General features: G+C 36.6%; 1 long non-coding RNA gene and 1 other non-coding gene across 2 annotated transcripts; both read right to left on the bottom strand.

Annotated features, from left to right (window-relative positions):
* Positions 1-39,090: 39,090 nt before the first annotated feature.
* On the bottom strand, positions 39,091-51,413 carry LOC143649494 (uncharacterized). The gene is made up of 4 exons (XR_013159052.1): positions 51,282-51,413; positions 50,996-51,045; positions 40,231-40,307; positions 39,091-39,265 (listed from the first exon to the last, which is right to left on the bottom strand). It is a non-coding gene; the product is annotated as an uncharacterized LOC143649494 (long non-coding RNA).
* Positions 51,414-67,368: 15,955 nt separating this feature from the next.
* LOC143651045 (U6 spliceosomal RNA) lies at positions 67,369-67,475 on the bottom strand. The gene has a single exon (XR_013159792.1). It is a non-coding gene; the product is annotated as a U6 spliceosomal RNA (small nuclear RNA).
* Positions 67,476-72,089: the final 4,614 nt, after the last annotated feature.

The following is a 72,089-nucleotide window of genomic DNA, read 5'->3' as shown; positions in this document are numbered from 1 at the left end:
CATTTTTTCAATCTTAGAGAAGATTTCATCATAAGATTAGCCAGACTCATTGAATTCTGTGAAACTGAAATTTGAGTAACATATTTACTAATGTGTAATCTACATTATTCAAACAAAAATCCATATGTACAGACATCACAAATCCTTTCCAAATAAATGTTTGATAATTTAAAATAGAATATGGGATAATCAGTGAAGAATTAATAGTTTAATTGGAGTGGTGATGTGATAATTAGCATTTATCTCTGAAATTTAAAATATTGTGAAGTTTGAATTTGTACAATTTTAATATTGCAGAAGGGAAAGGCAATAAGAAGTTTAATTTTGACAAGCGATGTTATTAGTAGTCCTAATTCCTGTACAAATTGTGATTTTCTTTTCAAAATTTCTTACTATTTAGAATCAGGCATATTTGCTTTTACTTAATATCTTCATGATTATTATGCAGAATTTTTAAGAATTAAAATGGATGTAGTACTACAAATAAGATCATGGGGTCAGAGTCAGAATGCAGTGTTTTCCCTTATAAGTCCTGTCTTTGGTGACTAGATACAGTTTCATTGATACTCAGGATAATTTTTGGCAACCTCTAAAAAATCAAAAGAGATGATGATTCTTTGTGTTTATATTAATTGCTATAAGCATTGAGCGCTTACATTTCATCAGGCCTTCTGGTTTGCATATTCTGTCATTTATGTATTTTTTTTCCAGTAAATTCTCAAAATCAGCTTCCAAGTGGGCATTATTACTCAGATTTTGCAGATGAAGAGATGGCTATTTAGAGAGGTTAAATATCTTGTCTGATGTTATACAGCTGTTGGAGGCAGAGCTGGGAAGTGAACTTGGTCTGACTTGAGAGACAGGGAGTTAAAAAAACATCATGCCATATCTGCAAACTTATTCAAAATTTGGTAAGAAAGGTGGTGGCATGACACTTTTTTTTTTTAAAAGCAAAAAGTTTATTCTCCCACTGCTGAATCCCTGTGCCTACTCTTTTCACCTCCTTGACCTATGGAGTCATCTGTCCCATGGTCTCATCAGTTGACCTGGAGAATTTGCCATGTTTGACTTGCAAATTTGATATCTAAAATGCCTGGGTTTACAGCCATGCAAGAGTTCATCTAGAGTTATTTTAAAGGAGATCTTAAGGCTAGGGCACTGGTATTCATCAAGTCAAACTTAGTAGACAATGTTATTGTCAGGTCTGAGGTAGATTCTGGAAGCTGTCTATGTTAAAAAGTTCCTAAATCGTGAATGGCTGAGCTTCATCAGAAGTGACATAATGTTTGGGGCACTGAGCCTAGTTTCTATGTCATTCATGCCTTGGACACACTCTGTGTTCTATTTCCTGTCACAAAATTGAGAGGAAATAAAATCTCTTTCTCAGGAGTGGAGTTTTAAACTAAGTGTCTGAGGAATAATCCTGACATTTTTCCAATTGGAATGAAAACTGACTGAACTCCAAGGGAATCAGAAGCCAATTTGAGAAAGGAAGGTTAGAAGAGAGCAGCAGAGAAAGTCATGATTTCCGAGATGAAAAGGGTCAGGATAGGTAAACTTGGAGTATTTCTGTGCTCTGATGAAAACCAGCTGAATGTGTAAACTGGAATGGGGTTTATGACATGTACAATTTACATTAATATAATCAACTAATTCAGTGAAGAACGATAGGTACAATAATAACCACTGAGTGAGCAAATGGAAACAAAGAACATAATGTTTGAAAGGGAATTAAACAAAAATAAACAACTTCAAGAAAAGACTTGAGGACAGATTTTTCTAAATTATGGCAATGGGCAAAAGTGAGTCGAAGCTTCTAATGGTCTAGGATACAAAATATTGTAAGATTTGAGCATCATCAGAAATTGTATATTGATGACCTTCTACCACCAGGCAATCATTAGCCCAAGACATCAACTTCTTCTGGGACCCATTTTTCTTCATCAGCAAATTCCTTGCACTGAAACTCAGCAATGACAAGGTATGTTCTTTGGAGGACATTTTGGAAAATCATTCCAGATTTTTCCTTGCTTTAGACAGACACATATCTACTAGGTTCTTTGATTAGGTGGCAACTTAAGGTTAAGGACCACAGTTTATGCAAAGAGAAGACATGTGTGTTCTGGAGATCCAGCAGAATTATATATATTAGAGCTCCTTTAAACAGAAGCTGCCATTTCCTTTTACTGCCCAAGGAACTTGACCTGGAGAAACAGGGTTAATTTAACTGGAAGTTTTCTAGGGAAGAATCAAGGGTGATTTGTTTTTCTGGATTTATCTCAGTGTGATTTTTTGGGCCAATATTATCTTCACTTGAAAGTGAATTTGCAAAGTCATGCATGTAAAATTGGTTATGCATGGAGGGAAAAAAGTCTATTTTCTTTTTAAATATCTGTAGCTTGTACTATAAATAGTATTTGTACTTTCTAGAAAGCTTTGCTAAAGTGATAAAATGAAACCATCCTTTATTATTTGTTTTAATTCTGTATTGATACTAGGTTGAAAAGATAGTATTTGATGCTGGTGGAAAGAAATTATTATGCTAAGTTGGAGAATTTGCCATTTGAAATAGCCCAGGATAATATAAGTGCAACATATTTCACACAAAGATAATGTAAGTGTGCGTAAGGTCTCATGGATGATTAAACACACGTTTTTCTACATTCTCTCTCAAAATTCCAGCAAAATTAAAGGGATTTTTCAAATCCATAAGCATAGGAGTGAAAAGTAGAAGAAGAGGCAATAGTAGATAATGAATTTTGGGGATATGGAGAGAGGATTAAGGACTGAGTCTAATTCAGGCAAGGTGAGAAAGGTGCAAACTAAGCATCTGCAAAGAGGATCCTGAAGAAAGGGGATTAAATTCACTCTGTGGAACTCCAGAAAGATGACACCAATCATCCTGAGTGCTACGAAAGAGGACGGAAATGCACACAAAGGGTCTGTCTGTATGTTGAGCAGTTATCCATGGCTGGATATTCAATTTCTCTAGAAATCAAACTAGAAGTCTCTGATTTCAGGAACTGCAGACCTAGATGAGGGTTAGGTCAGTTTCAGTGCTGGAAACAGGATGATGGGTTGACATCTGCATATTAAAAGGTGAGGTTGTCATCTCTCTATCTTCTCTTCTAGAATCCCCAGGTTGAGGAGGATACCCCTGATACCTTCCATCCCCAGGTGGGAGGCTGCAGAGCATTTCTCTGAAAAACAAGTATGGCCCTAAAGGCAAAAACTAATCTCTAAATCCAGAGCTTGGTGGGACCTCCAAAAAAATAGATCAATGATTTATCACTCAAGTATGCTATAATAAATTTCAAAAGTTAACAAGCCCACCCTCATGTACAGAACATCCAACGAGTGTTTGAAGTACCTTCCTATTGAAAGTGTAGAAATGTACACCAAGGTCAACAGATAATGGAGAAGAACTTCTGACATGAAAGAGAAAAGACCAAGACAATCTATAAAATGGAACTCATGGGAAATAAAAACAATGAAAAAAGTAGAACACTTCGAAAAACCTGTTCCAGTTTTATTTCAGAGAAATAACCAAAGTTATATCAAAAAAGAAAAAAACAGGATGCTAAAAATAAACAATAAAAGAAAAGGAAAGAGATTTTAGCTATGTAACAACATAAACTATCAATAGGTTGCTTAAGATAAGGTTGAGGACATACCTCAGGAACTGGAATAAAGAGATGGAGATGGACAAGAGAAGAGAGGGAGGAGAAAAAAACAACTCTAAGGTTTATGAAGATCAATTATGGAGCTGAGAGAGAGAAAGAGAGAGAGAGAGAGAGAGAGAGAGAGAGAGAGAGAGAGAGAGAGAGAGAGAGAGAATGAGAATAGAAGGAAGGAAATTATAAAAGAAATAATACAAAGACAGCTTTCACTATATATTTTTTTTTACAACAAAGCAGTTTATTTGTGATCAGTGTTTGAGACTCTATACATCCTTCACAAATTTAACTTTACATAATCTGATACTTCTCTTAAAACTTAAACTTTGAACTTCTAGACTTTTATTTCCTTAGAACAGAAGGGCTGGTATAAGTAATTTTCCAGAAATGAGGTACCGTTTCACATAACTGGTTTCTTTTTGTTTTGTTTTGTTTTCAAGTTTTAGAGAACTAAATTTGCATTTGTTAAAATGAAAAAGTAGGAAAGATGTTCTTTACAAATAATTTTGATCAAGTATGTGTTCAAAGTAAGCAGGATAAAAAGGCTTTTTTTCTAACATTCTGTATTATACTGTATAGTTGTTCAATTCACTATTTTTAAAGACATAGTTTCTATGTTAAAATAGACTGCGATGTGCCCAAAACAATGACCAGAAATAAATCTATGAGGATGAGTGTATTAGTTAGGGTTCTCTAGAGAAACAGAACCAACAGGGAACACTTGCAAATATAAAATTTATGAAAGTGTCTCACGTGACCGTAGGAACGCAGAGTCCAAAATCCACAGGGCAGGCTGCGAAGCCGATGACTCCAATGGATGGCCTGGACGAACTCCACAGGAGAGGCTCACCAGCCAAAGCAGGAATGCAACCTGTCTCCTCTGAGTCCTCCTTAAAAGGCTTCCCATGATTGGATTTAGCATCATTAATTGCAGAAGACACTCCCCTTTGGCTGATTACAAATGGAATCAGCTGTGGATGTAGCTGACGTGATCATGACCTAATCCTATGAAATGTCCTCATTGCAACAGACAGGCCAGCGCTTGCCCAATCAGATGAACAGGTACCATAACTTGGCCAAGTTGACACCTGTCCCTAACCATGACAATGAGTATATTATTTAGGGTACCATTTTGCCTGTTATTGCAGAGATCAAAGTAGTAATGACTAAAACAAGTGAAAGTGTATTTCTCTCTCATACAGCAATTCAAATACAAGTATGCATGATTGCTTCATGGTAATAAGCACCCAAGTTCCTTCTATCTTGTTGCCCTGTCATCCTTAAAATGTGGCTTTCTCTATTGATTTAAGATGGCTGCTGTAGCTGCCACCATCTTGTCCATGCTATAGTCACCAACTAGGGGAGAAAGGGGAAGTGAGGCCATTTCTCTTTCTTCTCAGGGCCCACTCTGGATGCTACACTTCAGTGTTGCTCGCACCCTGCTGGCCTGAGGTTGGTCTCCTGGTAATCCCAGCTATGTGACAAGCTGGGGATTGCAGCCTTTACTTTGAACTATCATGTTCATAGTTAATTCTTAGCACTTCTACTACTAAAGGAGGAAGGAAGGACTGGAGGTTGGAGATGGAGGAACAGACAATCAGCAACTTCTGCCACACCCAGAGATAAAGAACCTAGACATTTACACAGGGAAACAAACCAAAACACAAGTAGTTACACTTAAAGAAAATGGAAAACAGTAGCATTTGATTCCTCAATAACAACACTTAATGTTAGAAAACATTAAGAGAAATCCATTTAATACAAGGAAGGAAACAAATTTTTACTCTATGTAAAGGAACATAAAAAAATAATAAAGTATGTGTTGAAATAAGAGACATTTTCAAATCTGCGAATTCTCAAAAACAAATTGTCTTTTCATATATTTTTTCTTGTGAATGTAAGTAAAGACTAAAGGCTGTGCTTCTCCATAGTAATGGTCTATATAACAAGTGATGAAGTCACAGGATTTAGAAAATAGGAAATCCAACACAGGAGAATTACAAAGTGAAATATTATCTGAACAGCAAGCCTATGGAATATTGAGCCCAGATTGAAGCAGGTCTGAGCATAGGATTTAAAAAAAAATTTTTTTTTGAGAAATCTTCACACACATACAGTCCATACATGGTGTACAATCAGTGGCTCACATTTTCATCGCATAATTGTGTATTAAACACCATGACTATTTTTAGAACATTTGCATCACTGCAGAAAAAGAAATTAAAAAAAGGAAAAAAAAACTCATACATTCTATACCCCTTATCCCTCCCTCTTATTGACCACAATTATTTCAATCTACCTGATTTTTGACCCTTTACCCCCCCCTATTATTTGTAATTTTTTTAATCTGTATTTTCTTGCTCATCTTTCTATACCCTGGATAAAAGTAGCATCAGACCCAAGGTTTTCATAATCATACAGTCACATTGTTAAAGCCATATCATTATACAATCATCATCAGACATCAAGGTTACTGGAACGTAACGCAACAGTTTCAGGTACTTCCCTCCAGCTACTCCAATACACAATAAACTGAAAAGGGATATCTATATAATGCATAAGAATAACCTCTAGGATAACTTCTCAACTCTGTTTGAAATCTGTCAGCCACTAAGACTTTATTTTGTCTCATTTTACTCTCCCCACTTTTGGTCAAGAAGGCTTTCTCAATCCCATGATGCCAGGTCCTGGCTCATCCTGGGAGTTTTGTCCATGTTGCCAGGGAGATTTATTCCCTACCTGGGAATCATGTTCCAGGCCGGGGGGAGGGCAGTGAGTTCACCTGCTGAGTCGGCTTAGCCAGAGAGGCCACATCTGAGCAACAAAAGAGGTTCTCTGGGGGTGACCATTAGGCCCCACTTATAATTATAAGTGGGTTTAGCTTCTCCTTTGCAAGAATAAATTGCATAGGGGCAAAACCCAAGTCAAGGGCTCAGAGTATTGATTTGGTTGTCCTCACTGCTGGTGAGAATATCAGGAATTCTTCAAATGAGGAAGTTGAATATTTCCTCCTTTCTCCCCAGTTTCCCAGGGGGGCTTTGCAAATACTTCTTTATTCACTGCTCAGATTACTCTGGGATATATTGGGGCATCACACTAAACTGAACAAACCAAAAAGATCTCATTACCTATTTAAGATTCTATGTACTTATGGTGTTCAACTAAACTGACCATATTAGTTAAATTAGGTAATGTGCCACCCAAAATATAAATTTTGCACTAAATATACACCTCTCCCTTTGGTCTCACACAGAAGTTGAAGTTAGAAAATATGGTCCTATCATCCTTTACCCAGAATTCTGATTTATCTTAGTCCTATCCAAATAGGCTTCATTCGTATCTCTAATCAAAGTCTGATCACATTTGTAACTCTTTTAACATTTGCTGTATGGGCTAACGCTGACTTTCATAGCTTCAGAGCTCTAACTCTGAGTCTCAGGTGTCATAAAAATGCCTGAAGTTTCTGGGAGAGACCAGTTTATAAACAAACAACTCAGTATCTCAGAATTTAGAAATAACAGCTACAACTACTGAATATACGTGACTGCTGTAAGAGTTTATAATCTAGGATCCTTTATGATACACCCCAACCTAATACCCCATGCTCTTGACTTCAATTCACTGTTTGTACATTATAGTTAGTCCATGTGAGTGAGACATGACAATATTTGTCTTTTTGTTTCTACCATTTCATTCAACATATAATCCTTAAATTTCATTCACCTAATTGTATGCTTTACTTTATTCATTCTTTGCAGCCCTCAGTAGTCCATTGTATGTATACACTACAGTTCCCCCTTCCTTCCCTATTCTTCCTTTCCTCATAAAGGGAGATACCCTTCTGCCACCTCAATTATTGGGAATCCAGAACACTACTGCCATAAACACCACTATGCAAATGTCCATTCATGTCCCCACTCTCAGTTCCTCCAGGTATGCAGGTAGAAAAGGGGTCTCAAGATCACAGGGCAACTCCACCCGTAGCCTTCTGTGGAATCACCATGCTGCCCTCTGGAGGAGCTGCACCTCTCAGCTTCCCTACCAATAGGAATAGGTACACCTCTTTTCCCTTATTTTCCCTAGTGCTTGTTTCTCTCTGTCCATTTTTAAACATTTTTATTTGCACATTGTACAATCCAACGTAAGTAAATAAACATGCCTTCGCCACCATAATCTATATGAACACAAGATTTATTTTATCCCTAGGTGTCTAGAACTCAAGCTATGATGTAAAGGAGTTTCCACCATTTAGGGAAATGGAGAGCACTTAAGACTAGACTTAGAGCCTTAAGCAAGAGGAAGGTTTGGAGAGAATGAAACTAGAGTCAGAACATGCTAATGTCATTCACTTCAGGGATCCAGTACTTTATAGGAGGTGGCCAGGTGGTGTAGATAGCAAGAAGATAGAAACCTCAATAAGGTTAGGTAAAAAATCTGAAGCAGAAAGAATTTGTTTAGGACTCTGGAAAGAGACACAGAGCTCATGTAAAGCTGTGGAAGAGTCAGAATTTTGTTTGTTTGGGTATGTATGCTAGACTTGAACAACCCCAATTTATCCTTAACTGGAAGATAGTTCAGAACAATCCATAATTTTCCATGCAATCCCTTTAGGGGCTGCAGATGATAGCTAGGAATACTTGATGGTGGATTTATCCAGGTGGCTTGGCAAAGCAAGAATTGAAATGAATTTTGGCTATGTGAATCTGGGAGACTTTTCAGGTAATTCTCAAACAGGAATTGCAGCCAGTCCTCAAAAGATCTTAAAAGTCAGTAGGAGACTGTGCTGAGTTCCCAGAGTCCATGGTTGAATACCCTAGGAGCATTCACAGCACTTACCTTCACAGAGAAAACAGGCCCCAATTTGGGTCTGAAACAATTGTTTGTGGGGGAACATGTGTATGTGAGTATCTGCATGCATATGAAAGGGAGGGAAAGGGAGAAAGAGAGAGAGCTGCTTTGGGGATACACCCCCCAGATGCCATCTTGGGAAGGAAAATAAACTACCCTGTTGAGAAATAGCCCTGATAAGGAATTAGAGCTTTGAATTGATCAGGAAATGAGACCAACTGAAATTGAGAGAGATTGCTTAGATTCAGAAGGGTATGAATTACTTTTGACTAATAGTTTTAAGTAAATTGTTCCTCACCTCTCCACTATCTTTTAGAAGTGGCAACTACAAAACAAGCTGCAATGCATTATAAAAATATTTACAAAGCAACATTTTTGTCTCTGTAAAAATATAAGACTAAATTTTAGAGCCCACCCTTATTTATTCCTTTATTATTATTAATTTAGCATATTTCTCTAGTGCGTTCATTAGCCTATTTCAAGAATTATAAGGCGCATGTTTGTTCTCATTTTAACATCTCTAGACACAGGATGCATTTTATTAAAGATAAGCTCTTTACAGTTGTGATTGGCCATGCTTTTTCTTCCCTGGTAATATATAAAATGATGGTATACAATGAGGGCTTCTTAAATTAAAAAAAAAAATACACCATGCACTGTTGGAATTAATTCAGTGATGAATATCCTTATTGAATAAACACAAAGTCTGAATTCCTAGAAGTGGAATTGTGAGTCAAAGGTTTTTAATAAATGCTGTCAGGTGACTCTCAACAAAGGTTGTCTTGGGCTGCATCCCTTCAACCAAAATTTGTAGGTGCCTAATTCTTTGAACTCTGACCAATCTAGTGTTTACTTCTTTGTAACTGGCATTTTATTTTTGGCTAATATGACTTTAAAGAGGTTTTTTTTTAGGGGGGTGGAGGGGTTGGGGGGAATTGCATGGTCCAGGAATTAAACCTGGGTCTCCCACATGGCAGGCAAAAATTCTATGACTGAACTACCTTTGCACTACCGATTTTTAGCTAATATGACTTTATTATACTTTTTAACCATCAGTTCATTTGATTCCTATCAATGTTAAAAAGCTTTTGATATGTGTTTCTTCTTATTGCAATTGTCTATTCATATAATGTCATCAATTTTGTAGAATGGTATTGGATTGCTATAAGGATATATACCAATTCTTTGTTATTAATACCAATAATTAATGTTTTCATATGTGTGCTGTGATTTAGTTCAGATTTATAATGTGTTTTTACATGTAGAAATTCACATTTTTATGTAGTCAAATCTACAATCTTCTCATTTGTGGATTTTGTCTTTCAGTATTTTTCATCTAAATTCACTTCCAAAATTAAAGAAAATTGGGCATAAATTTATTTTTAAATAAAATGAATACTATGAAATGCAGTAGCATTATTAATGAAGGTAAGCATGACAAAGAATGAGGAGAAATAGAGGCCAAAAATATATTTAGAAGGAGACATAGGTAAAAACATAAAAAAAAGAAACAGACATAAAAAAAGGCAGAGAATGGCCTTAACTTATTTACTTTAGTGTTTCCAATACTTACCATACTGTTTGAACCCTAAATATTTGCTCATGAAGGAGAAAAAACACAGAAGAGATGTTAACAAGATGTATTTAGAAAGATATACTAAGGAGAGTAAATGGGCGTTGATGAGGCAACATGTCAAGTTGGTGATATTTCATGGTTTTACTATTAATGACCTATACTGTTGCATTCTCACAGCATTAGGCATAAACAACAATATTACTGCTTGGTATTAGACCCAGGCACTGGATTAAATTAAATTCAGGCTTGCCTGGATTCAACTTTTCAGATTGATAATTTCCCATTCTTGATGAATGTATACTAATTAGTTAAGAAAATGGATTAGTGGTTTCTGAAAAATGACATAGACGTATCCTTTGTAGGATTTAAGGGAGACAATATTAAAAGATGGAAGGAAAATTTTTGTTCCAGTTATGAAACATAGGCTATAAAAAGCTGGGATATAAGCCAGAAAAATATTGGTCTGAGTGATGAGAAAGTAGGATTCTTTTGAAAGATTAAAATCATGAGGCAGAGTTAGGATGTTGATTGAAGCACAAATTTTAACAATGAGGGTTTGGAGGCAAGAGAATTTCAGCTAATACTCATAGCCTGGGCACGGAGTCTAATCAGATATGCTAGACATAGAAAGAAAAAAATATTACTATAGAGCTTTTCTCTCAGTGAATAGTTAGGAAATCAAAGGATGATATGAGAAGTCTACTATAATAATGTAAATAAATACAAGTTTTGGGGGTTGAGGAGCTTCCAACTCAAACCCTGTTGAGATTTGCTCATCAGTAATTGTTAAGCCTTCAATATATTTTGACATTAGAATGTAATAGTAATTATTGTATTTATGTTCTTATAGAATCCTCAACTATGATATACAGAAAATGGAGAAGAGGAAAAATCATTTTGTGTATTTTATTAACTCATTCATTATATGAAGCGACATGTTATATCAAAATTGCATAATAGCCTGTTCTAAAATATGGATTTTCTTCATAAAACAGCATGAGTGTATCATGCCAAAGTAATATGAATGTGAAAGACTATCCATCATAGAATAATAAAGGGAGGATAAAATCATTCTACAAAACGAGACACAGAATTTATTTGTACAAGTAGCTCTAATAAAAGAGCTAATATGTAAGTGTCAGGTTATAGACGTTTGTATTAATGGTAAAGATGGCATTTCAGCCACATTGGGCCATATGCCATAAGCACACACAATATGTGTGGATGGGTTCATTTTGAATATAGTAACTCTGCCTCTGGTATTGTATTCTGATTCTAGCTTTGACTGTGATGAGTCATGCCTATCACTTTACCTGTCTGGACCCATAATGAGCCATAATTTCTTCATTAGTAAAATGAGGAGATTGGACAAGATTCTCTTCCAGTTTCAAGATATCATTACATGATGATTTGAACTGAAAGAGAGGCACAATTAATAAATTGCAGCTCTGAAAATTGACTGCTTCTGCTGATCAATTTCAAGAGGTCAATCTCTACCCAACAGGAAGAACTATGGAAAATGCTTACTAGCAATTGTATAACGGGTGTTTGAGAAAGAAAAAGGGCCTCAGTATCTGACTGCTGGCTATGTAGAGATAATGGGGAGTGTTTGAATCAATCAACTAACCTTGTCAGTATGCTATTGTGAAGAGGTCATTTAGAAGCTCTTACTAGATTAAAGGAGCAGGAAAGAGAGGTCTTGTGGTAAAGAAAGCTGATTGCAGGAAAGAGAAGCAGAGGGCAAAGTGCGTGTGTAAGTGTGTGCATGTGTTTGTGAATGTGTTTGTGCATTTATGTGCACAGATTGGCAGCCATATTCCTGTACACACAGGTTACTGTACACTTGTGCATTCCCATGTTCCTGCTGAAAACTAAAGATTGAACTCATTCAATGTTCTTTTGCTTTCCTTGTGTCACTTGGAAGAAATTTCATTTGAATATTCACAATTGAAAAAGGTTCAGAATTTTCTCTGGTGAAATATAGGTAAAGATAAGTTCCCTGTTCATTTAAGACTACTGTTACAATTGCAGGACTGTAAAATGCTGGCTTTTAAAAATAAAGTTTGAAATCTTTCAATATTGTAAAAAAAATATTCCTCTATGTCCTTTCTACTACAGATAAAACATTGTTTTCAATTCCTAGGCCACTCAAGCAAACAGCATGCAATGATTCAGCTTAAAACGGGAATTTATTTGCCTACTGTTTTGAGGCTAAAAGAATGTCCAAATTAAATCATCATCAAGAATGATTTCTCCCCAAAAGACTTTTCTCCCCAAAGACTATGGTGCTCTGGGTAGGGCTGGCTGCTGGCAATCCTTGTCCTTAGTTCATCACATGGCAAGGCACATGGTAGCTTTCTCCTTGTCTCTTCCTTGTCTTCCAGGTTCCATTGATGTTCAGCCAGCTCTGGTCTGCTCACTCTGGCTTTCTCTTTCTCTATCTGAATTTTACTTCATTTATAAAGGTCTCCAATAATAGGATTGAGACCCATCCCAAATGAGGTGGGCCACACCTTAACTGAAATAACCTCTTTAAAAGCTCCTACTTACAATTGGTTCACATCCACAGGAATGGATGAAATTTAAGAACATGTTTTTCTGGGGCACATACAACTTCAGACCAGCACACTGCAACTCTGGACCTCAGAAAGTCATGTTATTTCTATATGCAAAATACGTTCATTCCATCAAAACATCCCAAAAGCCTTAAGTCATTTCAGGAACAATACTTAGTACAAAGTCTCACCAAATTGGTTATGTGTATGGTCTGTCCTGGGGCACAATTCCTCTGTGTCTGTGCCTGTGAAAAAACAAGTTATCTGCTAACAACATATAATGGAGGAACAGGCATAGAATAGATATTCTCATATCAATAGGAGAAAATTGGAAGGAAAAAGGAGTCACAGGTTCCAAACAGTTCTGAAACTCAGCAGGGCATACTCCATTAGATTTCAAGGTCTAAGAGTCATCTACAGAAAGATGATTTGTCTGCCAGTCTGGATGCAGTGGCAGCCTCATTCCCCCCAAGTGCTTGTTCAGTGCTTGTGCTCTCCTCAAACACGAGGATGAAGGCTCCACCCTCCCCAAGCTTCAGGATGGCAGCCAGCTCTCCTCAATCCCTAGAGTACAGGTCCTGCCCCTTCTGAGCACTGGAGTATCTAGTCAGAAGCCCTTTGAATGTGAGAGGTTGGGCTCTGCCAACTCTAAGGATTAGGATGGCAGCACTTTTCCTGAAAAAACAGAGCAGAAGGCCCACATTCTCCACATACTGAATAGACTCACCCTTTTCACACACATAGGTGGGCCCACTCTCTTGGTGTAAGAAGATATCCTTAGTTTAGACCTCAACTTCCATGGTTCTGCCCTTGAAGTCATTCTTCCTCCAATTTGTCCTTTTCTGTCTGTTTTAGTCCAGGTTAGAAGCAGTTCCATTCATACCAATTCTGTAAAACCCTTGTAGGCCTTGCATGTAGTTCACAGAGGTCTGAACCATCAGACAATAGAATCTTTCATACATTTATCCTGCATAACTGCATTTCTAACCCCAACTTCCCCTGAAATGACTGACTGGTAACATGCTCAGTTAAACCCTCCTATAAAATGCTATTCTCTGGGAATTCACTTTTTGGAGGCTCAGAATTTTCCAAACCATCAATTTCTGGTTTCTTCATGCCCAGGAGTTCAGTTCTCAGCTTATTCCATTTCTATCACAAGGATAAGCTGCAAGGAGAAATCAGGCTGCACTTTCCACGCTTACCTTGTAAATCTCCTCACTTAAATAACCAAGTTCATCGCTTTCAAGTTCTTCTTTCCATCTCACATCAGAACTCAATCTTGTCAAGTTCTCTGCCACTTTAAAACAAGGATTGCCTTTCCTCCAATTTCCAATAACACACTCATCATTCTCTTCTAAGGCCTCATCAGAAGTACCTTTATCACCCATATTCTCCCAAAAGTATCCTCAAAGCAATCTAGGCATTTTCTATCAAGTGCCTTACTGTTCTTTGAGCCTTTACCCATTACTCAATTCCAAAGCCATTTTTACATTTTTAGTATCAGTACCCCTCCCTCCTGATACAAAATCTGTTTTATCTTCTTAGGCTGCTCAAGTAAATACCATGCAATGGTTCAGCTTAAAGAATGGTAATTTATTTGCTTAGAGCTCCGTAGCTAAAAGAACATCCAAATCAAGGTATCATCAAGATGATGCTTTCTCTCCAAACACCATGGCATCCTGGGGCTGGCTGCTTCTAATCTTTGGTTCTTAGTTTGTCACACGGCAAGATACATAGTGGCATCTCCTTGTCTCTCCTTTGTCTTTTGGGTTCCTTGATATTCCTTCTGGCTGTTCCCTCTGGCTTTCTCTCTTTCTCTTTGAATTTCATTCTGCTTCTAAAGGACCCTAGTAATAAGATTAGGATCCATCCTGATTGAGGTGGGCCATACCTCAACTGAAATAACCTCCTCAAAAAGTTTCTATAGGGACAAGGTTTTACATTTAATTCAATTAAAAAAAATATGCTTCATCTATTTTAAAAGCTTTAAGCAAAAAAAAAAAAAAAAAAAATTTAAAAACCTGACAGCAAGAGCAAACTTATGGAACTGTGATATTCGACAGTTTTTAGCGCTTTACAGACTTTCAAGCATGCCATGTGCGCTGGATTTAGCTTGTTTTCATGCAGGATTTAGACTGGTGCTTCTTTTGTCTATTTATGCATATATTTGACCTTTCTACAAATGTGTAATTGATTAGGAAGGAAGAGCATTTGCTCTGGTCTTTCTTTGAATTCGAGCCTGCATATGTCTGCTCATGTAAAATTATACAAGTGAGTTCACTAGTTCAACACATGTGTACTGTGCTCAATTAAATCCTAGGCAAACTTCAGGAGCATCTGTTCAGCTCATGCTCTTATCATGGCTTATTAGACAATTGTGCAATAACAAGTGAATGCTATACACTGTATCATGTCCATATTGTATTGAGGATAGTATCAAATGTTACTTGCCTGAATTAAATATACACATAAATGTAATTGCTAAAATTGAAGTAAAATAATAGCTGTTTAAACTAGAAATCACTCACTAATTAAAAACAGGACATTTCAAAGGAAAATAAAATTTCATTGTAATTCTGATGGAAATTATCAGGATCAGATGAAACAAGTCAAGCTATAGTGGCACTCTCTATACAAGTCCATATTGTGTTTGTAAAATTAAAATTTCCCAAGTTTTGTTCTCTGTGTTCTGACAAGTTCTGGTATTTTAAATAAAAGATTGGCCATAAAAATAGGTATCACAGAATTTTTTAGCGTAATTTGAACTCCTTAATGTTCTTGAAAAAATACACTTTAAAATGCCAATCTGTCAATAAAAATATATAGCACCTTTAAATTTATCCCACTGTACATGAAGGAGAAGTATATGATATGAGGGAAACACTCATTCAATCCTATGTTATTGATTTTTCAATGGTCATGGTAGATGAGTAAGCAATGAACACACACTCATTATTTTTGCTTTAAAATACTGCACAAAAAGAACAGCAAGAAATTGTTTATGATGAATTGTTCATTTTAAAATGAGAAATTAAGTGAAACCACTTCAATTCAACTGTTTAAAGTTGTGATTATGGTGATTTATACCATTTTCTTTGTTTTTATAAAATCTGACCATACAACTAAATATAAAGAACATATGTTATTCCTCCCAGTACTTAGCTTTTAGGTGGAAAACTAAAATTGCATGCTATGGCCAATAGTTAACAGGAAAAACAGTACCACAGCAATACTAGAAGTAAGTAATGGGATGGGGGGATGGACAAGAGATTAGGGAAAGTTTTGATTTGATATTGGCTGAAGTTGCATTTATAGATTCTTTGTCTCTTAGAACCAATGAAAATTATCTAAAATTGAGAGTGCTGCTGATTATACAACCAAGTGAGGACACTGTAAGACATCATTTATTCTGGGCATTATCCATGATGCCGAATGGATGGAGGGGGGCAAAGGATACAATAACTGAAAAGCCAAAAGGTGAACTGTGATATATATATATATATGTCATGTATATATTATTGTATATATATATATATGTATATATATATGATGCAGCCGCAGAAAGGAAGGATGTCATGAGACACACAAGGAACTGAATGAACCTCAGGGGCAATGTGTTGTGCAAAATATGCCAGAAACAAAAGACCAAAAATGCTATAGTGTCTTTCAGAAAGCACTTGTAAGAAAATTAGAGCCTAGATTGTAAGCTCATAACAGCCACAGTTAGTCAGAAATTGTTAAGTGCATTTCTATATTCTTAGACACTGAGAAAATATCAGCTGGTATTTCCCTGAAACTTTGAGAACCTCTGTGACACTTAAGACTCAGAAATGGAGTTCTGTAGGCCTAAAAGTTAGCATTGCTAGATACAGTAATAGTTAAAGTAATTGAAAAAGAGATCGGGTTTCAATTAGAGATAAAAATGAACCTGATCTGTTTGGGACTAAGGTAATTCAGAATACAGGATAAAAGATGATAGTTTATGTAGTCAATAGCTTTACCTACTGTATGAGACCAAAAGCAGAGAGATTTTGGTGTCTAGAACCTAAATTTTCTGTAACACACAACCTAAATTAACCTGTCTGGATAACACATTTAAACAACCCAAACTCATGCAGTCAGAATGGGAACGAGGCCTTGTAATTCTGTATAACTTAATAAAATACCCAGAGACATCTCAGACTATGGTGGACTGATAATTAAAAAGTATTGGTAGGCAAATAGAATTGAGAGGCTATTCTGGAGGCTACTCTTCTGCTAGCATCAGCTAGATATTGCTAATTACCAGTGTTTGCCAAACCCCAACCAGAACCATTCCTGTCAACCTTATAGAGCACCTAGGGCTTTATCTGATATTTTACAAAAGTTTCGTGCACTAAGAACACTTTCCAGAAACCTATAACCCCCAGGTGGTTTCCTACATCAGATAAATCCTGAAATCCACATGGGCTGGCCTTTGCAAGAATATCAAGTAGCTCCATCCCCCTACCCTACTCCATATTATCGACAACCCTTTCCAACAAGAAAAAGTTAGACTGGTCATAACCCAAATACCCCTAAAATTGGGAGAATGATCAAAAGAGAAGGTAGAGTCATGACAAAGAAGATAGAATTTAATCAATGAGTATGACTGCTGAATCATTATATTGATATTTCTTTCCGTCTGCAGTGTCTTGGAGCAGCTAGAAGGAAAAAACCTAAAATTCTAAAACAGTAACCCATAGCAAACTCTGAAATCTATTCTGTAACTACTTGTTACAAAATACTTTGAAATATATTGCTTTTTTGTATATGTTATATCTCACAATAAAAAATTAAAAAAAAAAGTATTAATTTTCACTCGAGGAACTGAAGAACACAAATATTGAACTATTAAACTTCCCCAGTGTGGGAAACCCCTGCTACCCCCTCAAACACTGGGACCTCCCAAGAAAATAGGCCAAGCCCTTGATTTTAAGGCTTGCTCTTATGAAATTTGATTCTGTAGTGGAGAAACCAAGACGACCTATAAGAGTTGCTTCCAGGAAACCTCTTTTTTGCTCAGATGTGGTGTCTCTCTCTCTCTCTCTAAGTCTCACTATGCAAGGAAAATCATTACCCTCCCCCCTACGTGGAACATGACATTCAGGGGTGGAAGTCTCCCTAGCAATGTGGGATATGACCCCAGGGATGAGTCTCATCCTGACACTGTGGGATCCACAATGCCTTCCTGACCAAAAGGGGAAGTGTAGCAAATAAGGCATCAGTGGCTAAGAGAGTTCAAATAGAGTTGAGAGGCTATTCTGGAGGCTACTCTCATGCAAATTTAAGCTAGATATTGCTAATTTCTATGGTTTGCCTAATTCCAGCCACATCATTACTGTTAATTCTTAAGAATACCTAGGGCTTTAACTGAGATTCTATAAAGGTTTAATGCACTAAGTTTATTTTCCTGATAACTGTAACCTCCAGAGGGTTCCTAGGCCAGATAAATCCTGAAATCCAGAGGGACCAGCCACTCCAAGATTATCAACTGATTACATCTCCCCTGTCCTTACTTCTGACACCCCTTATCAACATGAAAAGGCTAGAAGGGGCATTGCTAAAAGATCACTATAGATCTGGAGAAGGATCAAAGGAGAAAGAGGTGTTATAAAAGAAAATAAGATTTAGCAAATGAGTAGGACTGTTGAATTACTCTATTGATACTCTTTTAGCCCTCAGTGTTTTGGAGCAGCTAGCAGGATAAAACTGAAATAGTGAAACGGTAACCCATGACAAACTCTGAAACCTGCTCTGTAACTACTTGCTAAAATGTACTTTGAAAATTTTTGCTTTTTCCTTCTTTTCTTTGTATATATTTTACAGTAAAAATGTTTTAAAATGTATTGGTACTGAAATTAGCATTTGGAAAGTAATGGATGAAAAACCATATGAACTGTGGAACATATAAGAGCATTGTCAAAATGAGTTCAGATAATTGTGGTAGATTGTGTAGACAACTACTGGCTATTAAGCAGATTAATGAGCTTCTTTCGAAGTACTGGTTTTGTGATGGAAATTCCTAGTTTTTAAGGTGTATGCTTTTTAGTGTATAATCTTCTGTATTATTTATGGTTATAGACAATAATTCACAAAATTCACCTTTTCATTGAGGTTAATTGGTTTTGTCAAGGCCAAATCCTGATACAAACCTTTCAAATGAAACAAGAAGTCTTTCGTTTTTTCTTCCTGGTATTAGCACCATTAACAAACACTTTCTGTAAACATGGCTGTGCTTGCTTTTACATCTTGCTGACATTTTTAATAACCTAAAGAACTCAATATAACTAAGCTATTCTGCCATGTTAAACTCATTTATAATTGCATATAAAGCATTAGCAATAAAATCGAAACAAAGTTTGGATTAAATATGCAAAATAAAATAAATTTGATTCCTATCCAACTCTAAGAGAATAAGTGATAGAGAAGAGCATTGACATATATGAGTTTCTTTTGAACTACTTTTGATTTTTGAAATACTTTCAAACTTACAGATCAGTTACAAAAACAATAAAAACCTCTACAGAGAACTTGAACGTACTCTTACCCGGTCTCCTCCAGATACACAGATTTACCACTTTCAACATTTTGCTACATTTAACATATCATTTTTTCATACTATCATCCATCCATCTATCTATCCATCTATCTATCTATCTATCTATCTATCTATCTATCTATCTATCTATCTATCTATCTATCTATCTATCTATCTTTCTATCTATCTATCTATCTATCTATCCATCCATCCACTTATCCATCTATTCATTTATCAATCCATTTTCTAAACATTTGAATACAGTTTGTATACATCATGCTGCTTAAACATCTATACTGCCCTGCACATTTTTTATGAACAGAAATATTCACTTCTGTTATATAAAGCTTCATTCCATATTCCAATTCTTTTTTTTAAATGCCCCAGTAATGTCCCTTTGAGATTTTTTTCTTCCCTTGCTAGATCCCATCCAGGATTATATACTGTATTTAATTGTCTTTGTCACTTCAGTTGCTCTTTCTTTTTTTTAATTGTGGACACATATATACAACATAAACTTTCCTATCTCAACCCCTCCCAAGCATAATATTCAATTAGATTAATCATATTCACAATACAGGGGCAACCTCACCAACTTCCATTACTAAAATTTTCCATCTCTCCAAACAGAAACCCTACCTTTTTATGCATTAAGTTCTCATTCCTTCTGCATTGTGCCCCTGGCAATCCATAATCTAATTTCTGTCTTTATGAGCTTGCAAACTCTGATATTTGTTTTGTAGTTGTCATGAGGCTTAAATCTGTAACAATTCATTTTCTTTCATATGAACTTTACTTCAATAGTATACACAAAGTGTGTTCCTAAACCCCTCTGTTCCCCACTTTTATATAGTTCTTGTCACAAGTTATTTGTTTATACATTATTAGTCAAAAATCACTGATTTATCTCTCCATTTTATGCATTTGTCTTATAGATCCCATAGTAAGTAAAAAGTGGAGTTAAAAACAAAAAATTCAATAGTACTAGTGTTTGTATTTGCCCATGCCATTGCTCTTAATAGAAATCTCATTTTTGAAAGACAGCTTTGGCAGATAAATTGGGCAGCATTTTTTTTTTTTTTTTTTTTTGCTGTGAGCACTTCAGATATGTTGTTTCACTTCTTCCTTTGATTTCCAATAAGAAATTGGAACTTAATCTTACTGACTTTCTTTTACACATGTCACCTTGCTTCTCTCTTGTCATTTTCAGAATTCTACTTTGGTATTCAACAGTTTTATTATAATGGTGTTGAGCCATTTGTATTTATCCTGTATTGAGTTTGCTGAGCATCTTAAATGCGTATATTCTTGTCTTTCATTAAATTTTGGAAGTTTTTGTCCATTATTTCTTGAATATTCCCTCTGCTCCTTTCTCTCTTTCTTTTCCTTCTAGGACCTCCACAAAACACATATTGGTGTGCTTGAAGATATCTTCCATAGTTTCCTCAGTCTCTGTTCTCTTTTTTGTCATTGTTTTTGCTTTCTGTTACTCAGGCTGAATGATTTCAATTTTCATGTCTTCAACTTCACTGATTCTTTCTTCTGCCAGCTCCAATCTGCTGTTGAACCTCTCTAGGGAATTTTTTATTTCTGTTACTATGATCTTCATCTCTTTTTGTTTCTTTTTCATAATTTCCATCTCTCTATTTGTATTCATCCATTACTTTCATGATTTCCTTTACTTCTTTGTCCGTGTTTTCCTTTGACTATTTAGGATCCTTCTTAAAAAGTCTTTTATGGTATGTCCCAGATCTGGTTCTCATCATTGATGGTTTTTAATGCTTCTTTTCTCCTTTGCCTGAACTATTCCTTCCTGTTTCTTTGTTCTGTTTGTAATTTTTTTTTGTTGAAACCTGGATATTTTGACATTTGAATTTGCTATTACTGGAATTTAGACTCTGAACTAACTGTTCCAGCTATTGTTATGACTGAGTTTTCTTAAAAGAAAAAGGAGAAGGAACAAAAGAAAATACCTTTTACAGATTAGTCTGTGTGAGTGTTCTCCTTCAGGACTAGTCTATACAATGAGTTTAGGTAATAGTTCCAGGCCTAAGGGTAGGGATCTCCTTGTTCCTTTCTATACATGTCTCTTTTCTTGGACATGCGTAGGTGGCCCTAGGAATTCCCCCATTTAAACATTTGGGAATGTCTCTTCTTAGGAAGCAGTTTCTTCACAGTCCCAGATGTTGTATGACCTATAGTCAGAAGTTTTTGTCCCAGGCAACATGTTTTGACTACTCTCTCATAGAATTTTCTACACACAGGGTGAATTCTGGGATTTTGAGTCCCCAGGCCATGACCAGATAGATTGGGCCAGGCATACATGCTCCTAGTATGAACATGGAATTTATTGCGCTCCCTACAGAGCTGGAATCTGAGATTCAAACTGAAGCATGAGCCAGTTTCGTGCTCAGCTGGTGAGGGGGAGGGTTGGGCTAGCCAGGGCTCTATGAAATCCTTCCATTTTTAGTAGTTTTTTTCTTGATTTGGCACTTTCCTTGTTGCTATAGTCCTTTAATTGTGTCCTGGAGATTTGAGGAAGATATTTCTGCCAGTCCTTAAAGGTCATTCAAAGCTTCTGTTGGGGGATGGAGCTCTGACTCATTTCACTCCACCACCTTGATTTGGGCAGGGCCCCATATATGAGAATTTTAAGTAACATCATAGAATATCTCAAAAAAATTCAAAATATGTATATCTTACATGTATATGTATGTCTACTTATATATACAATAAATATTTAAATTTATTGGGAAAACTACTCATCATATGCAATTCTGAGATATTGCTAGTTACTCAAATTGCAAGGAAAAAAATTGCTATGCCTCTTTGAAGTTTTTTAATGTGTTTAGATGGAGACATGTCTGAGAATGCAAAATAGATGGTAAAAAATCCATTAGTCATCTATGTAAGTCAGGATTTTCTCTATCCTGTGCAATCAAAATAAATACTGAAATAAATTGAATATTCATGTTGAAACAAGATTACAACCATCAGTGATAGCACCTGGTTTCAAAGTTTCATATACAGGGCTATTTTTGTCCCTCAGAATGTTACAAATGTTGCTACCAAACTGATTTGTGTCTATGAAGAAAAGTGAAAACAAAACAAAACAAAACAAAACAAAAATGTTCCTAAGGTGTCAGAATTCCTGGCAAGGACAAAGAAATCAAATAAAATTCCGCTAGTTAATTCTAGATTGCTGTTCATCAGAACCAAAACAGACATCAGTTAAACTAGCCAACTAAAATACCAGCTTGTGTACACTTTTTCTTATTTTCTTCATCAAAATATCCTTTGCACTTTTCTAAATATCAGAATTCTCATTAAATTAAGTTATTGAGAATTAAGGTCAGTAATCTTGTAAATGGGATTCTGAATTTATTTCTTATTTAATAATAGTAATTAATAAAATGCATTTTGTGGCCGTTTAAACCAATATTTAACCCTCTCACTGTTTGTCACTGTTTTCAGAGATTGATCAAGAGAAAAGCAGTGAAGAATGGAAGGAAAGAAAAAACAAAGACTTAGTGTAAATAGATTGGGGCTTGAATGGAGCTAACCATACTATTTCACAAGAGTGAGACATAAATGAGATAATATATGTATGTAGGGAATCTAACAATATACTTGGCACCCAACAGATGGAAGTTATTATTAGTTTGTCTAGTATTATATATAAATGCGCACACACACACACGTAAACATAGATTTCAAACTATTCTGGTTCCCTTAGTTTTAGGGACGTGTTTATGCTCTTTCATCAGCTAGCCTAAAGTGTCCTCTATGTTATAAATGAGTCAGCACTTTATCTATCTTCATAGAGGTTTAGAGGAAGCACAACTATCCCCATTTGTGTTAAGAAATATGTAGAGGGGAAGATCATTCCATTTGCTTGATAAAAAATGTAAAGTGATCTATAGGGAAATTATAGAAATGGTTTATTTTGAAGTTTGGGTTTGGTATTAGGACAAACTGAGATGGCACCCAGATTGAAAGCTGTCCTGAGATAGGAGGGTACTACAATTCTGTTTTCCTTATATACATCAGAATTATGTACATGCTTATATTTCTATGCCAGAATTTAAGAATGGGATGTACACTACAATTTGGGCTCGCTCATAAAGGGGCAATTGAGTGGTAAAGCATTATCATGTACAGTATAATAGGAATATCACTTTTTAAATTCTAAACCAATGTATCATTCAGTGTTAAATCATATTTCCTCTTAGTATTTCATATCTAAGGCTGACCTGTACTGTGAGGCTTATTGTGCTGGAAATAGGGAGAGAGTAGTTCCTTCCTGGAACCCAGAGATCATCAAGGCATTTGTCTTGCATACAAGGCAATCATAGTGAAATTCAGGTAATATCAAAAGAGAAAAGGATTTTCTAGATTCCTTTAGTCCTTATTTACAAGTACCAGACCTGGATTACTAGACTATAGCTTTGTTTTTTTTTTTTTTTAATTAAATGAGACTTGGATAGAGAGAAGGATGACTTAAAGGAAGTAGAACATCTATTCTGTCCTGTATTGGTGAATTATGGGAAAAGTGAGACTGAAGTCAAGCAAAGAATTGGGCTTTTTAGTGTTCTTTCTTTTTCTCCTTTTGGGGTGGAAATTCAAGGAGGGAGTGCCAAGGAAATATCCACATATTATGAAGGAGTTCAGGAACATGGCTGTGAGTGGAGGCTTGTATGTGTGGGCCTATATATGCATAAGTATGTGCGTGCTTGCTAGCATAACTTCCCAGGGTGTACAACTAAATGTCACAAACCTCAGGGATTGGCAAACATCTTTTTGGAGTTATATTGTAAATATTTTAGACTTTGTTGGCCACATGGTCTCTGTCACATTTTATCATGAAAGCAGGTATAGACAAGATACTAATGAATGGATGTTGCTGTGTTTTAATAAAAACCTTATTTATTAAATTGAGTGGCTGATCAGATTTGGTGCACAGGCCATAGATTATTACCAACAACACTCTAAGAAACATTGCAGATGTGGCTATTTCCAGCATGATGCAGGGCTTCTGTGAAGGTGTGCTAGGGTGCTGCGAGAATTGGTAGATCACTAGAGGACAGGATCCAGACAGAGAGATCACTGTTTGGGGGAAATGGTGACTGATCAGTTATGACTGGGACTAGCATAAAGTCATCCAAAATGGCAGATGGGTTTTGGTGCATCTCTGTCATCAGTTGCCTAAATATCAGAGCAGATGGATAGTCATAGCAAAAGAGCCCAGAGGAGACCATGGCACCTGATGCTTCCTTCCCTGTAGGTCTTACTGTTATAAACCCTATCACCTCCTTGGCCATGTATCCATTCACCATCCTGGTAAGAAGCAGGGTAAGAGGGAATACAAAAAAAGAAACTGAGCATTGATGAACAGATGGAGTTACACAAATGGTGTCAGCCTGAGTTCATTGTATTCTATTTCGCTTCCTACCCCTTGATACCCAGCAAGGAGAGAGTGATGGTCAGCATTTAGTGGCTTACGGGAAAGTTGATATAAATAATAGAGAAATAAAGAATCTATTCTCTTTGCCTGTCTGAGTTCAGTATTAGAATGTTTGTCTTGCGAATAGTGTTTTATTAACCCTGGAAAAGCCTTGCCCCCTTTGATGGCTGTGGCCATGTTAGTTCTCACCTTTTCCCACTCCAATCCATATTTTGATACTGCTGGGGGAAGGAGCGGAAATATCTTTTACTCATTCCCATGGTCCAACAATGCATCAATGAGTGTTTGCTTTCTATCTTTAGTATTAGATAGTTTTTTAAAAATACTGTAAACATAAAATTCTAAATTTATTGTAATTTTTAAAAACCACAAATGCCTCCTTTGATTCTAATTCTGATACTTGCAGGAAGCATTTGGTCTCTCACTGCCACCCCCAACTCTTCCCTGGCCTGCTTAGCCTCTCCACCCAAGCCTCAGCTGGTTGAGAATCGCTGATCTGTCTCTACACCACTCGATGATGATGTTGCAAGATAATTTTCAAGGGAACATATTTCTATTTGAATTGTTCGTTAATGTTTTCAGAAATTGTTTAATCCCTTTCAATATTTTTCATATAAGAATATTCAAAATTCAGAATTTGAATCATTAAGGGCCACATGAGAGGTATGATCAAGTTTCACACTAATTCACCTCTGTAAGTCCTAACTAGCCCTCATCAGACATCTTACTGAATATATTGAGCCAATTGTATGGATTTCTACCCACTTCTGGGTAAAAAAATGATTTCTAATGGTACTCTTATGCAAGTGTATATTTTACAAATGAAAAGAATCATCAAATGCCTGCTGCTTTTCAAATGCAGAGTTTTTGGTCCTGGATTTGACCTTGAGTTACTGGGACCCAGAATTTGAGAACTATGCCTCAAGTTAATGCAGGCAGCTATCAACCCTTAACCCCCCTTTTTTAAAACCTCTACTAAATTTTTAGCATTTCTTCCCTGGAGCCTTAAGACAAAGGTTATCTCTTCTGAGTAAAAGAGAAATGCAGAGTGGGTAATTATCCTGTTAACTTTAAGGGTATAATTTTAGGCCTTAGGGTGAATTCATTTTATTGGTATTACCTACACTGGTTGGGTAGAGAAAGCCAGACTTTAGTTTGGTTCCAAAGTTGTGGCTTCTGCACTCTCAGAGAGTAATGTATGCTTTGAGGACGAATTCTGTGTGTTGCCATTTGTGTACAGGATATTTTTGTACTGTTCTTTAGCATTCATGCAATGGTGTTGTGTAAGGTGTGCCATGGGGAGAAGGCGTGATTGAAAATGTTTGTGGTTCATCATTAAATATGGAAATCATTATAATTGGATTAATTTAGGAAATACACAGCGAAGCTTGAGTTTCCCCTTGAGAGCCAAGTGTACATTAAGAGTTCAAAAAGTACCGACTTCTCTTCCTCTCATTAAAAAAATATGAATTCAAAAGTCAAACTCCTTTAATAATCCTAGGCCATGCGGAAAAAAAAAAGTACAGCATCTACAAACCTTGTTCGGTGAAATTTTGGTTGAGTCAGATCTATCTTCTCTTGAATCTCTGAATATGGATTTCTGCAGGAAAACCTAGCTCTGCACCATGAAAACTTGGTCCTAGAGGTACAAGTGACTCTTTGAAAATGCCACTGGAAGCAGTTACATTAATCCTAGTAGAAGAAAGGAAAGTGGCTGATGCAGGAAATCTAAGTGATGGAACAGTCATATAACAAAATACTTTCAACATATCTTTTGTTAAGCGGTGCTACCCATGACATGCCTATCAGTAATATTGTCAGAGTCTATAATTGAAGAGATATATTAATTATTATCAGTCATCTCCAGCACTCTTACGGCTGGTGGAATGATGCCTTTATAAATTGATGACATTGATGTTGCCTGGTGCTCAGAGGCTGCAGAGATGAGATTTTTTTTTTGCAGTAGATTAAAATGATCTGGACTGAATTTCCTTTTAGCATTCCTAAATTCCTTGACAGAAAAACCACTTTCATCTTGCGTTCCTTCTCCCTCCTTTCAGCTCTGTTTTGGGAAAAGCAAAAATAAGAACATACCTTGGTTAACAAGCCTAGCGGCATGGGTTAGGAGGACAGACATGGGTGTTAAACATCTGGATTCCTCTCCAGCTCATCTGAGGGGCTGTGATATTCAGCTGCCTAGTTCTCAGCCTCCTGCCCACCCTCCATTCTGCATGTCAGCACATAACAATTTGAGATAAATTCAGGCAGTTCAGAGCCTGTCCCTTGTTTTCACCATCTCCTCACTTACAAGCTGCAATTTTGTGGAGACAGGTCGTGGGTTGTTACAACAGAGTAATAGATTCCCCACACATTGGAACAACCTGTTTTATATATTCTCCTGTTTTTTTTTTCCTTTTTAATTGAAATTGGGAAAAATATGTTCGGAAGAAAACCTGGTTATTTCAACTTCATACTTCTACCCAATAATTTGAGACAGTGTCTAGAAAAATAACAAACTCTCTCATATCCCATGTCTTAGGTGTATTTGGCATACACGGGAGTCAAAATAATTATTTTCAATCAGCAGCAACAGTTTGACATCAGGCTGCTATAAACATCTTCCCAAATTATGTCAAGTGATCCCAGCTGGATGGGATGGAAAATAGAGACGGGCTGCTGGGGGGATTGAATCCTTGGAAATTCCTGGAACAAGGATGGAGGGCAAAAATGATGGGAAAGTGTAACTTTCCTTTAGCAGGTTCTTTCTATTTACGTGTCCATTGCTTTTCCTGGAACCACTCCTATGTCATTATTTTCTGGTTGCAACTGAGACTTTTCGGTTCCTGAAAACTCAAATAGATTTGGAGGAAAAAAATTGCTTTTATTGTATGAAACCAGGCTGAAGGGGGTGGGGGAGGGGAAGCAACTGATAGTTGACTAGCTTTTGATGAGGACTGCATCTTGGACAGGTATCTGATTGCTCACTAATGGCAATTTTTTTGGTTGTCAAAATTACTAACTTATGTTGTCTATCTAATTATAAGGTTATATCATCAAAACTCGATCTCCAATATTCCAGGCTATCAAAACTATACTTAAAAAATTGCAGATTCATTGATTTTGAAGGTGTTCTTTTTATATTGATGTCTATGAGCAAATGTTGGAGATCCACAGATTATTTTAGCAATCATCTGTATGTCCCCAAGTGATCTTTGGACAGAGTTATCATTGTTCTTACTGGATTTACTCCTTCCTTCTCCCTTTCATTTCTCCCACACCCGTTTGCAACTATATATTGCATACAAGTGATGTAAAGTTCTGCTAATTTTAGCTAATGTTTCCCGGCTTGCCCACCTGGTTGCAAAATGTTTTGTTGCTAAAATTCATCAGTCACTTCAAAGAAAGAAGAGGTTATTTTCCCAAGTATTTGGTAGTGTGAAATTTCCTCTGCTGAGCCTTTAAAGTTCTCCATGTGGTCTGTTTAGTATCATTAAAAATATTAATCCACCGCAATCTTTCATGTCTTCCAATGGAATTTAAAAAGTGATTCTGTTCTTCAAAACCTCAGAACACTGAATGTTATAACTCTTTTTAAAAATCTTCCTTGCAAAAATTCAAGGAACTCAAGTCAAGTTGCCTAAGTTATTTTTTTTTAACTTATTTCCCCACAGGAGCATTTCTTGTTTTCCACATTAATCTTGCCTTTTATGGGCTTATTTCTGCCAATACACGTTTCGCCTTTAGTATATGAAGCATGCCATCTGAAGAATTTGGAATAGGTGTTCACGGGAATTCATAATTCTTCAACCTCAACTCATGGTTTCACAGTGCCACTTCCTTTCTATCCTCAGATTGCATTATGGCAATAAATACAGGCGGGCCAAGAGACAATACAATGCAATGGTTAACAAAATGGATTTTTTAACAGTCTTTTTTTTTTTTTTTTACATGGGCAGGCACCGGGAATTGAACCCAGGTCTTCTGGCATGGCAGGCGAGCATTCTTGCCTGCTGAGCCACCGTGGCTTGCCCAACAAAATGCATTTTTGAGATTTGAAGACTAATGTAGAAATCCTGGTCAGCTTGTTCTGCACAAATTATTTAATGTCTCTCTTCTTCCATTTTCTCCTTCATAATGAAGATAATGACAGTGTTGATATCTTTGTCATGACTATTAACATAGATAATAGAAATAAAATGCATCACACATAATAAGCACTCACTAAATGTAAGATATGAACAAGATGGTTTTTCACTAAAAAGATGCTAGAGATTCTGTCCCAAGATAGAAATTTTTTTGTTGGGCATGTTATTTTACTTCCTAATAGAATCTATTGTTTGGGAACTACCACTCTAAATTATTCCACATTTAGTCCTCACCTCTGATATTGGTGTTTTTCAACTGTAAAGTGGAAACCACAATTTATCACTGCAGGTATGCAAAGGTAATTGCATTAAAAGGGACTAGGGAGACCTCTGAGGTAATATATGTGGGCATGCGATATATGCGTGCATATTTACAAATTCTAAATTCAATTTCCACAATTAGCTTTGCATGCCCTGAACTGGGTGAGCAGGAACTTCTGAAACTTTCTTGGCTCAAGACTCCATAAGAAGGCATCCTGTAGGAAATGAGAGTTCTGGAGTGATGGAAGGAGTACTGGGTTTAGTACTAACTAGTCACTTATTTTATTTTTGGACAAGTTATTTAACTTTTTGGAGATTTGGTTTCTACATCTATAGAATAAGGTGACAATACTTCATGGTAGTAGTTTTAGAGTTAATTAGGAATAAATATATAAATTTTGTTAGAGCCATATTTGACATAAATAAAAACTTATATTAGTTAAATATTAAAAAAATCAAAAATTCCACTGGGTCTATTGGTGAATTGTCTTTTCTAAGATTTTACCTGTGATAAGTGAACAAGATGGTGCTTAGCTGTGTGCAAATACTTTTTTGCACCATTTTTTTTTCTTAAGGCTTAGACTTGAATTGCATCATTCCTTCGGACATGTCTTTTGGACATGGACCTACTTTGCAACTAGGGGATTCATATTTGGGGAAGCTATTTGTGATGGGATTCCTTACCACTTGGTCTGTAGTTGGCAGAGTGTGTGAATCTGTCTGGAAGCTATGGAGAAAGGAGAATTTTGCCCAGTATGAATTGGTCTGCCATGCTGGATAGATTAAAATATACTTAATGTAATTTAACAAATTTAATCAAATCCATAATGCCTTTGATTTTAAAAAGCAGCCAGATTTCAGCACATATGCATCACAGAATCCATGAAATATGGCAAATATAAATCTTCAAGTGTTCATTCTCTTTGGGTACTGAATGTGCTTTGTGATTCAAGTTCCCTCTTCCTTCCTTATCACCAGCCTAATGGGCTGATTGGCACTTACAAGAATGAGCAGATTTAACAAACAAGCTTTGACAAATATTTTTGGATCCTTTTCTTAACAGAGTAAAAAAAGTCACCTTATTTACAAGGGAATTATTTTAAGGCTACTTTAAGATAATTTCAGTTTTTAACAGAGGACAGTGTAATAATCCTTTCTATGACATATAATTGAATGTAGTCATTCTATTGTGTTGGAAGATAGGACATGGCTTATAATAATTAAGTTATATATATGATTAAAATAGGAACACTGTTTATATTTCCTTAATTTCTTGGAGATTTTTGCTCCTGGCTTATTTCTCCTCAATCCAATACTGTCATAATTGTTGGTGATTTTCATATCCTCATAGATGATCCTTCCAATATGGCAACCTCTCATATTGGAGGCAACCTTCCTTGATCTCTTCTCCTCCAAGGACATTATTCCCCACTTGATTGCAACCACTCATTCACTTTTAGGGTCACATTCAAAACCTTCTCATTACCCCCTATTAAAGACTTTCAATAATCCTAATTACATGTATTCTGTTCATTAGCCATCACTTCTTATTTTTATTTTTTGGCTCAATCCATCTAGTATCTTGTCTCCGACAATCCTTCAATAAGAGGACCTACATCCATTGAGTTTCTTCTTTTCATTGTCCTTTACCCATTTCATGTTTTCACTTACTTTCTAGCCAGCTTAAATTTTATTTCGGTCATTCATCCTCAAGTTTTTCACTTAGTTATAAAAGGATTAGTTTGGAAGACATAGGAAGATTAGTTTGGAAGGATCAGAAGGATTGCTACTCTGATCCTCCTTCGAGAAAGAACCCGTTGCCCAGTTGAGAGGAGAATGATTAGCTGGTAGCCAACAGCTTTTTAGCACCTTTACATCTGCTGTTTACAACTAAGAATGGCCCTAGCTAATGACTGTCCAAGGCACCAGTAGTATATAAAGTTCTAGCCATTTTTGCCCTATTGCAGGACCTCTCTTTTAGGGGTGGGTGGGTGGTGTGCATGGTCTGGGAATCAATGCAGGGAAGGAAAGCATTCTACCACTGAACCACTTGTGCACCCCAATGCAGGATTTCTTTAATGACCAAGTCTTTATTCCAAAGCTTCCTGTTCCATTTGTCAATTTGCCTCATGGTCTGCCAGCTCCCACTTCTCAACTTTGCTTCTTCCTTTTTTCCTTTTAGAGGCATCAATCTCCAATATGTTTTTCACATTCCCAATTCCACCTCAACATCTGCTTTCCAGAAGACCCAGCTGGTTCAGCTGGCAAGAGTAATCCTGCTTAAATATCTCTCTGCTGATTCTGTACTTACACCTGGGCATTGCTATCTGAACTCATCTTAAATTTATGACCAAGTAGATCAAATGGGTTCTTTGTGCTGCCAGACAATCATACTAAATATTCTTTGTCTATTTACTACCCCACTTTCCTAGAACATTATTTCATGTCTTCTAGTTTTCCTCTCTATCTATACACTGATAAACTTTCAAATTTGTATCTCTAGCCCAGACTACTCTTAAACAGACTCATTTATCTAAACATCCATGTACCATCTTTATTTTGAGTGCTTCAAAGGCTCCTTGAATAGGTCCAAAATAGAATTCCTGATTTCTCTACTATCCTTCCAAAACTTGCTCATCAGGTAATTCTCCCCAATTCAGTTAATGATGGTATCACTATTTCAACAGATTATGCCAAGAACATCATAATTGTCATCCTTGGTGCTTCACTTTTTCATATAATTCATATCTAATGTACTAGCAATTGCAAATATGGAGCGTGCTTTATATTTTACTTACATATTTATATTTATTTACTATAAGCTCATTGAGGAAGGGATTTTTGCCTATTTTATTGCTGTTCTTTTTTCAGTACACAGAGTACCTTCATATAGTAGGTACTCAAAAACATCTGCTGAATCTTAAATTTATTAAATGTCTGATATACGTTCCCAGAATCCTGTTTGGAATTGTTGGGAGTAGAAATGAAATGCATATCTAGTTTATTCCCTTTATCTTTTTATTACCCAGCTAGACAGTTTTATATTCCCTTGTATACACAAGGGAATTTGTATTTTATTATAGCCCCTACTCACATGGGTTTGGAAGTTGTTAGTATGTTAGAATTACAGACATATTGTCCACCCTATATACCACAATGCAACAGTTAATCTTTGATATCAGACCTTTCAACACTTGGTAACATTTAAGTCGACTTTTATTTTAGTTTTGGCATGTTTAGTAGCTTCACATGGGTAATTCTCATTTTCAAAGCAATAACGTAATTGTCTAGTTGAAATCAAGACTGTGTTACTTAATCTTGACCAAGGGATGTTGCGGGCATCCAGAATCTTGAATAGTTGAGTTAATTAAAATGATTTTGCATAGTAGCAACTCTGATTAATGCAGAAGGTCTAAATAATTAGCTTTCAGATGGCGGTTTAAATAGGAATACAATTCATGAATTTCCTTATTGCCCTATTGCCATTTTTTATAATTATGACTTCCAAACCTTTGTCTCCAGCCCAGATCACACCTGAGTGCCTGACTCAGACTCATATACTCCTCTACTTACTGGATATTTCCACCCGTTGTCCCATTGGCAGCCCAGACACATGGTCTAGCTCCACAACTCTGGAGCTTTCTTTCTTTCTTGTTTCGGTGAATGACACCACTATATAGCCAGTTGCCCAAAACAGAAATTTGGGCATCTCTATGTGTATGGCACTATGTTACATGCTGAGGATACAAAGTTGGTTAAGACATTAATCCTGTCATATATGTTATAACCCACATATAATAGGAGAAATCAATACAAAATTGTAATTTCACTTATTATAGGAAGTGGTAAAAATGCTAAGAAAAGAGGCCTTTTAGATTAAATTGAAAGTTTCCTAAAATATTTCCTGTAATGAGTATTGAAGGACAGATTTTAAAATTGTAGAAAAATAGAAAGAATATATCAAACAAAAGAACAACCAAAGCAAGGGAATAGACACATTACGGTGCTTAAAGGTTGAAGTGCAGTGTGGGTCATTTGTATAACATGAAGTAAATATTATGGACCAGGCAGTAAGGATGGGATATGACATTGGATGGGTAGATATGGACAAGGACTCAGTGGGCCTTGTATACCATACTAAGAGGTAATAGGCAATGGGGATCTGTGATGTTAAGTTCACATGCCAAACTGGGTAGGTTGTTTGGGCAAGCAAGTAATGGCCTGATTGTCACCGTGAGTGTATTTCATGAGGTTGAGTCTTTACTCGGTTGATTGCATTTAGGGCTATTTACATCTATAATCAACAAAGGAGATTGTTTCAGCAATAAGAGAACTCACTTCATCTAATCAACTGAAGGCCTTAAATGGAGAACTGATGATTTCAACAGTCAGAAAGAAGCATTTTTGTCTCTGCTTCAGTCAGCCAGTTTTTTCCTGGGGAGTTCATGGTGCTCCTGAACTTGTGGCTTGCCCTACTGAATTCAGATTTGCCAATCCGCACATTCAGGTGAGCCAATTCCTATAATAAATCTCATATTTATCTATGTGCATATCTATCTATCTATTTATCAATCTAATCTAATCTATCTATCTATCTTATCTATCTAATCTTCTGTCAGTTCTGTTTCTCTGAAGAATCTTGACTAATACAGGAAACAATGTAAGATTTCAAGCAGAGGAATGCATGGTAAGACTTGATACGACTTTATTTTAGATCCACCAGTTAAGTCGCTTTTGGAAGAAGTGGCAGGAAGAAGACTGGAAAGAAACAAATTCAAAGGTTGTTGTTTCAGTCTAGAAAAACAGAAAGGACTGGTCTAGAGAAGTGAAAGTAAGAATGGAAAGTAGGTAACAGATATAAGAAATGTTCAAGAGATAAAATTCTAAGTATCAGGTGATTAATCAGACAGTGAGTGATAGAGAGGAAAAAGAAATTCCAAGTTTTCTGTTTTGCTATCAAGGAGATTTTGCACTAAAATCTAAGAGGAGGGTAAGCACTTTTTAGACATAATACTTTAAAATGCTGATATATGCTGATTTAAAAATGACCACGGGACATCTAATTTCATATATATAACAAGCAGGTGAATATGCAAATCTGGTACTTAAAGTTAAGGATATAGCAATGGAAGTCATCAGCATATGGGCAGATTTAAAATCACTTGAGCGAACTGCCCAAAAAGAAAATGTAAAGAAAGAAATAATTTTCAAGAGTAGAAACCGGGAAAAATCTGGATTTGGACAGAATAAAAGCCCATGAAGGATATAAAGAAGGAATCATCAAGTAGATATGGGAAACCGAGAGAGGAAATAGAACATTTGATTATTCAGTGAGAGGTCAGCAGAGCTAAATACCATAAATAGGTTCAATAAGATGTGGGCTGAAATTGAATCTGGCTGTGACTTAGGCTAGAGTAGTTTTCGCTCTGGAAGGAGAAATGGAAGCTAGATTATCATGGATTGATGATATGAATCAGTGTAGAAAAATGAATGCAGACTACCCACTCAAGAAGCTTGTGTAAGAAGCAAAGAAATGAAGCTGAGGTGTACTAAGGGGAATTCTACTTTATGAGCATTCTGTAGATGAGGAAACCAATACCTAGAATGTAATTTGTCCAAGGGCATCTCAATATAAGTACTGCACTCAAAGTTATTACTTTTGACTCTAAAACTATTCTTGTTTTAAGGCAAAAATAGACAATGTAACGTTTACAATGTAAGTCACAATGTGATCAATAACATCATCACTCTAATGTCCTGCTTTTCCTTCAATACCACATTTCCCTGCAGCTGTAGTTGAACCTTGTTTCAGAATGATAATGTGGGCAATAAAGGAGAGGATGTATTGAACAAGAGAGATACTGCCTGCGGCAAAGGGGAAGTGAGGGAGAAAGTTGTCAGAGATGACTTCAGGGTTGTGGCTTGGTTGACCGAATTAATGGTGATATTGTTAAAAGGGAAAGGTGGCAGAGAAATGGGGCAATGTATGGGGAAAAAAGGGAGCAATGGGGTGGATGGAGAAGACTGTGGTAATAAATCCTTACAGTTACTTGACATCTGACAATCTTGATATTCTTAACATACAGCAGGGCATTTGAGAATTCTGTAACGCTTGATCCACTTTTCATTAGCAACATGAATTTCTATATTGCTGCTGCACCAACCAAAATTTGAACAAGAAACTAAATTTTACCAACAATGTGCTAATGTGGGGCCAACATAGTTATCAGCATAACTTATTAGCTAAGGTTTAAGTGGTGGATGGTCCTAAAGAAAAGAAATTGTGAATGAAATGTTTTTCAGAAACATTTATTGGAATAGAAATTTGAGCAGAGTAATGAAAGGTTTGATTGAAACCATTGGGAAAACTTGAGTGTTGCCTAGTTTCTCAGGTTAAAAACTTGTCTTTCCTCTAGATAGAGAACCTTGATGTCTCAATCTTCATGTTTGCTAGAGCCTAAACAATATGATACGAAACTCTTTACCTGGAATTAGTGTAGATGGTAATGGGAAATTTTCAGAAAATAAAGATGAACAAATAACTGAAACATATCCACTATTACACCAATACCACTGGAAGTTAACTTTATAGTTGATATTCATTTATTTTGAATGCTAAAGCTTGAAAAATAGTTATCCATTCAAACCTCAGATCGAAAAGACTGAATAGGAGACAAAAGAATGTACATTGCAATTCAAATTTTAAAATTAACTGGAAAATACATATCTCTGACTTCATGTCGACCACTCCATTGATAGGTGCTTCAGAAATTCCAAAGCAACTAACAAAAACACAGCACTAAAATTAGGAATATTTAATAAAGAACTCTCTGTTTTCATTTACCTTTCATCGGGGAAATGGTTTTTATGTATATAGCAGACACTTTAGGAATGAGTTTTAATAAGGCTTAATGCCTTCCTTAGGTTTGTAAAGTGTGTATATACCAGATGGCAGCATCTGTATTGATACCTTTCTTCCTACTAACTTGATGGATTAAGAGCAGAACAGTGGCAGAAATCATTTGAAGGCAAAAGCCCAGTTCTTAAAATTTTTGCTATGCATTTGTTCTCTTGATAGTCTTCCCTAAAATTGCCATGAGAGCTACCAGTAAAGAAAGGGTCAGTATTAATTACAGCAGGTTTAGCTTTCCTGCATATTGCATGAGACGTGAGGATAATAATAGTCTCCTACCTGCCTACTTTTGCATTATGTTAATGAGCATCCGAAAGGCAGTGTGCCAGGAAGACTACACAGCCCTCTATTTCTGCCCAAGGTATCTGCGTTTTAATCCAAAATATCTATGTTTAAATTTTGAATCCCAGAAGAGACCCCAATGAGTCTATTTCATTTTATGAAACACTTCATTGCGCCAGCAAGTGGATTTTCATGCTGTGGAACAGTCAGGTGCATTCCAGTTCTGCAGCAAGTGTTCCTTAAAGAGATGCTTCTGTACTTTGCTTCTTCACTGTATATAGCTTTGGCAATGGTCCAGTGAGACTGAGAAAATAGTCTCAAATTAGGCACAGACTGGTGATAATTGCTTACTATTGAATGTCAATGGGTGAGAAAAGAAATATCTATGGAATGGCAAATAGATGGCATGTAAAAGTGCCAATCCCACTGTCACAGTATTCGGTCCATCAGTCTTTATAAATAAAGGGCAAATTCAATTAGGCTAAGTAGATGGTTATTTAACAATAGTCAATAAAATATTGCTTTACTGTATAATAAATAAGTCTATATTTAACCACAGATTATTATAGTACAATTTTAATACCAAAGCAGTTTGTTTTCATAGCTTGATCTAAACAGCACTTTATGTTGACACTTCTATTGTGCATTTAATGAACTCATATCAAATATGCATGGCAAATAAATACTTTGTTCCTGGTAAACCTTTATTCTTCCCCATTTTCTTGATCTTTTTAATAAAGTAACATGCTTTTCACAATATATTTCTTCTCTAATAAAAATGCATAGCACTACATTGTAACTAAGTCTTATTTCAATTTTTTTGCAAGTCAGGCAAGAGAAATCAAGATCATTCTAAGTATAGACTTGCTGTTGTTCGAAAATGCTGCTCTGAGCTCAAGTTCAGTTGACCTGTGGGCAGCCAGTCCACTGAAGGCTATCTTTTCTCACAGAAAAAATTACACCGTCCTGAAAGTCCCTAATCTTCTGCCCATATGTGAAAGTACTGTGGCAATGCATGTGAAGCTGCCAATTAGAATCAGGTCTGGTAGTGATGTCTGCTTTTAGTTTCATATATATAAAGGTATCTAGAAAGCAGAGCTGCAATGGGATTGCTTATGGGGGTGGGAGCAAGGTATTATTATCTTCTCCCCAGAATAAAATAAGGAATATCAGAGTCCCAAAATTAGGCTGGGTGTACCTTCAATGTCCATGATGTTGATACAAAATAATATTGCCAGTGGCTGGATTTCAGAGACTTGAACGGGTCAAATACTTGGCAGGTCCCTAAATCTGCTATTTATTTCATTACTTAAAACACAAGTAAAAGCTCAACAGTAGAATGAAACAAATACATACATGCATAGTCAATGCACTGCCTCCTGATTTCTCACAAAGTAGTGCTTAGGTTGTGAGTATTGCAATGAATGAATATCACTTTCACGTAGGGACAGAGGATGGCAATTCTCTCCCTGGGTTTTTGTAACTGTCATGTGGTTCAGCTTTGTGGAGAGCAGCATGGTGATTTCTTCCTTTTTTCTGCAGACAAGTATGAAGATAGAAACAGCTATGCAGTGTGTTTGTCTTGCCCAGAGACAGTGTGTGATCTGTAAGGGTTTTCCTGGTAATTAAATTTTGTAAAAGATATGAAACCTTCTATTTATATTTGGTAACTTTGCAACCAGAAATAACAAATGTTTGATTCTTTAGCTCAATGGACTTTGAAATAAATGCTTATTTTTGTTCATCTCCAGCCTTGGGTATTTTTTGAAATGTAGCTTTAAGTCTAGCCTTCCTTGTAATTCACTATGGGATGTCTTTATACACCGCTGACAGTAATACAACTCATTTTGGGTGATTAACTTAACCCCCAGTATTGCAAGTGTCGTGCTGCATTAGCATATCTTTCAAGGAATGGTTGCAGTGTGAGAAAATTGCCTGTAGGATTATTTGCAACTAGGAACCTGTGAAATGTAAAATAAAATTGAAGACTATAAAGTAAAACATCAAAGCTACCTAAAATATTAATAGCCAGCACTCTAAAAAGTAATTTAGAAGATTGCATGCAGTAGTGAAAATTACTAATTTAAAAACAGAGTTAAAAAAAAAGGAGTTTAGCACAAACAACGGACAATAGAAGTTCATTTTGTTCATACTGTGAAAGAAGTTCAAGAGATACTGAAACCTTATCAGTGGAGAGGTTTCAAAGGTCAATATTTGACCATACTGAATTGAAAAAAATATGAAAGCAAAGCTAATGTTTACCCCCACTTCAAAATTGAAGGGAAAATAGAAGGTAGCCTTAGTAAAAATAATGTGGCTGATCCAAAGAAGCATTTTCAATTCCCCCCTGGATATTCTGAAGCATTTATTTCTGCCTGTGGTTCAGAGGTCATTTGATTGGCTATTTCTTAGACAGTTTCCAGGTTCACAGCCAATCCTTGAGCCTACTGTCATTCTCCCTAGGATTTTGTTTTGAAACTCTAAATGGCAAATGACATGGTGGATCTCCTTCCTTTCCCTAGAGAGCAGAATTGGTTTTACAGGAAGAATGTATGAATTTTGGAGTCATACACCTAAGGGTTCCAGTCTCGCCCCTGCCACTTAACAGCTGTATGATCTTGAATAAATTGCTTAACATCTTTAAGTCTCAGTTTCTTAATGTATAAATAGAAGGTCATAACATCTATATCACAGAGTTGTCTAAGCTTCCATGAGATGATACTCTTAAAACATTCAGCATACCATTTGGTAAATATCAAACACTCAACAAGTTGTAGCTACTTTGATGATTTATCACTTAAGATGGCCGTTTCAATGGTAGCAGACAAAGCCGTAACCAAGATAGCGTGGAGTACTGTATGCGGTTTGTGATGCGGCAGACATAAAGGCCTTTCATGGTACATTGCCATACTGGACAGAATGTTCTTTTCTTCGATCTGTGATTGATCAAAAAGGAGAAGTGGGACTGTGGAAGAGAAGAGTTGGCTGTTGAGAGAAAGGAGGAGGATTATATTTCTTGGGTCTGAAGAGTGGTGACTCAGTGTTTAAGCTGTATGCCTAAATTTGTTGGACTTTGGCACTTACCTAATATAGAAAGCAGTAAGTTAAAAGTAGGCATTTAAAAAGAACACAGTACATTTCCAAATATCTCAGGATGTCTGATGAAGTGCAGATTCAATTCAGAGTAGAAGAAGGAGGTTAAAGCAATATTGGAGCAAGTGACATGCTCATTAAGGTTTCTCCTCTCATAACCCCTTCTTTACGGGATGAAGGAATGAAAGAAAGAAAAGAATGAAGAGAGAAAGGAACCACATATGTGAAAGGGGTTAAACAAAGAATTAAAAAGTAAAACCCAACAACTCAGAACAAGGATGATGGAGAGAATAATAATAATAATAATGGTAGTAGTTACCTTTTCATGAATGAGGAATTTGTACTATGCAGTTTAGTTGTGATGATTAAAAAAAAAATCTTACAGCCATTTTTGAATAAAGATCTTATTATTTCCATTTTATGGGTAAGGAAATAGGTCCAGAAATATGTAACTTATCCAAAATACAGAGCATTTAGGAAATCTGGGGTTTAGAAAATAGGAGTAAAATATTTTTTACCTATTGGCATTCAATGATATATTACATAACTTAAAGAAATCAAGATAAAAGAAAAGTAACTATGAAAGTCATTGTGAAGTTTGAACTTAAGCTATTTAAAGTCCATTGAATTAAAACAAGAATATTCTCATTGTAAAATATCATATATTTATCATTTCATATATTTTATGTCTATAATATATATGCTAACAGATTTTTCAAATGATTATTTTAGCATAGAGAAGTACCTTTAATTTCATTAGTATGCATATAGTCAGCATTTTAAATACTGAGCATTCATTAAAAACATACTGTTTAATGAAACATGCTGAGAATTAGATAAGAGAGAGAGCACAATACCTCTTTCCTTTATACTTTGCCTTTAACTTCAAAAGTCCTTAGCAGCTTGAACTCTGGTTTAGCATTTTATTAAGAGTCTGTGGAAATAAAGGAAGAAAATGTGTGATCTGTATTATCACTGAGCTCGTATTTTAACTGTGATCAGGAGATTCACAAAACAATAAAATATAAAAATATTTAGAAATAAAATAATTATAATAAATGATGTGGATCAATCAATGCTCACATTCAGAAATAAGTCATGGTTGCAATATTTAGGGACAATTAGTAAGAAAGGCTAGTAAATTAATGTGTAAGAAGGAATGTAAATAAAACAATAAAAGGACTAGAATAAGACATTGGGAAATTATTTATATTCTTGGAGTGGGAAAGGCTTAAATTTGTTTAAAAATGCACAAATAAAAAATTAAAGATTTTACTTCATAAAAATGAGGATTGCCTGTAGCATTAAAAATGCCTTAAGAAAGAGAAAAATTCAGTGGAAAAATTATAAATGCAACCAGTATTTCAGACAAATGAGTTAATCTCATAACTACATAGATAGCTCATAGATACTGTTTAGAGAGAGACAAATAACCCAAAAGAAAAATAGACAAAAGATATGAATTGATAGATCACTGAAAAGGAAATACAAATGGTTCTTAAGCATATGAAGATTTGCTTAACCTCACCTCACACATGATAAGAAAATTATAAATTCAAACTACATTGAAATATCACTTTTTAATTATCTAAGCCAAGAAAGAAGGCTTTGCTCCTTTCTCCCACCTACCCTCCAGCAAATGGACTATCTCCAAAGGAATGTTTGGCTAATGTTATAGAAGAAATGGAAATGGACATTGGAGAGCAAGCAACAACAGCAAAATTCAAGCATCCAGGCACTTAAACTATACTACACCATCATGTCATCTTGAGTATTTTCATCCTTGGATGTTTCTAAGGAAGAAGTGACATCAATGGGAAAGGGTTGGCATATTTTGTGTACTCAAATCTGTTTTAATCAAGATGGAGTAACAAGGGAATATTTTTATCCTCCCACTTGAAATAACTTAAAAACAGGACAAAATATTTGGTAAGAGTTTTCAAGACACTGGACATTAGGAAATGAAAGATAGTGATTCCGAAAAGTCAGTAAGCAAATGAAGAAGGCCCTAAAATTGTCCCAACTTACTGCCTTAAGAGTTTCTAGGCTTTAGTGCATGAAGGATGAAACCAGGTAGGGTCAGCAGATTCCTTATTTGAGAAGCTGCTGATAGTCCAGGGAGACCCAGAAGGGCAGAGTTTATACTGCAGGGTACTGCAGAGGAGAAAGGCACACAGAGAGGAAACAAAGGACAGGTATCTGTAGAGGGTCTTCCTTGAGCAGCCAGCAGAGTACTGCTCAGCAAATATGTGTGAGGTACCTAAGGAAAGAACTACCTGATAGGATTAGAAGCGACCACCCTCAGAGAGCTCACACAGGGCCAAGAGTAGCTTCCATTCCCTAGCCATACTGGAAAAATCTTGCAATTCACAGAAATCTGGGTAGAGAACTCAGAAAGGTCTTTCCTCAGCAGAGGGGAAAAATTACTACTTTTAAATAAATGATGTTTTATTTTAGCTTAACAAAATCTTAAAAGCAAGACTGAAAGTATCAAGCTATTTCTAAATAACTGAGTCCCAGAAGAAAGCTCAAGAATTTTAAAGAAATACAAAGAAAATGAGCATGTAACAAAGTACAACTCCTAATTTCTGTCATGCGCCCAACAAATTACTGGCATGAAAAGAAGCAGGAAGATAAAAATTAATAAAATAAAACCAGAACAAAAGTAGATGTTAAAATTATCAGACAAAGACATTAAAACACTTATTATACTGTATTTCATACATTCAAGAAGCTAGAAGAAAGATTTCAAATGTTATATAGAGATGTGGGATATATAAAGAAGACCAAAATTATACTTCTAGAGATGAAAGCAGCAATGTCTGAGATGAAAAATGCAACAGTTGGATTAATGGAAGATGAGATATTGCATAAGAAAATATTACTGAATTTTAAGGTCTAGCAAAAGACATTATCCAAGTGAAAGATAGAGAAGAAAAGACTAAAAAAGAAAATTAAACAGCATTAATGATCTGTGGGAGAACCATACATAACCTACTGTATGTGAAATTGGAGTCTCTGAAGGAGAGGAGAGAGGAGATAGATTACAAAAATACTTGAAGAAATAATGTAAAAACTTCCTAAATTTAATAAAAACTCTAAACCCCACAGATCCAAGAATCACAGTCGGAAACCAAGTCAGAAACCATACCAAGGCACATTTTATTCAAAATGAGTTATAAAAAGAAAAATCTTAAAACAAATCAGATAAAAGGACATATTACATAGAAAGGAACAAAAATATAGATGACTTTAGATTTCTCATCAGAAACAATTCAAGTGAGAAGAAGAAGATGGTGGAGAACCAGTCTTAAAGTACAGATAGAAGAGAAACCGTCAACCTTGGAATTCTATAATCAGGCCAGCTTCTATTTCAGCTTGGAAACAGAGAAAGTTGGAAAGAACACCGTGAAAAGGAAAATGCCAGGCAAATTGTAAATTAATGATGTTTCTTGAGCCCATGCGAGGATTGAGGTTGCAGAGCAACCTGAAATCTTGGGATAGTCAGGTATCTACGAAAGAAACTAGATTCCAGAATTTGTTCACCTGGGACAGACACTTCTGGCTACTAGAAATGCCAATAATAAGGTACAGCTAAAAACTGTTTAACAAACTGCTAAAGACAGTATGTGGGATGACAGAACAGTGAGATGCCCTGGAGTCTGCAGTTTTATAGCACTCACCCTCTTACAGGTTTATCCTCTATTAAACCCATGAGGGATGATGGTGGAGAGTCCTGAGATAGGTTCCCTAATGATGCTGGTTGGGGGAGGAAAAGGGTAGACACTGCCTAAACCCCGCTATAGAAGCACCTTTTTTTTCTTTATCTCCGCTCAAATGAAAAGCCTTAATTACAATTTGGGAAAGGCAATTAAAAAAAAAAAAACTACCAATGGGGGAGAAACAGGAATACACTCCAGTGTCAACAGTGGCAGCGTTTGTGAAGGACAATCCCAGCGTTCACTCCAGACAAAATATCTACCTAAGATTGAGGCTTAATCAGAGCATTAGAGAAAACCCCTGCCCCCTTCATCACCAACAGACTAACACATGTTGAGTGAAAATAACAGTGGAGTATAGCAGGGAGAGATGCAAGAAACAGATTCTCTCTGGGGAGCAGTGCAGAGGAAAAGACAAAACTAAAGGGAGAGCATATATTGAAAAAAAAAATAACCTCTGACTCCAAGTCCATACTAAACCCAAGATATGAACTAAGCCTATCCTTAGCAAAAACAAATCTCAAACTCAGCACAACTGCTGACTAGATCAACATAAATACCACACTCGTGGGCTATCAGAAAAAAAAAGGGTGCTCATCTCCAAGTATAAAAGTATTTGCCTCAGTATCTACTGTCCTACATGAGATGTCTGACTTTCAACAAGAAAATTTCATGGCAGACAAAAAAGCAAGGAAATGACACTCTGAAGAGACAAAGCAATCTTAAGAACAAGACTCAGATATGACTCAAATGTTAGAATTTTGGGACAGAAATTTTTAAATAACCATGATTAATATATTAAAGCTTCTAATGAAAAAGGTTGATGGCATGCAAGATTAGATGGATAACTTCAGAAGAAATAGAAACTAGGAGAAAGAATCAAAATAGGTTTGAAACTATTTTATGTACCCCAGAAAATTCATGCTCTTTTAATACAATTTTGTACGTGCAGACTTATTATGGGTGGAATCTTTTGATTAGGTTGTTTCCACTGAGATGTGACACCCTGCCCCTGCCCCCCCCCCCCCCGCCCAATTGTGGGTGGGATCTTTCTATTAGGTTGTTTCCATGAAAATGTGACTTCAGCCTGTTCAAGATGGGTCTTAATCCTTCCCTGGAGCCCTTTATGAGAGAGAGCTGACAGAAGCTAGACAGAAACCAGAACCAAGCAGACATTATTATGTGCCTTCCCATGAGCTGCTAAGCAAACCAGAACCTGGGGAGAAGCAAGGGAAACTAAGAGATGAAGTCCAGAGTTTGCCCTAGAGAAGCTAAGTGAAGACCCACAGATGCTTAGAGAGAAAGCCACTGGAATCAGAAGCTGAAGGCAGCAGAACTGGGAGTAAGGACAAGCAGATGCCGGCCAGTGCCTTCCAGGCTGACAGAGATGTCCTGGCTGCTGGTTGCCTTTCTTTTGAAAAGGTAACCTTTTGTTGTGTCTTAATTTGGACATTTTTAGGGCCTTAGAACTATAAACTTGTAACACAGTAATAAATCTCCCTTGTAAAAGCCATTCCATTTCTGGTATATTGCATCCCAGCAGCATTAGCATACTGAAACAAATGGAAACAGTAAAAATAAAAAAATTACACCAGATATAAGGATTGCCTTTTCTGGGCCATAGACTTGACACAGACAAGGAAAGAATCAGTTAATTTGAAGAGAAGTCAAAAGATCAGAACAAACCAATAAACAAAGCAAAAGAATAAGGCTGGGGTTTGAAGAGAAGAAAAGCAGAACAGAACATCCAATTGACAATATCAAATGGCTTCACAGAGAAGTGAAATTCCAGAAGGAGGAGAGAGCTAGAGCTAGAGAGATAGATAGAGATAGAGATAGGGATAAAGAGAGAGGGGGGTGGTAGAAATACTTGAAGTAATAAGGCTGAAAATTTTCCTAAATTAATAATAAGCATTATATCACTGATCCAAAACCAAGTTGAAAAAAATACCATAAAAATCACACCTAGGCACTTGATATTCAAGTAATTGAACATGAAGTACAAAGGGACAATCTTCACAGGCAGTCAGATAGGAAAAAGTACATTGCCTGAGAGGAACAGAATATGAACTATAACAGACTTTATATGAGAAACCAGATGTAGAATTCAACTCAGCAATAAAAAAGAATGATCTGTAGATGCATACAACAACATGGATGAATTTCAAAATAATTATAACGAAAGAAGCTAATAAAAAGGAATATGTTTATTTATATAAAATTCTAGAAAAGGCAGACTAATCTATAGTGACATAAAGTAAATTTTTGGTTGCCCAGGAATGGGCGTGGGCATGAATGGAGAGGGTGGGGAGATGACGATGTGGCAGGAGGAAATTTTTGAGTGTGATGGATGTATTTACCTTGATATGATGGTTTCATGAGTATTTATCAAAACCAACAAACTATACCAATGAAATATTTGCAGGTTTGTATATCAATTATACCTCATTATTATATTGTATATCAGTTATACCTCAATAAAGCTGTTCAGAAAATATGTTTAGGTGGCAAGCATACATTCTGATTATAAATAACAACTGCATTTCTAATTTCCTTCCAATATTACTGCACTTCTATAAATTTGTTCTTTTGCTTTTCTGATGCAGGATTAGAATATCACCCTATATTGCTTATGCAAAACTTGTGATCCAAAAATGTTAAAATATTTGCACCAAATCATACACAACTTAGTTGTACACAGGGTCTGAATTTCTGGCTTTTGATTTCTTCCTAGTGCTTTTTTCACTGAGTCATTTTGTAACTAGCTGCTCACCAAATTCCTTTCCTCTTCTTTCTGGACACACAGCTGGGCCATATTTCCTGTTTGTTCTTACAGTAAGATGTGGCTATGTTAATGGGCTCTAGCCAGTGGCAAGTGAGCAGAGGTGATAAGCACCACTTCCAAGTCTGACCTCAGACACCCTCGTACATGACCCTCGTTTCCTTTCTCCATTGTCTGGTTGAATGAAGACCCCTCGCCACAATATCAAAAAATCTTTGCCTGTAAATTGAAATGTGGACAACTGCCTGCTAACCAGGGACAGTGGAATTAGACTGCTATGTGAGTCATGAATTAAATTTTATCAGGCCATGAAATTAGGCAGTTGGTTTGTTACAGTATCCATGTTATCGTGACTAATATACATTGTTAATTTTTACAAGCATTAATGGAGGCACTAGAAGTGACTTTTACAATGACAGTCATGTGCCCTGGAACAATTTTGTTGAGCTGTTTTCACATAGGTTACTATGGTGCCAGAATCAAAATAGATATTTAATATGCTTTTTTTACTTCTGACTTTTTTTTTGTCCTTTTCTTCTAGGCATACAGCAACAATAAAAAAGAAAAATATACTTTTATTTGTTTTAATTAACACTTATTTAAGACAAAATTAAGAAGTAAGTTTCAGAAGTTCTGTCAATAGAATTGTCCCAGTAGTTTTCTCTATTCTTTGTAAGGATAAGAATCATATACCATTGTTATTGAGAGAAATAATTGCTATTGAAATAGAGTGCATATAAGGGTTTGTAGTTACATGCAGAAAACTTATTCACACTTTTGATCAAAATTCCATTATACAATTCCAAATTATGTTTTCAACAACAAATCAAGAAACAAAATATTCTTCTTTAGTGCAAAAGCATCTTGTAAAAGGATTATTTTCATAAATAGTGATATTTCATTTCAATGTGTGGGTGTTATTTCTAAAGAACTATAAAGAGGTTCTATTTCTCTACAGGATAAAACAAACTTGACTACATGAGTGCAGAGGAAAATAGCCATTTGGTTCTACAGTCCAACTTACTGGTAATTGTTAAAAAGACTGCCCCATGGTGTTCCTTTTCTGGGTAGAGGCAGTCACTGCAATACCACCTTCACCACACACTCACTTTACCTTGCGTGTGGTATAACCACTGGCTCTAAATTCAGCATGAAGTCTAGGGGAGGAAAAAAGGAGGCTCTTCTCAAACTGAAAGAAATAGTCCATCTAGAGAAATTACTGCAATCGTAGCAGAATGGCTATTTCTTTAAGAAATAAAAAAGGAATACATGTAGATAGTTGGAACGCTGTGGAGTTTAGGGTGGTTAATGGGAAACGGCTACTCCAAAATGTAGAAAAGCTCTTCCTTGGCAGCACGTTGTTGAATTGTGCCCTTACTTGGCAAGTGCAGATGGCTCTGAAATAAATGTAAGTTAACTCAGTTCAGAGGGTAGTGTCACCTGGGGTCTGTGCCCTTTACACACAGTTGAGATGACATATATTCAACATGCATTGCGGTACTGTTGAAGCTCTATCCTTACTACTTTGTTTACTTATTAGAGATACCTATTAACTGGAGAAGCAGGCACATGTTTGAAAACACAGCACCTCATTTCATAAATGCTAAAAGTGAAATTTTCATCTAAAGAGTGGCGAGCTTAAGAAAGTGCTCAAATACATTGGGAATACCCCAAAGAGAGGTTGAACAGAGAGCCTCGAGGCAGTCCGCAGGTCACAGACCTTCAGGTAAGCGAGGAGTCACTTAAAACCATCTTCTATACCTTACTCAAAATATATCAATGGACTTAATGTGAATAAATCAACTCCATTCTTCTTCCCTGAAAGATCATAAATAGAAAATCAAAGAGTAAAATCAGAGGGCTAAAAAGGACTTAGAGAAGTCAGAGTTCACCCTTTTGCCTCCCAGCATAGGACAGCATCTAAGTTTAACAAGGTAGGTGATGAATATTCTTAAAGGGAGCTGGCAGTTCACACTGTACAAATGGATGTCCAACTACCATTTATTAAAAGAAAGAGACTTTTTTTCTTTTTTTCATTGATACTAAAAAAAAAACAAAAAATGAACTTTAGTCACAGAATTACTCCAACTAAATTAAGTATTAAATATTAGAAGCTGTAAATGCTCTTATGCAGTTTATATTATTGGAGCTTTTTAGTAATATTAGGCAGCATGATTTAAAGTTATGGCTTTTAAATTGCTTATTCATGGACTGATGGGGTGGACTTTTTTTCCTAACAATTTTTTTTTTTTTTTTTTTTTTTTTTTAAAGGAAAGACAGAGAGAAGGAAGGAAGGATAGAAGAAAGGGAAACATCTTTAAACATTTTCTTGTTTTATTGTATTCTGTTTCTCCGTTTTTGTTACATGGGCTGGGGCCGGGAATCGAACCGAGGTCCTCCGGCATAGCAGGCAAGCACTTTGCCCGCTGAGCCACCGCGGCCCGCCCCCTAACAATTTTTTGACCTTTGCTTACCTCTCTATCCACCAGTACTTCTGGCTGTGCTCTCTCTGTCTCTCTTCCTACTTCTCTTTCCTCTCCCTCTATCTTAATGGGGTCAAGGTTTGGAATTAGAAAAATTCCATATAATTGAGAGACACTTGCACAGAAGTCAGGAGACTCAGTTCTGTTTTTAGTTGTATCATGTGTTTTGAGTCCTTGGGAAATTTATTTGATCTCTCTCTGAGGAAGTTAGAATGACCTCAAAAGTCACTTTAATAATTTTGAAGACTATTTGAATACCCATTATATGCCAGTCTCCTTGCAAATATGTTCATTTAATGCCATACCAACTCTCCAAGATATTAGATCAGTAATTTGTCTAAAGAAAATTGTTGTAGGGAGCTATCCTTTTCAGCAACACCTTTTACAACAGTGTTGTGAGCAAGTGGCATTATGGTATTCAAATACCTGTTTCACTTACCAAGGTATCTCCCAACCCTACTGCTAGCCAGAGATGGAAGGAGCTGTGTTAGGAGCATCTAGGAAGACACAAATTTTTGTCTTTGACTATTTCTATCATGAAAGAAAATTACCCAAAACAAGGAAATTGGCTATTTACTGTTCTGACCCCTCAGATAAAGAAGAGTGAGGTCTATTGAAATAAGATTTATGTTTTATGAAACATAGTGTTTATGAAAACAATGAATGTTTATGAAAGCCCTGTTTATGAAAACACTAAGATATTGGAAATGATAAAAAAAAGTTAGACTTCATTACTTTCCTAGTTTTGCTGTGTTTAAATTGGATGTCATAGAAGTCTCATGTTTGACCTTAGGTTCTGTCCCATGATTATTGTTGGCCCTGAATAAAGTCAATGGATCTCAACTGAGGGAGATTTGCCCCATCTCCTCTCCCCCAGAGACATCTGACAACAATTAGAGACATTTTTGATGGTCCCATCCAGGGAGTGGGTGTGCAATTAGCAATTAATAGGTAAGGACAGAGATGCTGCTAAATATATGACAATGAAAAGAATAGCTCTCTACAACAAAGAATTATCCGGTCCAAAATGTCAAAAGTGCTAAGCTGAGAAAGTCTACCTTAGTTAAAAATATTATGTGGTGCCAACTTTGTGTCAGACATTGTGCTAGTTGTTGAGGATGTAAAATGAATAGGACATAATCAGAGTCCCTGAGAATTGTCTGTCTGTAGGAGGAGGGAGTAAACGGAGAGTTTAGAGGTAGTATAGTAGAGGCTCTGGTGGAGATATGTGCATCAAATTTATTTTGGGAATTGGTTGTCATTGCTGAAGCTCCAGGAATAGGCGAGGATGTGGAGGGACTTATATTTATAAGTAGAGGCTGTTGGATACTACCAGAAGTTACATGTTATCAGATATTAATCTTTCTGTTGACTCTTTTCCATAAGAGTAATGCAGGATATTGCTAGTAGAGGCACAAAAGTTAGAGGGGTTGCAAAGGACATTGTTGGAACAAGACAGGCTGAATCCTGAGAAACAAACCCAAGAGGATAATAAAGGCACTTTTACAATCCAGCCCAAATGATTATTCTCTTGGGGGTGATTACTGATGAGTCATCCTTTGACCCAGAATGGTCATCATCTCTAGGATTTAAACAGCTACATCTGCAGTTCAAATTTTGCTGACAAGACCCACTTTAACTCAGGTCAAAAGTTGACCTGAGTTTAGGAGGATACATAGTTGTTACACAATCAGAAGTCTAACTGCCTAGCAGAATTCTATTGTCACATAAGGGAATGCCCAATACTTTGAATCCCAAGCCATTCAAGAGATGACATCTCCCTCCACTCCATTCCAATCTAGTGCAGTTCAGTTTTGCATCAGTTCCTTAATATACTAACAAGAGTTGTGCCACCCCTAGTACTTATAGGTTCTTTGAGATACCTTCCATTGAAGCTAGCCTGGACTATACAAGTTCTAAAATCACTGCAACTTGTTACATGTTGCAAAGTCAATCTCCTTTAATGATGGTGTATTAGTATAAGTTTTATTCCATAACTGATGAGAGAAAAGCCATGTCCTTTAATCCTCATTCAATATTGTTGTGTGGAATCTTTTTGATTGTTTCCATGGAGATGTGACCCACTCATTTGTGAGGGGTAACTTTTGATTAGATGGTTCCCATGGAGATGTGTCTCCACCCATTCAAAGTGAGGTTGCTTACTGGAGACCTCTAAGATGGAACCATTTTGGGGAAAGCTTTACAGCCACCAGAACCACAGAGCCCACGTATCCAGAGATCTTTTGAGCAGAAGGAAAATGCCCCCCTGGGGAAGCCTTATGAAATGAAGAGAGAAAGCTGGCAGATGCCACCATGTGCCCTTCCAGCTGGGAGAGAAACCCTGAACTTCATTGGCCCTTTCTTTAGGGTTAAGGTATCTTTCTCTCGATGCTTTAATTTGGACATTTTCACAGCCTTAGAACTGTCAACTTGCAACTTAATAAATTCCCCTTTTAAAAAGTTTTCTGTTTTTGGCATATTGCATTTCAGAGGCTTACAAACTAAAACAACTGGGAATAAGAATAATCCTTTTGGAAATGAATTTTAGAAAGCTCATGCAGCAAAGAAGTAGAAGCCGGTTGAACTCTTTCATTGTTACTATGGCAACATAAATATTGTTGAAAGTGCAATCAGCTACCTTAGTGGACTTCCGTCTTGTATTCATGCTTATCCCAGGCTAAGCAGAGACTGAAAAGTAAGAAAAATAGTGTGAGGTCAAGAGGTGTCTGGACCTTCCCCTAGAATCCTACAGCCAGTTGCAGACCCTCAAATACTGAGGCCATAGGTCTGTCTGGCTTCAAAGTTTATAATGAAAATAAGAATGTCAACTTGTCCAAAAATGCAAATAAGTAAATAAGTTTTTAGAAAGGAAGGAAGAAGGATGGAAGGAAAGAAGGAAGAAAAGCCTCCATTCTGAATCCTACCTTCTCAGAATCCCAATGAGGCCCAGTTCTTGGCCTGGGATTCTGCTTAGCAGCCAGTCTAGTTGCTCTCCTCATTGTCGTCTTCTGCTACATGTTGGGAGAGCTTTTTCCCCTTCATCTTGGACTTTCTATTACTGCTTGAATTATGATTGCAGAGGAAGGACCTTTCAGGACAATGGACCTTGCCTGAGCTCTGTTAGTTCACAGGGTCGCCATAACAAATTACCACAAACTTGGTGGCTTCTTCTCTTATAGTTCAGGAGGCCAGAAGTCTTCTAATCTCTCTGTGCATCCTTTTCTGTCCCTTATAAGGACATACTGATTGGATTTAGGCACCACCCTAATCCAATATGATCTTATCTTGATCCTTACCATAAATAGATCTGCAAAGATCCTATTTCCAAATATGGTCATATTCTGAGGTTCCAGATGAACATGAATTTTGGGAGGACACTATATTCAATGATAGTTAAAAAACTGTTGCCAATTGGGCTTCTTTCCTAGTTCCAGCTTCTCTTAGGCAGAGAGGCTAGTACTGTGTGCTATAGACGTCCCCCACATACACAGGCCCCTTTCTGTGAGTATCTTCCAAATTCTCTGGGCCCCCAGAGATAATGATCATATTTTACGGTGTGTCTGAAAAGGAGATAGGACTGGTTTGCAAAGAAAGGTACTGGAGGTCAAGAGCTGATGGGAGAAGGCTCCGTTTCACTATTTACCACGTAAACACGAGGTCTAAGAAGTTATTTGTTAAGTGAAAATTATTGTCTGAAATTTATTCCATATAAAATTATTCAATTTGAAGATTGTGTTTTAAAGCACCTAATAGTAATTTAATTTTGAAATGATTTTTCTAGCATTATGGTTTAAGTCCTCTTAAACCATATCTTTTAATAGATATGTCAAGTTCTATAATACTTGATTTGTAAGGGGTAAATTATTTTCCATATCATTGTAGTTTTCTTCTTCAGACATGGGATCAAAGTATAATTCCTTAATTTTTAAGACTGTGGATGTCACCATTAAGATTTATCAGTTAGCTTCCAGGGTACTGTTTTTGTTAATATGGATTTTCATAAACAAAGTAGTGTGAAAAGAACTAATTATACTATGTGACAAAAGAGGTTTATACTTTTGTCACCTAAGGGTATTGTGCTGAAAGCACAATTTTCATTTTATTTTTCAAATTGCAAAAATTAAAGGCAGATTTTAGGACAAATAATTATCTCATCATATAGTTTTCTTTTCTGTTCCAGGCTTTCATTGCCTATAATAGATGATGAGGGTTCAATAAGACAGTTCTATTGTTTAATTTGATATCCTGTCATTCTAATGTTTCTATCAGGACATTTGCTTGTCCCAAATCTTTTTATGCCGTTCTCTGGGAGAGAGTGTAAAAAGAAACAACATGCCTCTTTAAGCTGTCATTCTGTTTAACTCCTCCTCTGCAATTACATTTGCATGCATAATACACCATAACAAATTATATGTTGCAAAGGCGCACGACAGGAATTTTGCAAACTTGTGGCATGAGCTATGGCTGATGTGCTAAGAGAGCAGATCAGCAGTTGAGGTAAGGAAGAAAAAGGAAAGTTGTAAATGAAATCCACTGTAGAAAATGGCCATTGAAATCAATCTTCTCATCTTTTTAAGGGGCGTGATCAATCGCAGACAAGTAAATGAAAAGGGAAACGCAAAACCAGATGTGTTGCTTTACCAGTCTTCTGGAAGATTAAGATGAAACAATGTATTTTGGCTCTAGAATGGAAGATGTTCATTGGTTTTTAGGCAATAAAATAACTCTGACATTGAGGAAAACTCTTTATTTCACGTGTTAACCCGAAAAAAAGAAAAAAAGAAAGATATTAGGGCTGTAATTCTAGTCTATTGGAAGTGTTTTCTAGGAGACTAGAAACAATCTTTGTGACGGAATGAGCCTAGGCTGAAATTACAGCTATACCCATAAACACCACAGCCACTCTGTGCGGGCTCCTTCCTTATAATGACTGGATTAAAGTGTTTTTCTTATGTGATTGTATGTCTTCTGGCCTCCTGACACATGAAATTGGCCAATTTAGAAGCACTAAGAACTGATGGTCATTGAAAGACCATTGTCCCCTCAAGTACTATTAGTACATGTCATACCTTGGCCGGTAACCAGTGCAAGGAGCGGGTCCTTTGCTAAAAGGTTTGAATAGCCACTTTCAAAATGGTGAGAATCAGCCAAATATCTACTGATGATTTTAAATGTTTTACTTGGCCTGACAAAAACAGAAGAAACAGGAATTGGACTCACGGTCCCCTCAGTTACTTGCCTCTCTCTCTTTCCCCTCCGCTTTTCATTTTTCTAAGTCATTTGCTATCTGTTTTCTACAAATATATAAGGGAGATCATACATTTCCAGTAACGGGGAAGTTAGATTAAGTTCAGGAACAGCCCCAAATATTAGAGTGGTTAAGATACGTTCTATCAATCATTTCTTTCTGTCCTGCTGTCTCTGGGTTTTATTTCCTTTCTGTGTCCTCTCAGGCCTATTACTTCTCCTCTCACCTCAGGCCCTGCATCCCACTTTGCAAGGACGAATGAAACAGATTGCTTCAGTGAAGCATTTGCCATTCTCCAGGTTTTTCCTCATCATTCTCTTACAGCTTTTTTCCAACACTCCTGACAATGTGGAAGGGCTCCCGAGCCAATCATTTTCTGGCATTCCGTTGGCTGATGGCGGGATCCGAGGAAGCCAATCAGCCTCTACTAGGCTGATACCCATCATCGCTTCTAATGTGTGCTTCGGTATTTCTCATCACAGTATGCATCTGTTGGGGAGATAAAAGGAGAGATTTACAAATATATAATCAGCAGATGTATAAATGCTATTGAGGGGAAGTAAGGAAGCATACATCCCTAAGAAGGAAGCATAGCCACATTTTCTTGGGATAAGAGTAGATAAATAGACTAGCTTTTGCATGATTAGGTCATTACTAACACCTGGAGGCTGCCCTGGTCCTTGGAGGAAAACCATGGAGAATGTTTGGTAACGAACACATTTGGTTCACAGAGGGGGTTATTCTGAGCCAGATTGGAAAACATTTAAAAATGGAATATTGCCGGCATAAAAGAGGCAGATATTTCAGCTTTGCTACATAACAGGAGTTCTCTAGTGGATCCTTCTACATAATGGAGCCGTATGGTATGTCTATGGAATATCACACTCTGATATCAGAAAAACATACCTATCCTTAGCTTTCTGGTTGCCAAATGTTTGCATGTGCATTAGAGCAGAGACAGTACTATTTAATCACTTTCTCCTGGGCTCCTGGGTATCAGCTCCACAGCCCCAATTGTGTAAGGAACCTCACTTAAAACCAGGGGGTTTCTGAATGTTAATGGGAGAGTTTTCATAATTCTAGTCTTAAATATTGTTGTAAGTCTGTTTCTTGCTACTCCCTAACTTCCTTTTTAAAAATTTTTCCCTATATGAACAACATGGAAAATTTTGGAAATGGGCAGAATAAATACAAAACTAATTTCCTATTTGTGACATTCCTCTTACCTTAACTAATATAAAATTGATAGATATTCTAAAATCTCATCATAAAACAATTTTTATTAATGAACTTTTTCCAGCATATCTGTGGAAAGGCCTAATTTTTAAGGAAGGGAAAAAGGATGAACCCTAAACCTGTGAGGAAGGAAGCAAATACCAAGAAATTAACGATCTAACCTGTGCTGGGGCAGCAATAAAAACTTAGTAATTTCTCACCATGGGCCCAGAATTCTAGAAAACTATCCATAACCAAGAGAAGCTCTGGGGGTCACGCTAAGTCATCAGGATATTGGGAGGTTGCATTAGGATGACATTGTCCGACAGAGAGAAATTGCCTACTCTGGTAAGAGATTAAAAATTTAATACTGTAGAATACTATGTCATTCTAGGACTCTATTCCTTTTCAGTTTCTCTCTCTCTCTTATTGTCTACTTGTTTCCTTCTTTCTGTTCTATCTATGATCAAGATCTTGCATTTCTCTTATTTTTAAGTTGTAAAGAATTTGTCATCCTTTTCTTTTTGTAAACTGATTAGCTATGTGGGCTTAACTTCCTCAAGTCTGAAATTTTCCTCTCTATATCCTGGAGTTAGGGAAAAATTCCTGGGTGCTGAATACTGTGTCGGCAATAAAGCAAAATGACAGTGGCATTTGGATAGAATTGAATGAATAAAGACAATAAAATATGATTGGCTCAGAATATTGTCAATAATGCCAATACTGACATCAGACATGCTGGCTTCTTGGGTTTAACGCTGCCTAAGTTATTTCAGGACACAGCTATATGTCTTTAATGATTACAAAGCTTCTTTCATCTCCACAGTGAGATGAAAAAGAAATTATATCTGTTTTTCTTTATTGTCTAAAAGATATAAGCATAATTTATTTGATAAACATGTGGCAAGCAACTGGCATATAAATAATTCAGGAATGTTGAACAGCAGATTGTTTCAGAATGCCATTCACCTCCTACCTCATCCGTTCTGACTCCCCATCTGCAATCCTCAATACCGGAATGAGATGCATCAAGTAGGTATGTTCGATTTATAATTTAGGGAACTTTTCACTTTCTAAATACAGAAAAAAACAAAAAACAAAAAAACACAAAACTTGCTTTCATTAACTTCCCTTTTTTAAGAGATAAATTTAAACTGTCTTCTAGCCTGTCGATTTTGAAATTCAGATAAAGCTGAATTGGGTGAGGATTTCTCTTTATCCACTAACATCCCCCTACATAGACTTTCTATGAGTCATGTTGCTTTAAGGTTTCACAGCAACAGCAAAAAATAAATAAAAATAAACTGATATTGTACCAGTTTAATGTTCCAAAGGAAACATTTGCCCTCGAGATTCTCCTAATATGCTGCATTTGGATTCAGTGAAAGAGTTTATGTTCATAATTTTTGCTGCCTTTTGGGATTTTTCTTTGTGGCCTGTCTTATAGCAATTTTGGGATGAGAAAGGAAATGAGAATCAGTATTGTATTATCTATTTCTGTTAATCACCATCAGCCTTATGTCCCTTCTTAGCACGTTTTTGTCCACACAATCTTATTCGCTTTTGGCGGTAGTGCATGACAACACTACTTCACAGTGCAAACATAATATTTTGGAGGAAAAGGGAAAAAATGGCATTTCAAAACAACTGTTGGTTTAGCAGCTGAATTTTTCATCGTTCTCGATGCAAAAAATAAAAATTGTCACAATTCTAATTTTCCTATACATTAAATAGCTAATCACATTTATTTGACAGATATGCCTATTTTATCTGTTAGAAATAACTACTCTGTGCTTAATTTGGATATAAATTTTGAACATTGAAAAGAAGGTATTAGAAAGCTTCAGAAGTTTATAATATTGTAGTATCTTATATGCATGCAAGCTTTCCCTTTGTGTTTGGTATTGATGAGCAGATACTAACAATAACACTTGAAGAACTTAATTATCCAATTTTGTGTGCATTCAATAGTATCATGAGTTTTTTATCACACAAATGCAAAAGAAATTTGGCAGTAACAGGAAGTAACATAGTTCTAGAAGCATAATTTCCATTTTATTAATCTGAGAATAAACTACTTCTTCCAAATTGCCACACAGCTTGAATGATCTCTTCAGTGTTCTCTGTTCATTCTTTGCAACACTGACTTCAGTGTTGTGGTTTACATAAATTCACAATCCTATGAAATCTTGGTGGTTAAGAATCTTTGGATGCTAGCTACATGACTAAGTTGGAGCCCATAAAATGTTTAACTCTCTTTGTGGGTAGTCTCTGTTAGTCTTGGTTATTGACCTTTGCGAGTTTTAAGTGTTGAAGACTCCAGAGATTTATTTAAGGTAAATAATTTTAGTAGCTCACACATTTACTAGAAATCTCTCTAATGCACCTTTGAAATTCATGCTGAAATCTTCTTTATGAGAAGCTCTTAACTTTAACAACTAATATCCCTTAAAGGGATCCAATGAAGTTTTAATTCTACTCCCGGGCAATGCAGTGGTTGGAAACGTTCCAGAGTAGTAGCCATTGCAAAGAGGTGAAAGTCTGGAATTCCCCTGTCCTAATTTTCCCATTGCCTTTTTTGTATATGCTACTTTTATACAAAATACCCTGAGGTTCATGCCATCTGGATGTGCCCTCTGGTTGTCATGTGCAAATATTCCAGTCCCTGGTTCCCTTATTGAGGAATTGTCATCATCTCACAGTCCTCCTCTCCACCTTTACTCTTGCAACCATCATGAATGACTTCAACCTCCATGTAGGTAATGCACCTCACCACCTAGTTTCAATGTTTTGTTTTTGTTTTTGGCTTCTTCCCTTTTATCAACCCTCTCCCAAGACCACAACCAATTTTTGTGTTCAGAGCTCTTCTACTTCATTATCCCACCTGTTGACAAAAACCTATTTGCCCTCCAGTTCCTTCACTCCCTTAGTATCACTACAATTTATCTTTCATCTTATTATTATCTCCAGTTCTTGCCCCTACCCCTTTTTCTCCCAGACTCTCATTATCTCTTTGGCTGCAACTTCATGTTGAATAACATAAAAGCCTCTTTTGCTGAACTCTGCAAATTTCTCTCATCTTGTTGTTTAGACATGTCTGTGCCACAATTCTCCAATATGAGGGCAGGTGTTATATCTGATTTGATTTGAATTGACTACAAACATTGGCAACAGTAATATTTTGCTTGGTCACTGTTTCACTTAGCTGAAGTGAAAATAATAGATGAGGTAGAATTTAATGAATTAAACCCAATCTCAAGTTTCCGACCTTGATGACTAGGTTAGTAATGGTATCAGTGGCAGAAATAGAGACGTTTTCTAAGAGGCTAGGTTGTGATGGGTTGGAATGTAGAACTGTTGGTTCAATTATTGGATTTGAGGTGATTGTGAACATCCTATTTGAAATGTACCTTAGAAATTAAAATGTAAGACTGGAGATTGCTAGAGAGGTGAGGACTTCCAGTGTTCTCGAAGTTGTTTCAATAGATGTCATGCCACAACTACAACAGTAAGGGAGTTTGACTCAGCACCTGCATTTTTCATGTTTTATCATAAATTCTTTTAGAAATATTACCTTATTTAATTTTCATAGCAACTGAAAGGGAAAATATTATTATTCCCATTTTACAGACTGGAAACTGAAGCTTAGGAAATTTATGCACATACCTATAAGGTACCTTCTTGGAAAAGTATAGAGGGAACTGACTCAAAGGCACATAAGAGAGTTTTAATAGAACTAGTTGCTCAACAAATTCTTGTTGATTATTTGAATTAATAGTGTCACAAAGACAAAGGGCAAAGAAAATTTAAAGAAAAACAAGGTGGTTTTTAATGCCAAATGTCACAGAAAGGTAAAAGAGAGTGAATAGTGAGAAGAAATAGATTTGGTATTCCAAACTTACTTACTGGTGATCCTTGAGAATGCAGGCTCAGTAGAGTGAAAAGAACCAAAGCTAAACTCATGACATAAGGGAGCCACAACTTGTTGAAATGTGTCAGTGAATTGATGGAGAGCTTGAAAGGTCAGGAGATTTAACTGAAGATTTGTCTTATTGGCCCTAACCTATTGTGATGGTTAATATCATCTGTAGCTTGGCTAAGTTATGGTGTCCAGCTCTTTGGTCAAGCAAGCACTGGCCTGATTGTTACTGTAAGAGCATTTTGATGGATTAATCAGTTGACTGTATCTGAAGCTGATTTATCTGCAATTAACAAAGGAGATTGTTCTCAGCAATAAGGGAAGTTTCCTTATCGCAACAGTGGAGGTCTTAAGGCAACAACTGAGGATTTCAGAAGTCTGAAAAAGAAGAATTACTGCATTTTCTTTAGCCAGCTAGATTCTCTTTGGGAATAACTTCACATTCATCAGAGTTTTCAACTTGTGGCCTGCCCTACAGAATTCAGATATGCCAGACTTCAGAATCACCTTTTTAAAGTTTCCAGCTTGTGTATAGAATATGGATTTGCCAGTCTGAATGGTTGTGTGTGTGTGTGTGTATCCTATTGATTTTGTTTCTCTGGAGACCTCTGGCTACCACACCTACTATCAAGGAAGGGAGATAAATGTAAGGGAACATATGCAATATTTGGTGAGCACTGATGGCTCTGCCACAAGAAGAAAGATGATCACATTGCCTACTGAGATCTTAAAACTACAGCATACAGGTTAGAATTTACAACTAGTACTGAATTGTTTTAGTTTGAATTTAGAATGGCTGACAAGTTCTATCTGGAAGTTTCTCTAAGTTTAGGCATCAACAAGTTGCCTAGATTCAGCTAGTCTGAGGGACAGAGTGTAGGTCAGTTTGAGTATGCCAGTTTGAATCTGTGGTGGACCCCAAAAAAGCCATGTCCTTTACTCTTCATTCACTATGGCCAGCTGGGAGCATTTTGATTGTTCACATGGAGATGTGACCCACCCAACTGTAGGTGGTAACTTTTGATCAGATAGCTTCCATGGAGTTGTGACTCCACCCATTAATCCTTTAAAAGAGAAAACATTTTGGAGAGACACCCTTTTTAGACCCAGGAGAATCACATAGCAGAGAGTCCACCAGCCAGCAACTTTTGGAGATGAAGAAGGAAAATACCTCCCAGAAAGCTTCATGAAACAAGAGGTGTAGAGAGAAAGTCAGCAGACACCACCATGTTCTCCATTTGCCCTTCCAGCTGAGAGAGAACCGCTGAATGTCATCAGTCTTCTTGAACCAAGGTATCTTTCCCTGGATGCCTTAGATTGGACATTTCTATAGACTTGTTTTAATTGGGACACTTTCTTGGCCTTAGAACTGTAAACTAGCAACTTATTAAATTCCCCTCTTTAAAAGTTGTTCAGTTTCTGGTATATTGCCTTCCAGCAGCTAGCAAACTAGAAGAGTGGGGAAGGCAAGGCTTTGCCCCTCTGTCTTCCTCTGAGACAGCTAGTGTCACCCACACTGTGTTTTCAGTCTGGAGATGGAGATCAGCACCTAGATTTCTCTTGTGTCCAATATGTGCAATGGTTGCTATTTTTCTCTCCCCAGATCTCAGAATACTACCAACCAGCCTGGACAAACCCTGGAAGCTGCATTGAAAAGGTTTTAAAACTCAGAAAGGAGAACATGAGGAAGTGTCACAACAGTTAAGAAAAGAGAAGGCTCTCCTTCCATAAAGGGATATACACACTCATGCTCATGAAGCATCACAGGTTTCCCAAAGCTCTATGGGCTAGGAGTTACGCCCCATTTTAAGACAAATGGCTAGATATAATATGATATTTTATCAGCGACTGAGAGAGTTCAAATAGACTGAGAGCTACTCTGGAGGTCACTCTTATGCAAGCTTCAGTTAGACATTGCTACTATCGTAACTTGCCAAACCCCAACCAAAGCCATTCCTGCCAATCCTAAAGGATACCTATGGAATTATTCAAGATTCCTGCCAATCCTAAAGAATACCTAGGGAATTATTTAAGATTCTACAAAGGTCCTATGCACTAGGGTAACATTCCAGAAACCTACAACCTTCAGGTGGGTCCCTGGACCAGATAAGTGTTGAAATGCAGAGGGGCCAGCCTTTCCAGAGCATCAACTAGTTCCAAGCCCCTATCCCATATTACTGACAGCTCCTTCCAACATGAGAAAGGTAGAATGGGCATAGTCCAAATACCTCTAAAAAGTGGGAGAAAGATCAAAAGTAGTGGTGGAGTTATACAGAAAAGGTGGGGTTTAACAAATGAGCATGAGTGCTGAATGAGTATATGCTATTTCTTTTAGTGTCCAGTACCTTAAAGTAGCTAGAAATAAAAGCCTAAAATTGTGGAATTGTAAACCATATCAAACTTTGAAATCTGTTCTACAACTAATTGTTGCAATGTACTTTTAAACTTATTTCCTTTTTGTATATATTTTATTTTTTCACAAAAAAAAAGAAAGGAAAAGAGAAGGAAGAGTATAATAGAGAAGATAAGATTTAACAAATGTGTATGATTGTTGAATCAATATATTGATATTTCTTTTGGTCTCCAGTGTCTTGGAGCAGCTAGAAGAAAAAATGAAAAATCGTGGAACTGTAACCCATACCAAACTTTAAAATCTGTTATATAACTACTTGTTAAAATGTACTTGGAAATGTATTGCTTTTTTGTGTATATGTTATACTTCACAATAAAAGAAAGGTTAAAAAATGACGTTCTATGGGCAAACAGCAAGGAAAAAAAATGATAATCTCTCAGAAAACAAAACACAATGTCTTCCTGCCAAAAGAGAAGAAAATGCGAATGAAGGACATCCATTGGTAATTCTTATGGCTAATGGAAAACAGGTCCCCTGCTCCCTGCCCTGCCATCCTGCCTTCCTTGAATTTGGAAGAAACCTTTCCTCCAGTGATTCTTATGTGGAAGCCCAATATATGAAATAAGAGTGTTCCTGCTCTGGCTTGGTGGCAGCGGTAGGTGAACCCCTCAGTTCCTATGTGATCTTGCTTCTCCCTAGGTTTTTAATCTCACCAGGACCCAATCTGCACATCTAGGTGTCAAGGTCCCACCAATGTCTCTTGCTCTGTCTGGAATACTCTTTCCCTTTACATTTATCTGGTTAACTCCTTCATTCTTCAGGTCTCAGATTAAATGACGTTTCTTCAGAGAACTTTGCCAAAGCCCAAAGTATAGTCTAGGTCTTGCCTTATCTTTTTAAACTGTAGTTTTCCTTCATAACACTTTATCTTGCTTTTATCTATATGATGATTAATGTAATCATCTGCTTAATATCCAGTTTCCTGTATCAGCTTCTAAGTCCCATGGGAGCAAGTTTATATATGTCATATTAATCACTTTGTAACTAGCAGCTAACGAAATGGTTGGGATGTGATGAAAATTTAGTAAAGATTTGTTGAATGAATAAATGTCATTGCTAGATCAGGCTTTATTTCCATTTCTTTCTCTTGAAGGTCATATAAAAAGGTTGCCTATTCAAAGTGCTAGTGTATGTTTCCAGTGTAAATCTTATAAACGAAATGCCTTTTCTTGCAGGGTAGTATTTAATGCTCATACCAGCTCTGTGAGGACTATGTCAGTTATCATTATTACCTTGTGCATAGGAAACCACTAAATAACCTGAAGGGGTGGAACTTACCTAAATTTCTAAGCTAATTAGTGACTGCACTAGAATAAGACCCACAATTTCTAACTCAGTAATAATACTTAAAATTACATAAAAAGAGTCCCCAAACTTGGAGCCTATTCTAGAAACAGTTCAGGAAGCCAAATCCATAATATATTTCAATTAAAGTTAGTACCATTGATTCATGTTTTTTTACTTTCGGCCTTGTTTAACGAACGGAGTAAATAAAATGGCTACTCTTCAAGATGGTTTCTGGATATGCAGTCAGGTCATCATTTAATATACGTGTCTAGGTAAATAGACGTATATTGTTTTCTTTCCACAATTCCTGATGCAGTGGTGAAAAACTTTTTTTTTTTCCTGAAACATGTGGCAGGAACAATCAGGGACATCTCATGTAACTGCTATATCCTAAATACTCTAACAGAAGTTAGATTCAGATTCAGTTATTTGTAACCAATATCAATTTCATTTGGGAATTTTTAGTGAGACTCTGGTGGAATAATTTGGGATGGAATGCTTTTGTTTATTTTATTTTTTACATTTTTATTTAAAATAACATTTTCCATGCAGGTGTGTTTTCTTTCATGGCCCTTTTTTTCACTTATTGTCAAACAGGTACTTTTCATAACTTACTCTTCTTACATTGTTTCTTTTTCTAAAATGTTTTTTTAATTGTGAAATATAACATATATACAAAGAAAAGAAAGAAAAAACAATAATTTTCAAAGTATACTTCAACAAGAAGTTACAAAACAGAGTTCAGAGTTTGTTACAGGTTACCCATTCCACAATCCCAAATCTTTCCTTCCAGCTGCTCCAAAACACTGGAGGCTAAAAGAAACACAATATAGTGGTTCAGCAGTCATACTCATTTGCTAAATCTTATTTTCTCTGTTATGGCTCCTCTTTCTCCTTTGATCCTTCTCCCAATCTATAAGGATCTTTGGGCAATGCCCATTCTGACCTTGTCATTTTGAGAAAGGGTGTTGACATTAAAGGATAAGGGGATGCAACTAGTTGATAATCTTGAAGAGACTGGTCCCTCTGGGTTTCAGGATTTATCTGGTCTAGGAATCCTTTGGAAATTATAGGTTCCAGGAAAGCAAACTTAGTGCACGAAACTTTTATAGAATTTCAATACAAGCCCTAGGTGTTCCTAAGAGTTAACAGTAATGATGTTGGTTGGGGTTTAGCAAACCAAGCCAATTAGCACTATCTAAGTGAAGCTTGCATGAGAATATCCCTCCAGAAGAGCCTCTTGACTCTATTTGATCCCTCTTAACCACCGATGCCTTGTTTTATTACATTTCTTTTCCCCTTTTTGATACCACAGTGCCAGGGTCAGACTCATCCCTGGGAGTCATTCCTTATGTCATCAGGAAGACTTTCATTCCTTAATGTTATGTCCCACGTGGGGGAGATGATAATAATTTTCCTTGCAGAGCTGGGCTTAGAGAGGGAGAGGCCACATCTGAGCAACAAAAGAGGTTTCCTGGAAGCAACTCTTAGACCTCATTATAGTAGTCTTCACTTCTTCACTACAGAAATAAGTTTCATAAGGACAAGCCTCAAAATCAAGGGCCTATGTTCTTGGGAGTCCTGAATGTTGAGAGGGTACCCAGGGTTTCCCAGATGGGAAAGTCAAATAGTTCCATACATATATATATATTTTTTTCCTTTGGACCCTCAAGGGACTCTACCAATACTTTTTAATTATCAGCCCACTATAATCTGAGATGTATCTAGGTATTACCTTAAGCTATACAGAATTATAGGGCCCCATTCTCATTTTGGACTCCCAGAGTTTGAATTGTTTAAATGAGCTATCCAGATAGTTTGATTTATATTGTGTGTTACAGAAAATTTAGGTTCTAAACATCGCAAACCTCTCTGCCTTGGTCTCACACAGTAGGTGAAGCTCTAGAGTGCATACACTATCATCTTCCATCCTGTATTCTGATCTACCTTAGTCTCAGCCAGATCCACTTCATTTTATCTCTAATTGAAACCTGATGCTTCTCTCTCCCTCGCTCTCTTTTTTTTTTCCCCAGCTATTATTGTATATAGCTGTGCTAACTTTCAGTGCTGAAGGACTCCATTTCTGAGTCTTAGGTGTCACAGAGTTATTCAACATTCCAGGGAAATACCAGCTGACACACATATAGCTCAGTGTCTCAGAATCTAGAAATACACTTACAACTTCTAAGTGTGGCTGCTATAAGAGCTTACCATCTAGACTTCAATTTTCTTATGAGTATTTTCTGAAAGATACCTTATTTTTGTTCTTTTGTTTCTGGCTTATTTTGCACAACATTATTGTCCTCAGTGTTTATTCAGTTCATTGTGTGCCTCTCAATGTCCTTCCTTTTTGTAGCCATACCATATTACATTATATAAAGATATCACAGTTCACCATTCTGTTTCTCAGATATTGTACTCTTTGGCTCCCTCCATCTATTGGGCATCACGGATAATGTCCAAAATAAACAAACCGTGTCTTACAATATCCTCACTTGGTTGTACAATCAGCAGCACTCTCAATTTTAGACAATTTTCATTGGTCCATAGAGACAAAGAATTGACAAATACAGCCTCACCAATTGCCAAATCAAAACTACCCTTTATCACTCCCACCCCCTCCCCCCATTAGTTGCCCCTGGTTGTGCTATGGTACTGTTGATGTCTTCTGTTAACTTCTGGCCATAGCATGCATTTTTAGTTTCCCCCCTAGACCCCTTTACCATTGACTCTTTGTCCAATATCAAGCTTATGAAATAGTGCATGTAAGAACTTATTTGTAATTGTAGACTTAATCAGTTGAACACATGACACTGTCATCCCCTTTCAATCGTATTTGCCTTCAATATGGCAATGCTACTTATAATCCCATTAATTAGTTACCATCTGTATTAGTTAGGATTCTCTAGAGAAACAGAATCAACAGGGAACACTTGCAAATATAAAATTTATAAAAGTGTCTCACGTGACCGCAGGAATGCAGAGTCCAAAATCCACAGGGCAGGCTGCGAAGCTGACGATTCCGATGGATGGCCTGGATGAACTCCACAGGAGAGGCTCACCAGCCGAAGCAGGAATGGAACCTGTCTCCTCTGAGTCCTCCTTAAAAGGCTTCCCATGATTAGATTTAGCATCACTAATTGCAGAAGACACTCGCCTTTGGCTGATTACAAATGGAATCAGCTGCGGATGTAGCTGACGTGATCATGACCTAATCCTATGAAATGTCCTCGTTGCAACAGACAGGCCAACGCTTGCCCAATCAGATAAACAGGTACCACAACTTGGCCAAGTTGACACCTGTCCCTAACCATGACACCATCATTTCTATCTATTCTCTTGCATTTAGATCCCACCACATTGGGCAGTCATTCCCCTGCGTCTCTGTTGTGTGTACCTCTAGGTATGCTATATTCCATAGTGTAACCTCTGAGATTACCTTTACCAGAGCCATAATAGCATGATTATACCATATCTGTCCTTTTGTGTCTCTCTTTTTTCACCCAGCATTATGTTTTAAGGTTCATCCACATTGACATATGCTTCAGGACCTCATTTCATCTTACTGTTATATAATATTCCATCTAATGTATATTTCACATTTTGTTTATCTACTCATCTGTTGATGGGGATTGGATTGTTTCCATGTTTGGCAATTGTGAGTAGTGCCACTATGAACATCAGTGTGATGATATCTGTTTGTATCACTGCTTTCAGCTCTTCTGGGTATATGCTGATTTTCAATGACTAATTGAATCTCTTTACTTGTAATTGGTTTGTTGATATCTTCTATTTCTTCTTGATTGGGTATAGGTAGTTTGTGTGTTTCTAGGTATTTGTCCATTTTATCTAAGCTGTCTAGTTTGTTAGCCTATAGTTGTTAATAATATTCTCATCTGATATTCAAAAATTTCTTCAGGACCCATGGTAATGACCCTCCTTTCATTTCTGATTTTATTTATTTGCATGCTTTCTCTTTTTTAACTTGTCAGTCTTGCTAGGGGTCCATCAATTTTATTGATTTTTCTTACAGAACCAACTTTTGGCTTTATTGATTCTTTTTATTATTTTTTCTTGTTGTTTTTGTTGTTGTTGTTTTCCCCAGTTCATTTATTTCTGCTTTAATCTTTGCTATTTCTCTTCTTTTATTTGCTTTGGCATTAGTTTGCTGTTCTTTCTCTAATTTCTCAAGGTGAGCAGTTAAGTCCTCAATTTTTGCTTGTCCCTGTTTTTTAATAAAAACATTTAGGGCAATAAATTTCCCTCTCAGCACTGCCTTTGCAAAATCCCGTAAGTTCTGATATGTTGTATTCTCATTGTCATTCATCTCCAGATATTTACTGATTTCACTAGCAATTTCTTCTTTGACCCACTGATTATTTAAAAGTGTGTTTTTAATCTTCACATATTTGGAAAAGCTCTGGTTCTTTGGTGATTATTAATTTCCAGCTTCATTCTGTTGTGATCAGAGAACGTGCTTGATAATTTCAATCTTATTAAATTTATAAAGACTTATTTTGTGTTCTTCTCACTAGAAAAGAATGTATGCTCTACTGTTTTGGGGTATAAGGGTCTATATATGTCTATTAGGTATGATTCATTTATCATATTGTTTAGGTTCTATATTTCCTTGTGATCCTCCGTCTGGTTGTTCCATTTATAGTGCAGAGTGGTGTTTTGAAGTCTCCCACTATTATTGTTGAAACATATATAGCTTCCTTCAGTTTTGTTAATGCTTGCCTCATGTGCTTTGGAGCTCCTTGATTGGGAGCATAAGCATTTATGCTTATTATTTCCTCTTTGTGAATTGTCCCTTTTATTAATATGTAGTATCTTTCTTTGTCTTTTATGAAGTCTTTACACTTAAAGTCCATTTTATCTGATACTAGTATAGCTACTCCTATTTATATTTTTTCTTTGTTTTTCTTTTTTATTATGGAATGCTTCATGAATTTACATGTCATCCTTGAGCAGGGGCCATGCTGATCTTCTCTATATCATTCCAATTTTAACATATGTGCTGCTAAAGTGATCATTCCTGCTTTATTTTGTTACAGCTTGCATACATCTTTTTTCATCCTTTCACTTTCAAGTTATTTGTGTCTTTGGTTTAAGATGTCTCTTGTAAACAACATATAGATGGATTATATTTTTTAACCCATTCTGCCAATTTGTATCTTTTAATTGTTGAGTTTAGTCCATTAACATTCAAAGTAATTACTATAAAAGCAGTTCTTGGATCTACCGTTTATCCTTTAATTTTTACTTATCAGAACTATATATTCTTTTCCTTCTCTCTCTTTTTCTCTTTCAAATTTCTCTTCTGATACTCTTCAATTCTGTGCCCTCCTCCAGACCCCCTCTCTCTTTTTTTTTTCAGCTGACAGGACTCTCTTTAGTATTTCTTGTAGGGCAGGTCTCTTGTTATCTCAGTCTTTGTTTGTATTTGAAGATTTTAATCTCTTCCTCAATTTTAAAGAATGACTTGACTGGATAAAGAATTCTTGATGGAAAGTCTTTCTAACTGAGGTTCTTAAATATATCATACCTCTACCTTCTTGCTTCTGTAGTGTTGCTGAGTGGTCTGAACTCAGTCTTATGCGTCTTGCCTTGAATATAGAAGATTACTTTTCTTGTGCTGCTTTTAAGACTTTCTGTCTCTCTTCAACATTTGACAGTGTGATTAGAATGTGTCTTGGAGTAGGCCTATTTGGATTTATTCTATTTGGGGTTTGTTGGGTATTTTTGATTTGCATATTTATGTTTTTTTCTTTAGTTTTTTTTTTTTTTTTTTGTATGCTGTATGGTGGGGTCACATTTCATTCTTTTTCCATGTGAATATCCCGTTATTGTAGCACCATTTGTTGAATTTTTGTTTGTTTGTTTCACTTGTTTATTTTTGGGGAAGTGCATGGACCAGAAACCGAACCTGGGTCTCCTGCATGGCAAGTGAAAATTCTACCACTGAACTACCCTTGCATCCTTATATTTATGTTTTTTAATAAATGTTGGGAAATTTTCAATGATTATATCTTCAACTAAACTTCCTCGCCATTTACTCTTCTCCCCTTCTTCCAGGGCACCAATGATTCTTATATTTGTTTGCCTCTTGTTGCCCATCATTTCCCTAAGAACCAGTTCCTTGTTTTCCATTTTTCTTGTCATTTGTTCTTTTGTGCACTCTAGTTCAATTGTTCTGTCTTCTAGTTCACTTATTCTTCCTTATGCTTATTTGACTCTGCTATTGTATGTCACAAGTATATTTCTCATTTAGTCTACTATAGTCTATAACTGTAGTTCTGTATTCTGTGTCCCTTCTGGTTTTTTGATTTGGTCATTTGGCTGGGCCATTTTGCTTGGATTTTCACATGCTTTGTGATTTTCTATTGTGTTCAGGGCATTTGATTATCTTAATAGGTTATTTTGCAAGCTGGTTTTCTTCACTCATCTAAAGTTTGTATTTACTTGGCTTTGCACTTCCTTTTTGCATATAGTTTGTGAGTAATTCCCTGCCAACCAAGGCCCAGATCTCATGTAGGCGGTGCAATTGTACTTGAGCATCTAATGAAAGCTAGATAGGGGTGCATGGGTATTTTAGTGGCAGAATGTCCGCACACCACATGGGAGACCTGGGCTTAATTCCTGGCCCATGGACCACCCTCCCAAATAAATAAAATAATAATAATAATAATAATAATAATAATAATAATAATAATAATAAATAACACTTCAGTGGTAGTAGGCCTCAACGTCTGAAGGAGACATCCCAAGATATACTGGGGATGCATTCAGACTGGAACCTACAGAAGGGAGAAAAACATTTTAAAAATTATAAAAAATAAATATACACAATATATATGAATCAAAATAAAAATAAAATAAAAATAACAATTTTAAAATATACAGAAATGTACTTTAAAATAATCTAGACAGATAGGGACTTTAACAAACAGTGCTTACTGCTTCTTTCCAGTTGGTGGCACTCCTGAGGCACCTCCTCGCCTGAGGCCCATCCCTCCCTGACTCCGGTTGCTGGCTGGGAAGATGGCCTGCGTGGGGGTAGCCTGCTTCTGGTGCACAGCAGTGGGATGGCAGGTCCTGACACCCAGGACATGGAAGCCGATCGCAGTATCTGGGGAAGCAGCTGATCTGCAGTACCCTCTGCCTGGTGGATCTGATGTTCACTGGATCCAATGGGACACCTATTTGCAGCATCTGGCCAGATGACCACTCCCAGTGCCTGGGGACATGATTTTTCATGGTGGTCAGCTAGGCATACCTCTGGGAAGAGAGGAGAAATGGTCAGTTCCCCCAAGCCCACACCTCCTCTTGTGCCACTGCCCACCCTGGTAGAAGTCATGGTCGCTCAGACCCACCTTGCTCTCCCAATCTCCCAACGCTGTCATCCCTATGAAATATTGGAGACCCTCTTTGATCATTCACCCTCTAGGACTGAACTTACACCCATCCCCTATCCTGTCGTAAGGAGCAGGAGCAAATCCAGTCCATCCTACTCCACTATCCTCTTGGAAGTCTCCCTTACATTGTTTCTTGCTCTGCTCACAGTACACTGAAACTTCATTTTCAGAGTATTTGGTTCTGAAAATGCTTTCATAAATAAAGCAAATAATTTCTGGATCCCACCGTAGAGAATTTTATTTCTAGGAGAAAAATTACTTCTTGTTCCATGTAGTTTTACTTGAAGAAAGTTCCAGTACTTCAAAGATAGCTTCATAAGAAAGCACCATTGAGATCTCTTAATGTTTGGAAAGACTGTATGGCACATCAAGATAGAACTTATATCACTGGGCCAGCCCCAAGGGATTTACTATTAGGTGGCAAAAGGGTTTATTTGGCCAAATGAAAGGTCAGGAAGAATGTTAAGAGCAAAATAAGACAAGGCCAAGAAAAGAGCTGTTGGCACTGGCCTTGCCCACGCCATCCTCAACACACCATTTATGTTTTACTTGGAGAGCACTGAGCGGTCCCTGTGACACTGATGGCTCTGGGCCAAGGAAAGGAGGAAATGAGTCAAATTACATGAGGTAATCCATTAGAGAAGTAATATGTTGATTTCCAGGACTAGCCAATCTGAAAAATCACCATTTGAATTGGTGGATTTACAGATGATGTCAAAAAATAGATCAAGATGGATAGGGCCACAGAAGCTCAAATTTATTATTCTCTAGAAATAGATCATCTAGATTAAGGTTACGGCTAATAGTGGAATTTGGGGAAGTTTTTAATGCCTTGAATACAACTCCCTCTACTGCACCTGTTCACTGGTGAAAGAGAGGATCTCACTCAGGAAAACAAACAACTTCACGAGCACTCAATTTACTTGTTTGAAAAAGTCATTGGAGAAAAACAAAGAGATTCTTGTTTGGTCTGAAATTCAGGAGAAACTTGCCAACCTTATGAATGATGAGATTTTCACTTTCCATGTCGAAATTGCTGGCCCAATTGCTGATATCCATAAATTAAGCAGCTGGGTTGTTAGTGTTTTTTTTTTTTTTTTTCTTTTTGCAATTAAGTACGCAGTACTCACAATGCACAATAGGTCCCTTAGAAGTGTGTCTAATCTGTCTATTCCCATTAAAAAAAACTAGATACAGGATCATGAACAAAGAGTCAGTTACAGTACATCTGTACAAAGCTGGAAAGTTGAGTTCCAAGAGGATTTACATTGGGAAAAATCTCCAAAGCAATAAAAGAGACAAGCACAAACATGTCCACACTCCAAATGGTGAAGCAGAGCCTGCTCCCAAGCCAACAGACTATTTCAAAGGATTGGAGAGCTTGTGTTTAATAAAACATAATTCAAATAGCTATGCTTGCAGTATCACAAGTTGCCTGTAACTATTGCTTCAGTGAAGAAGGACTACATGAAATGTAATACGCTAATTTAAAACTTGCACCTTCTTCCCACAGTGGCTTTATGACTTAGAGACCATTATCAGTCAGCTAACAGTTCAGTATAAGCCTCAGTATAGACCTTTAACCAAGCACTGAGACTATAGCTCCTTTAAGATACTGATAGACCTTCATTACCACAGTATTCTTACAAGTTTTAGGACAGCAAACACCATTATTATCTTGGTTCAGGTCTAAGTATTTATTTAGAAAAGAAGTTGCTGCAACTACAGTCACTCAACCTGGGCGATAGACCCTCTGGTTCACCTTCACCTCAGCATAGCAGAACAGGTAGCAACCTGGAACGTTCACTGGCGGATGAAGATTGGCCGTGTTTTTAAGTAACACCTGTGTTTATCTGAGCTTAGCTGTGCCAGATACCCCTTTGTGAAAAATAGCAAAGCTTTCACTGAAATGCTAGTCATTTTCTGAGGAGGGCTCATGGTAGTCTTTTGTTTTCCAAAGGAACCTTCTTTCTCAAGCTTTCTACATTTAGTTAGACTTGAAAAGAATGAGAAATGTTCAGAATTGATCATTTAAGGGCTGATTTTCTAAACCTAAGGGATAGAAGCAGCAATTTAAAAATGATAATCCTCTTCATTTATTAAAGAAAGAGTATCATTTCTACTTTATCCTCTGTTCTTTTTTTCTCCCCTTTTCCTTAAGCAATCACGCACATGTTTCTGGAGGCATAACAGCTCGAACCCATCTCCAGAAGCAGATACATTGAAATGCCT

This window comes from Tamandua tetradactyla, chromosome 11, assembly GCF_023851605.1.
Source record: "Tamandua tetradactyla isolate mTamTet1 chromosome 11, mTamTet1.pri, whole genome shotgun sequence".
Lineage (NCBI taxonomy): Eukaryota > Metazoa > Chordata > Mammalia > Pilosa > Myrmecophagidae > Tamandua > Tamandua tetradactyla.
Note: the sequence above shows the minus strand (reverse complement) of the source record. Positions and strands in the feature narration are given on the sequence as shown.